The sequence below is a fragment of the Lynx rufus genome, unplaced genomic scaffold (genome assembly GCF_022079265.1).
Source record: "Lynx rufus isolate CCGP_SWC_20201006 ecotype Redwood Valley unplaced genomic scaffold, mLynRuf1.p SCAF_9, whole genome shotgun sequence".
In the NCBI taxonomy this organism is placed as follows: Eukaryota; Metazoa; Chordata; class Mammalia; order Carnivora; family Felidae; genus Lynx; species Lynx rufus.
Window position 1 is genome coordinate 64,152,157 of NW_025814897.1, and position 72,089 is coordinate 64,224,245.

At 40.5% G+C, this 72,089-nt stretch overlaps 2 protein-coding genes across 2 annotated transcripts; both read left to right on the forward strand.

Annotated features, from left to right (window-relative positions):
* The first annotated feature begins 6,500 nt into the window (after positions 1 to 6,500).
* NLRP14 (NLR family pyrin domain containing 14) lies at positions 6,501 to 45,338 on the forward strand. The gene is made up of 11 exons (XM_047070259.1): positions 6,501 to 6,792; positions 7,566 to 7,637; positions 11,330 to 12,923; positions 16,570 to 16,740; positions 19,164 to 19,331; positions 29,322 to 29,492; positions 29,881 to 30,051; positions 31,841 to 32,011; positions 33,887 to 34,057; positions 43,623 to 43,793; positions 45,203 to 45,338. Exons 1-11 carry the CDS (start codon positions 6,501 to 6,503, stop codon positions 45,336 to 45,338), a joined length of 3,288 nt encoding a protein of 1,095 aa, XP_046926215.1.
* Positions 45,339 to 69,057: 23,719 nt separating this feature from the next.
* Positions 69,058 to 70,242, forward strand: RBMXL2 (RBMX like 2). The gene has a single exon (XM_047070258.1). The coding sequence runs from the start codon at positions 69,058 to 69,060 to the stop codon at positions 70,240 to 70,242; it is 1,185 nt and encodes a 394-aa protein (XP_046926214.1).
* Positions 70,243 to 72,089: the final 1,847 nt, after the last annotated feature.

Consider the following 72,089-nt stretch of genomic DNA (forward strand, 5'->3'; position numbering starts at 1 on the left):
AACATTTTCTGAAATACTTGTTAGCTATTTACCTCTTTCCCCCCGTATGAATAGCCCATTAGCAATAATTTGTTTTTAGTGCTTTTCTAACCTATTTGTCTTATGTCTTTCTGGTAATATTAACCTTTTTATGTAAAGTATTTCTTTTTTAAGTTTGTTTATTTAGAGAAAGTGCATATGTACCTATGAAAGCAGGGTAGGGGCAGAGAGAGAGAATCCCACGCTGTCAGTGCGGAGCCCTATCTGGGGCTCAGACTCACAAACCTGGAGATCATGACCCGAGCGGAAATCAAGAGTCAGATGCTTAACCAACTGAGCTACCCAGGAACCCCTGAACCTTTTAAAAGTAACCATATTGGGGCGCCTGGGTGGCGCAGTCGGTTAAGCGTCTGACTTCAGCCAGGTCACGATCTCGCGGTCCGTGAGTTCGAGCCCCGCGTCAGGCTCTGGGCTGATGGCTCAGAGCCTGGAGCCTGTTTCCGATTCTGTGTCTCCCTCTCTCTCTGTCCCTCCCCCGTTCATGCTCTGTCTCTCTCTGTCCCAAAAATAAATAAACGTTGAAAAAAAAAAATTTAAAAAAAAATAAAAAAATAAAAAAAAATAAAAGTAACCATATTTTAGTGTGAACTGTAGTTCACATAGAAGACAGCATTAAACATAAGTGTGCAGCTTAGTGAGTGATTGCCAAGTGATCATCCATGTAGACCCATAGGAAGCCAAGGAAAAGAACTTACCAGAATCTAAACACCTCGAGGGCATATCCCTGATCACCAACACCTCCCTAACTGAAGAGGTAGTGTTAGATCTACTTTTATAGGTAGTTACCTCCTTACCCCAGCCTATGTAAAAAGTATGGTTTTAACACCTATACGTGCAACCATAAACAGTATAGTTTTCTTTTTTTTGTTTTGATTTTCTTTTTTTTTTTAATTTTTTTTTTAACGTTTATTTATTTTTGAGACAGAGAGAGGCAGAGCATGAACGGGGGAGGGACAGAGAGAGAGGGAGACACAGAATCGGAAGCAGGCTCCAGGCTCTGGGCCATCATCAGCCCAGAGCCCGACGCGGGGCTCGAACTCACGGACCGTGAGATCGTGACCTGAGCTGAAGTCGGACGCTTAACTGACTGAGCCACCCAGGCGCCCCTAGTTTTGATTTTCTATAAATGGAATTATATGGTACTTAATCTTTCTGGGACTGGTTTCATTCATTGATGATATTTGTGAGATTCATCCTAGTGACAGGGAGCTGCATATCATATATGTTCATTGCTGTATAGGATTTCATGGTATGAATTTACCACAGTTTATTTATTGGTTCTATAGATGGGCTCCTGGATCTTTCTAGTACTTGGGAATTACAATCAATGCTGCTGTGGCTATTCTTAAATATCTTTTAGTGTTTGTGCACCCATGTTTCTGTTGGGTGTATTCTGAGGACAGTAATTATAGGCCATAGGGGATGCAGATCTCCAATTTAAAAAATATAACCATTTTATTTAGAAATAGTTTTAGATTTACAGAAAGAGTTCTTACATACTCCTCACCCAATTTCCCCTATTTTAACGTCTTGTGTTACTATTGTGTATTTGAAACCACTAAGGCAATCAATGAAGACTATCAACTAAGTCACACTGAATTCAGATTTCACTACTGTTTCATAGTACTTTTTCTGTTCTTGGGTCTTTTCCAGGATATTGTATTACATATGGTCATCTTGTCTCCTTTGGTCTGTGACAGTTTCTAAGTCTCCCCCCCTCCCCATGCCTTTTTTTTTTTTTTTTTTTTGATAACCTTGACAGTTTTGAGAACTACCGATCAGATATTTTGTAACATGTCATTTTGGGTTTGTCCGATGTTTGCCTCATGTGTAGACTGGGATTTGGGGTTTAGGGGAGGAATATGACAGTGGTGATGTACCATTTTCCTCACATCATTATCAGTGGTACAAACTATTAACAATGACCTATGACTGATTGTATTAACCTTGATCACCAGGCTGAGACAGTGTTTATCAGGTTTCCCCACTTAGCAAATCACTAAGCGTAGTCCACACTCCTGGGTAGGAGGGGAACGGGGTTAAGATCTACTTCCTGGAGGAGGGAATATCTACATAAAATATTAAATTTTGAATTCTTTAAGAGAGATCTGTCTCTTTCCCTTCATTCATTCATTCATGTATAGCCATATGGACTCCTGGATATTTGCTTTCTACTTTGGGTTATAATAATATAGTATGTTATTTTGGCCAGTGGGAGCTCTTTCCAGTTGGCTTCTATGTCCTTTTGCTCTACTCCATCCTTTTTTCCTTTCTGGCACTATGAGCTCTAGGCTTCTTTTATATATTCCCAGCCCCAACCCTAGAACCTGCAGTTTCTTCAAGGAGCCCTGATTCCTTTTATTGGAGAACAGAATTAGAACCAAGATCTGAGTCTGGGTGCATAGCTACAATTTTAATAGTTCATGTCAACAGTTCTGAAGTGGTTTTACTGATTTACACTCCAACTCTATTTGCTGAATTTCCTATAAAGTTTTTGCTGTTGGGGTGCCTGGGTGGTTCAATTGGTTAAGCACGGGACTCGATTTTGGCTCAGGTCATGATCTCACAATCATGAGACTGAGCCCCGTGTCTGGCTCTGCACTTGGCGTGAAGCCTGCTTGAGATTCTCTCTCTCCCTCTCTCTCTGCCCCTCTTCTGCTTGCGTTCTCACTCTCTTTTTTGTTTGTTTTTTCATTTGCCATTTGTATTTGAATTCTTATGGACAAGAGGTTTTAACTTCAACATAGTTAACTATATCTCCTAATATTCATGCTGGTTCTCAATCATTTCCCTTATTGTGCCCAAGCTGGTAAGTCCCCCTTCTCCTAAGCTGTAATGAATATTCTCTGCTATTTTTCCTCCTCTGGTCTGAAGTATTAATGGCTTACTGATTTACTCTACATTAATTCTGTGAGGATGCTAATTAATCTTTTCTGAATGGTTTATCAGTTGTCCTAATAATCTGCACTGGAATGCTTCCCTTTTCAATTACAGTATTCCTTCTATTATACATTAAAATCTTTTGAGATTGTCTTTTCCTGAGTTATCTACTCTGCTTCTTTGATGTGTTTATTATGGTAGCATCCTAGAGAAGGACTGATTGAGTTACATACTCAGCAGTAGAGGGTAAAGCTTTGGAAATGGTTTCAGCTGGGGGCAGTTTGCTGCCCTGAGGACCTTTGGCAATGTCTGAAGACACTTTGTCACAACTATGGGAGATTGAAGGTTCTAATAACATCTAGAGTCCTGCAGTGCTGCTAAATATTATATAGTGCACCTAAGTGTCACTCAGTGAAGAATTATCTAGCCAACAATGTTAGTAGTGGTGAGATTGAGAAACTCCATTCCTTATGGCGATTCCATAAGGGCAACCAAGAAAGAAAATCAGGCCAGAGTATATGAAAAGGGTGGGAATATCCTATTTTCTAGATGAAGTGTCACTTCCCCCAGACCTTCTCATCTCTACCCTTTCTAGAAAAGAATCCCTCCTTCCTTTGTGTTCTAGAGTCCTATAAGAGCTCAGAAGATTGCCACTGCATATTTAGAGGTTCCTCTTCCTGTAGCCCAGTGTTCACAGGATCCAGTATCACAGAATATGGCCACACAGATGGCATTTAACCCTGAATCCCCCATGCCTAGAAAAATAGAGTGAAATTAAAAGGAAGGGCTACCTAGTAGGAGGAGAATGACCTTTATAGTTTGATTGGCTACTTGTCAACTCTTTAACCTGGGCAAGTTTCTTAATTTCTGAATCCTTGATTCTATAAAATGTGGATAAAAGCCAAACCTTCAGGACTATTTTTAAGAGTAAAGAAAATTTTCATAACCTATACGCTATAGATCCTCAATAAATGTCATTGTTAACATGTGAGGAATGAATATTTTGAACAACAGGCTTTAATTATAAAGAGCAAAAATTTATATCAATAAATTTGCAAATTGAAATCCTCTTAGACCATGGATTCCCATTTTAGTTCAGAACATGTTGGAATTTATGAATGCCTTCACACAAAAGGAGCAACACCAGACAGCATCTGTTTTCCAAACAAAGGAAGACTACAAAACAAGGAAAAAGAACAATTCCTTCAAGAACAGCATAAAACCTTTGGGAAGGAGGCCACAGTGTATGGTACTTTCTGTCAGAATTGCACATATCTTGTAGGAGTATAAATCCAATAGGATTCAGAACCATCTAGATCTTGGCTCACAGAGACACCTGGAAAGGCAAGAGGAAAAAAAAAGTATCAGATTGTGAAAGTTAAGGGGAAAGAGAATACCAAGAAGGTTTTTATTATATGTATGGCACCCTGTAAGTTAGGTGCACACAGTAACTTCTAATCTTTGCAGAGGTAGGTACTGTCATTTTTCTTCTAGACATGAAAGTTGAATCCGAAAATACCTGTTGGGTTTTGTAGCAAGATGGTAATTGGTAGGAGTTATCTCAGTGGAATTCTGGTGGCAAAAGTGAGATCACAGTGGATTGAGGAGGAATTATAGGTAAAGTATAGAAAACTCTGAAGAAGCTTGAGCGTGAAGATGAAGGGGATGTGGAGTAAAGGGAACATTTGTGTAAGGCTAGACTTGGGCATGTTTAAATGTTAGTGAGAAGGGCTGAGAGGTCAGGGAGACGTTAAGACAGGAGATCACTAATGAATTAAGTCCTTTAACAATTAGAAGCTGATGAGGTTCAGATCACCGGTGGAGCCAAGAGCTCTACAAAAGGAGAAAGAGCCCCTTTGTTACAAAAAGAAAAAGATTGGCCCAGGCACAGTGAAATCTGGAAATTTCTAGGCAGGACCCTAGCGTGTGTTCTGTGCCTCATTTCCCCTCCCCTACCATAGCTTTTCTGTCTTGGAGAAATCTCATTTATCCTTTGAAGTTTCCTCAAATTTACTTTTTTTTTTTTTTGCTTCTTTAAAAAAAATTATTGTTGGAAACTGTTTTGGTACCATCCTAATCTGTAAACTAGAATATTCTCTGCAGTACACACACACACACACAAAAGGCGAGACCCTAAAACAGCTGATGGCTCCCTCATTACTGTAGGATAAAGTCCTGATTTACTATGTAATTTTGAGGTAATTCAATTTTTGCTTAAGAAGTAAAATCCCCTTCTCCATTTTCCCCCATCCTTCTTTTCCAGGCCCATTAGCAAGAATAGGGGTAGGTATTATGGAAGACGGGAAAGATCTAGGTTTTCTGAATTTCTAGGCAATTCTGTCTGTACCACTTACTAGTTCTGACTTTCTAGCCAACTGCTGAAAAGGAGATAAGGCACTTGGAGACCTGGGTTAAGCGATTACCTGCAGGTGCCTGTGCTGAATAAAAAACTGAATAAGGCTCTTAAGTGGCTGATAAATAAGAGGAAAACCGGGCTCAGAAGAGGAGGATTTGATAGTTTTTGAAGAGCTGTCCTAGTGGGAGTGAGAGCATGAAATTGCTCAGTTACCTGGAAGGTATTAGGAGAGACTGGGTTATAGGAGCCTGCGGTTTAAGTGTGAGTAGTCTTTGCTGATAAATGCCAGAGTGGAATATGGTCATGGGAGTTGAGGTATGGGAAATGAGAGAGCACTGTTTTGGGTGGGCTTTAATTTGGAACACATCCAGAGTATGTGTGGTGTTGGGGAGTGGGTGTGAACAGACCCTCATTGGCTGTGTACGGATGTGTGACCAGTGATAATATGACCAGAAGAGGGAGGTGGTTGCATATCTCAACTGTATGAGCTTCAGGAATAATGATACATTGCTGGGGTGCAATAACAGTGTTTCAGGAGCTGAGATCTATGTTGGGTGTTGGTGGGGGAGAGAAGGGATGAGGAGAGTTGCCAGTACTTAGTAGGAGCTTGTTCTGTGCCAGGTGATATATGAACTCTACCTCATTTAATCCATACCATGGTTCTCTGAGGGTGATTCTGATCTTCTCACTTTGCAGGAGAGTAAACTGAGGCTCAGAGAGATGAATTGCCTTTATTTATTTATTTTTTTTAACATTTATTAATTTTTGAGAGACAGAGCACATAAGCAGGGGAGGGGCAGAGGGGGAGGGAGACACAGAATCGGAAGCGGGCTCCAGGCTCTGAGCTGTCAGCACAGAGCCCGACATGGGGCTCAAACTCCTGAACTGAGTGAGAGATCATGACCTGAGCTGAAATCAGACGCTTAACCGACTGAGCCACCCAGGTGCCCCTATTTCGTAACAGCTCATAAGTGGTAGGACTGGGAGTAACTCTGGGAAGGTGGAAGAAACATACAGTTGTCTGTGTTAAAGGCATGTTTTTATGACAGCAAATGTGTTCCAGGAGGCACTAGGTCAGTACTGAGCCTAATACACTGGGCTTCAACACATTTGTTGAATTTGTATTTTTATAAGGATTTTGTTTTTCTAATCTTTTCCATCAGTCCTGTTTATTCACATTCTTTTGTTTCCCCCACTGAAGCCTGAGTATTGATCCGTGGACAAGATGACAGATGGGTCATCGTCTTCCTTCTTTCCTGATTTTGGGCTGCTCTTGTATTTGGAGGAGCTAAACAAAGAGGAATTGAATAAATTCAAGTTACTTCTAAAGAATGAGACCATGGAATCCGGGTGCTGCCAGATACCCTGGGCTGAGGTGAAGAAGGCCAAGCGAGAGGACTTGGCTAATTTGATGAACAAATATTATCCGGGGGAACAAGCCTGGGATGTGGCTCTCAAAATCTTTGGCAAGATGAACCTGAAGGATCTGTGTGAGAGAGCAAGAGCAGAGATCAACTGTGAGTGATGCTAGGGACCTATCTGGGGGTGGGAGAAGGATGTGCTTCCTGAGGCCCATTGGGATGATTCTATGAAAGGGACTTGGGGATTGAACCATTGTTGGGTAATTTGAGAAACACTGAAGAGGCAGGAGCATTTTGAGTATTGTTACTCAGCCTGGCTCCTTAATTGGGGGTAATTCATCCATCTTGTACCAATTATGATGATTAAAGGAACTGAGTGATAATAATTGTCCCATCTGGTGTTCCTGTGCCTGAACTGCTGCAGATAGTCCTAGGTTGCACTAAATTTTAAGTAATTTCGAATATGATTTAAAATCTTTGCTAACATAGGAGGAATGGGCAAAATTTTGTTAAGGGGCATAAGCCAAGCCAATATTTCTGGTCATTCCTAAGTATGAAATATTATAGACGTCAAAACTTCCTTACTCGTATGCTTTACAAGGCTTTAACAGCTACAAAGTGTGTATTCATTATTTTCTAGGAACCTCACCATATCCCTGCGAGGTCAGTGTAGACCAGGCTTAGGCTAGACCACTTGCACTAACTACAGGATGGAGGGCCTCGCAAGAGGTCCCTGCTACAGTGGTGCTGACACATCACTTCTCCCCCAGCTAAGCTGGTGGAGTCTGAGGCTCTGTTGGCTCTGCTTTTCTTAAGCCCAGATGTCCTAGAATTGGACCACTGAGGGCCATTCTGGCCCCTGTTATGGCTGTCAGTAAAGCTCTCCTTGTTTTTGGTGAATCTCACAATCCTGTTGGAACCTGTTGCAGGGACAGCCCATTCCCTGGGACCAGAGGATGCCAGGACACAAGAGGAACAAGATGAGCAGGAGGCAGTGCAGGGTGAGCAGATGTTTGGGTTTTTGTTTTGTTGTCAGATTTGGGAGGAGGTTGAGTGTTTGAAATGTGATGGGGGGTTATGCCCCAGGAGACAGTTGTTCACCTCTTCTTAACTTCTAATATACTACCTGTTGATGATTATTCAAAAAGAGTCAACAAAACTGGCTCTCTGGCTGAGGTCAAAATCTGGGCCGTGTTAATTCAGGGCCTCAGTGAGCATAGTATTTGGAAATGCCCAGTCAGAAGTTCACAGTCTGATGAAGAAAGGTATATTCGCGTCTCATTTACAAGTTAGAGAGTCCCTGAGTTTGGCAGGGACTATTTGGCTTATCATATCTACTTCCTTCCTTTAGAAATGATGCTGTAATTGAGTTCCAAGAGTGGTGACCAGCTAGTCCATATAGCATGTAGTTTCTAGAACCAGGTCTTCTTAGTCTTCGTTCAATACCATTTCCATCCCCCCGCTTAGCTTTAAATTCCATGTAGTTGAATTCTAGTTCGTGTAAATGGAATTACAGTAGAAATAAACTTGATCAAGTAAGAAATCATTCTTAACCCAGCTATGCTGCTTTCTGATGGGCCATGTTATTATTCTTTTTTTTTTTTTTAATGTTTATTTGAGAGAGAGCAAGCAGGGGGACTGCAGAGAGAGGCAGAGAATCCCAAGCAGTCTCGATGCTGCCCAATGTGGGGTGCAAGCCCACGAACCATGAGATCATGACCTGAGCCGAAACCAAGAATTGGACGTTTAACCAACTGAGCCACCCAGGTGCTCCTGAGCCACATTACTTCACTCAAGAAGTAATTGACACCTGCTTTATTCCAAGCACTAATAAATAAAAAATGCTTCCTGTGTTAAGTGATCTTGAAGATAACTTTTTGCTTTGAGCTTAATTTCTGATTCAGTGTAAGGAAGTTTATTCTTATGGTATTTATTACTGGCCATAAATTTAGGAAATTAGGATTCCTTCTCATAGAAATTAACTGTTAGAAAATTTGGAAGATAGATAAAAGTACCATGAAGAAAGTAAGTCATCCTCATAGGTGCACCTGGATGGCTCAGTCAGTTCAGTGTCCAACTTTGGCTCAGGTCATGATCTCGTGGTTCGTGGGTTTGAGCCCCACATTGGGCTCGCTGCTATCAGCACAGAGCCCTCTTTGGATCCTCTGTCCCCCTCTCTCTCTGCCCATCCCCCACTCACACTTTGTCTCTCAAAAATAAATAAACATTAAAAATTAAGAACCAATCATCCTCATAATCCCAATTTTCTTTTAAGTGTTACTCTTTTTATGGTATAATATTTAGTAGAGTGTATCTGCCTTGCAATACCTACCTTCTTCTGGAGGAGATCTAAGCATAATCTAGTGGGACATGAATTGTGTTAGATGTTTGTACTGAATGCCCTGGTAGAATAAAGAAAAGAATTACTTACGTTTAAAAATAATTGTAGCTTGTGAGATGTACTGTGAATGAAAATATAGCATGTTTTGAGAAAAATGAAAGAGAACTATTCTAGCATTGGGGTTCAGAGACAGCTTCTCTGAACAGTGACATTTAAGATCTAAAGAAGGAATTGGACTTAACTAGGTAAGGGTGAAACTATGTTTTCACTTTGCTTGGACACTTGGGAATATATTTTTAATTTTAATTCCAGTATAGTTAATGCACAGTGTTATAGTAGTTTCAGGCATGCAATATAGTAATTCAACAATTCTGTACATTACTCAAGTGCTCATCATGATAAGTGTACTCTTAATCCCCATCACTTATTTCACCCATCCCCCCCCCCCCCACCTCTCCTCTGGTAACCATCGGTTCTCTGTAGTTGAGAATCTAGTTTTTGGTTTGTCTCTTTGTTTTTTTTTTTTTCCTTTTGTCCATTTATTTTGTTTCTTAAATTTCACATGAGTGAGATCATGTGATGTTTGTCTTTCTCTGACTTATTCTGCTTAGCATTATACTCTCTAGCTCCATCCATGTTGTTGCAGATGGCAAGATTTCATTCTTTTTTATGGCTGAGTAATATTCCATCATATGTATATACCACTTTTTATTTATCCATTCATCTATCAGTAAACACTTAGGCTGCTTCCATTTCTTAGCTCTTTTAAGTAATACTGCAATAAACATAGGGTGCATATATCTTTTTGAATTGGTGTTTTCATATTCTTTGAGTAAATACCCAGTAGTGGGATTACTGGATTGTATAGTAGTTCTATTTTTAACTTTGTGAGGAATCTCCATACTGTTTTCCGTAATGGCTGTACCAGTTTGCATTCCCACTAACAGTGCACAAGGGTTCCTTTTTCTCCACGTCTTCTCCAACACTTGATGTTTCTATTGTTGTTGATTTTAGCCATTCTGACAGGTGTGAGGTGATATCTCATTATGGTTTTGATTTTATTTCCCTGATGATGAGTGATGATGAAAATCTTGTGTCTGTTGGCCGTCTGGGTGTTTTCTTTAGAGAAATGTCTATTCATGTCTTTTGCCCATTTTTAATTGGATTATTTGGGTTTTTTGGCATTGAGTTGTAGAAGTTCTTTAAAAAAATATTTATTGGGGTGCCTGGATGGCTCAGTCGGTTAAGCATCTAACTCTTGATCTTGGCTTAGGTCATGATCTCAAGGTTTGTGAGTTTAAGCATCATGTCAGGCTCTGTGCTGATAGTGTGGAGCCTGCTTCGGATTCTGTCTCACCTTCTCTCTGCCTATCCCCTGCTTGTGCACACACACACTCTCTCTCTCTCTCTCTCAAAATAAATAAATAAACTTAAAAAATTTTTAAAAAGGAATCTCTGCACCCAACATGGGGCTTGAGCTTACAACCCCAAGACCAAGAGTCGCATGTTCTACCAACTGAGCCAGGCAAGCACCCCGGGTTGTAGAAGTTGTTTATATATTTTGAGTACTAACCCTTTATCAGATATATCATTTGCAAATATCTTCTCATTCAGTAGGTTGTCTTTTAGTTTTGTTGATTGTTTCCTTTGCTGTGCAGAAGATTTTTATTTTGCTGTGCAGCAAACCAATGGTTTACTTTTGTTTCCCTTACCTAAGGAGACACATCTAGAAAAGGGAATATTTTTCTTTTCTTTAAATATTCTTCAGGCTATGTTTCAATGTTCATTATTCTTCATAGTTTACTAAAAGGCAGATTATTTCGATCTATAGATTCAGATATGTCTTCAGGTCTTCCCTGGCTATCACTGTTAATTGACCTGTGTTCTTTTTTCATCTGGATGATGACTGTGCTCTCCACATAAGGCATCTTTTTTTTCCTCTATAGAGGAAGAGTACAAAGAGAACATATTTCTCTTTTTTTGTTTTAAGTAGGCTCCATGCCCAATTTGGGGCTTGAATTCACAACCCCAGGATCAAGAGCTGGAAGCTCTACTGACTGACGCAGCCAGATGCCCCAAAGAGAACACATTTTTAGAGCAAATCTAATTTTTACTTTCCACCATAAATTCATTCTTGTTTTGTCAGTTTCTTATGCATGTTTTAAATCTATAGCAACATGTTTTAGTTTTACTTATATTCTTACCTAAACCAGCTGCACTTTGATTTGAGTGCACATTATTGCTTGTTCTTGACTTCAAGTCCAGTGTTCTTGACGCTGCAATTGACAGAATTCGCTTTGATCATGTGTTTCTGTGTTTTTTTTTTTTCCTGCTCCATTCTCACTAACTTAGGTGATGGAACAGAATACAGAACCCAAGTAACAGAAAAATATTGTATCACGTGGGATAAGAAGTGTTTATTTGGAGAACCTGAAGATTTCCATCCTGGAGTTGCTCAGAAAGATCAAGAACTGTTGGAACATCTGTTTGACGTGGATGTGAAAACTGGTGAGCAGCCACAGACAGTGGTGCTCCAGGGGCCTGCTGGAGTTGGGAAAACAACCTTGGTGAGAAAAGCAGTGGTAGATTGGGCCCAGGGAAATCTCTACCAGCAGAGGTTTAGCTATGTTTTTTATCTCAATGCAAGAGAAATCAACCAGTTGAGAGAACGAAGTTTTGTTCAAATGATATCAAAGGACTGGCCCAGCACAGAAGGCCCCATTGAAAGGATCATGTCCCAGCCCAGCAGTCTCCTTTTTATTATTGATAGTTTTGATGAGCTGAACTTCGCCTTTGAGGAACCTGAATCTGTGCTGTGTGAGGATTGGACCCAGGTACACCCAGTGTCCTTCCTTCTCAGTAGTCTGCTGAGGAAAGTGATGCTCCCTGAGTCATCCTTATTGGTGACAACAAGACTCACAGCTTGTAAGAAACTGAAGCCTCTGTTGAAGAATCCGCATTCTGTAGAGCTGCTAGGTATGTCTAAGGGTGCAAGAGAGGAGTGTATTTACCAATGTTTTGAAGACCAGAAGAGAGCTTTGCAAGTATTCAATTCACTAAGAAGCAATGAGATGGTTTTTAGCATGTGTAAAGTCCCCCTAGTGTGCTGGCTTCTTTGTACCTGTCTGAAGCAGCAAATGGAGAAGGGTGGTGACATCACGTTAACCTGCAAAACAACAACAGCTCTGTTTATCTGCTATATCTCTAGCTTGTTCCCACCGGTAGATGGAAACAGTCCTAGTCTACCCAGCCAAACCCAACTGAGCAGCCTGTGCCACTTGGCTGCCAAAGGAGTGTGGACCATGACATCTGTATTTTACAGGGAGAATCTCAGAAAGCATGGCTTATCTAAATCGGATGTGTCAATTTTCCTGGACCTCAATATTCTTCAAAAGGACATGGAGTATGAAAATTGCTACATGTTCACCCACCTGCACGTTCAGGAGTTTCTTGCAGCTATGTTCTATATGTTGCAAGACAGCTGGGGAACCAAGAACAGTTCCTTTCAGTCTTTTGAAGACTTGAAGCTGTTGCTTGAAAGCAACAGTTATAAAGACCCCCATCTGACACAGATGAAATGCTTTTTGTTTGGCCTTTTGAATGAAGATCGAGTAAAACAATTGGAGAAAACTTTTAACTGTAAAATGTCACTAGAGATAAAATGGAAGATACTTCAGTGGCTGGAGATGATGGGGAACAGTGAAGATTTTCCAGCGCAGGTGGAATTTCTGGAGTTGTTTTTCTGTCTGTATGAGACTCAAGATGAAGCTTATATAAGCCAGGCAATGAGCTATTTCCAAAAGATTGTCATTAATATTTGTGGGGAAATCCATTTGCTTGTATCTTCATTCTGCCTTAAGCATTGCCAATGTTTACGGACCATGAAACTGTCGATAACCATGGTATTTGAGAAGATGTTAAACTCAAGCCCCCTAGCTGAAATTTGGTAAGCATGGAAGTGCCCTGTCAGGGAGTGAGGGAAATAGATTTCATTGGTAGGAGGGGAGGAATTGTTGAGCTGAGGTCCCAGAGCCAGGATAACCCTTCAGGCTTGTCCTACCTTGAGGCAAGGAGGGGAAGCACTGAAACCCCTTATTGACCAGTCTTGGCTACTGGTGAGGAAAGGACAAAAATATGCCTGAAGTGGCTCTCTTGGCCTGAGGGCAATGCCAAGAAAGGGGCTTAGCTGAGAGCTATCACCTGTCAACACCCTTAACTAGAAATAATCTTCAGGTCACATCCTAGCACAAAGTTGCATCCAGTATGGTACACGTTTAACTTTTAAAAAGAATGCCCTCCAGAAGAACAAGGGAATGGGAATTTCTTGCTGAGGCTCGTTTATATAGGGCATCTATCTGTTCCTCTATAAGCTGCTGACCTAGCTCACCTTCCCTGTAGCCTAGACATAGGTCAGTCTTTGCTTTGTAGTTCATGAAAGGTCTCAGCCCTTTAACACCTAACTGGAGAGAGTCCGATGTGGGTAAGAAATAGTAGGGGCTGAATGAGTATTTTGAAATAATGAGTCTTTAAAGTTTTATGCCTATTATTTTATCCTCTTCTCTTCCTTGAATTGCCTTTTCTGACTCCATCTATGCCTGGGGGAAGAATTCAACTATGGGATTAGCTCCAGATTTAACTAAACTTGAGGGCAAAGTATGTGGTATATAGTTATCTAGTGCATGGGAAATTTAATCTCTTACCCAGTTCGATGCTGGTCAAAAGCATATCTCAGTTTATTTTTCAGATTACAAAACTTTGATTCAGAGAAGTTTGCCTGGATAGTAAGTGCACAATTGTCGGTTCAACACACATCAGATAATAGCTAGCATCTCCTTGACCATATGCTGACAGTCTTCTAAGTCCCAGCTTATTTAGGCTCTCAACAATCCTAGTAAAAGCCTACTAGTAAAAACCCTGAGGTATCAAAAGGGATTAATTTGACTGAGGTCCTACATAGGATTGTGAGTCCTTGGTTTTCCAGCTTAACCCACACTGCCTTGTTGCCATTAGGTACAATCACAGAACCATCTCCCTTGTAAGGACATACATTTCATTTCTCCTTAGCTGTGAGAGAGAAAATTCTAGGCTCGGATGCCATGACCTTTACTGTTCTCGGGGTGTTGTAAGTAATCTCATTCAGTCTGTCTTCTCAATTCTGACTTAGTGGTTCTGTTTAAAGATGTGATTGAAGCCAGGGCATTAGAATGTATTTTATGCCCAAGAGTAAACATTAAGAAGACATTCTGGCCATTATATTGCTAGTCCTCAGGCTACCTTCCCTTCATCTGTGTTCTAGTGTTATATAATACTAGAGTTGGCCTTGTTGCTAAAATAAGAGTCTGAGAAACCCAGTGTTCTTTTTTTTTTTTTAATTTTTTTTTCAACGTTTTTATTTATTTTTGGGACAGAGAGAGACAGAGCATGAACGGGGGAGGGGCAGAGAGAGAGGGAGACACAGAATCGGAAACAGGCTCCAGGCTCCGAGCCATCAGCCCAGAGCCTGACGCGGGGCTCGAACTCACGGACCGCGAGATCGTGACCTGGCTGAAGTCGGACGCTTAACCGACTGCGCCACCCAGGCGCCCGAAACCCAGTGTTCTAAGAGGCACATTATAGGTGGGTCAGTGTCTTCCACAACAAAACAATGTTGTAAATTTAATAGCATTGCTATCTGTCTTGTTCACCATTATATCCCATAACATTTCTTTTTTTTAAATATATATATATATATATATATATATATATATATATATATATATATATTTTTTTTTTTTTTTTTTTTGGACACAGAGCATGCACATGAGTGGGGGAGGGGCAGAAAGAGAGAAGGAGAGAGAGAATCCCAAGCAGGCTCTGCACTGTCAGCGCAGAACCTGAATTGGGGCCCAAACTCACAAACTGTGAGATTATGAACTGATCTGAAATCAAGTGTCATACACTTAACCTACTAAGCCACCCACACACCCTTTCCACAGCATTTCCACATAGTAGGCACTTAAATGTTTGAATGAATGATGTATTACCTAGTTTTCTCAAATTTAAGACCTCAGGTGATAACAGAGGCCAGCACTCTGCAATGTTATTCAATCCAATTTTTAAGTAAGGTATGGGGAAACCAATATTTATTGGGTAGTGAAGGAGATCAGGATATGCCACCCTAAAATATGCCACTTTTCCATTAGAAGTATTCTGAGCTGAAAGCATTTGAGTTCCTGAAACTCCTTACCTGCCTACAAGCAGAGACTCTAAAAAGAACTCGACTGTCATGAATCCCCTCCCTGCAAGCAATTTCTCTAATTTCTTCTTGGAGGCAAGTTGGCACCACACCCAGGTGGATGTTGTCACAAACTATCCTGTCTCTTCTCTGTTCTCTTAAGGGTCCATTTATCTTTCCAACAAGTCCTTTGTTTTTCCACAAGTGCCTTTTCTCCCTCTGCCTTTCCCCCACTAAATTAGCTATATAAACCCAAATAATGCCTACATCTCTGAGTTACTCATCACTGAATTCCTCCCGTGTAGGTCCACAATGCACATGCTAATACAATTTGTATGCTTTTCTCTTGTTAATCTGTCTTTTGCCCATCCAATTTAGAGGGCCCCAGCGAGAACCTAGGAGGCCACAGGGAAAAAGATGCTTTTTTTCCCTCTCCTATAGCAGCTATTTGTATAAGGCAACATGCTAGACTTTTATGTATTTTAATATAAATAAAACAGCTACCGATTGTTAGCATTTACAATGGGAAACATTTGTTAAGTATTTTGTATAGATTCTTACTGAATCTTCACAGTAATCCTAAGAAATAGATACTATTATCTTCATTGTTTAAGATGAGGAAACTGAGGCTCGCCTAGGCTAGTGATGTTGCCAGATCAGCCAGTTTAGTGAAAGGCAGAGTTGGGACTCAGGACTGTTTTGTTGTAGAGCTTTTGCTTATAATCATAAGGATGTCCTCTGCTTTATTCCTTACTAACCTTTGTTTATAATGAGTTTGTCAATAGTATGCCTATTAGTTAAATTTTACAACAGTTACAAATTTACAGAGTGCCTTTGTGTATGTACTAAATTTGACTATTAAATCCCCACAGTCCTGTGAAGGGAGATAGAATTTCCATTTCGTACATGAAGAGAGCTCAGAGCTCCTAGAACTGATGTGACTTACCTAAAGTGATGTAGCTAGTCAACGGGAGAACTGGAGCTCAAAACCCAGGCTTCTTAGTCTCCACCCTGTCCCCAGATGTCTCCCTATTACTCCTATTCTTACTCTTTGTAGTCTTATTTTTCTTCTTGATACTGGCTCTTTGGGTATTTGAAGACCTCCGGATTGTCCTTCCTAAGTCTCTTCCTCCAAAGTGAAGTCTCTAGTGTAGTTTTGTGTGTTGAAGAAATATGTTGAGGGGGTGAGAGAGTTACTAGGCAAACAAAGCCTTTGGGGTGCCAAGAGGAAGATTTTCGGGTGGACTGCGCCCACAACAGACCTGCACTGATGTACTCACCATTTCCGGGGTATACTTCCTTTCACCCAACACCATCTTCTGACAGGTGCCCTGGTTGAAACAGATAAATCCATCTTTTCTTTTTCTCAATTATCTAGGCGAAGGGATGGTGGTCATATTACTCATTGCTGGCAAGATCTCTGTTCAGTGCTTCATACAAATGAACACTTGAGAGAATTGGACCTGTGTCATAGCAACCTCAATGAATTAGCCATGAAGACTTTTTATCAGGAACTGAGGCATCCAAGCTGTAAACTACAAAAGCTATTGTAAGTTTGGCATCAGAAAGTCTAATGGAGTTATTCCACCTTCTTTCTTTGTCCCATTGGCTACTACTTATTAGGGGATCCAATAGTAAATATTTAAAATCCACAGTGTAAATTACTTTAAGAACACCACCAGTGGAAACCTCTGGGGATGTGGAAGCATAACTAACTAGTTCTGGGAGTGTAGCAGCTATTGACATGTGTTTTTTGAGGCCCAATAAGGAATTTTGTACGTGAGGAAGGACACAGAGCTAAGGCATTCTAGGCAGCTCAATAGCATTTTCAAAGATAGGTTCTGGAGTACACTACTTTTCTTTTTAATTTCTTTCTCTTGAAGAATAATTTACATTTAATAAAAGGCACAGATAGTAAGTGTCTAGTAAGCTTGATGATTGCATATACCTATGTAACCAATACCCAAAACAAGCTAGAGAATAATTCCATCACCTCTGGAAGTTTCCTTCTACCCCCTTCTATTAGTTTTCTTACCCTATCCAGTCTCAAAGGCAACCACTTTCTAAATTTATAACTATAGATTAGCTTTGTCTGTTCTTGTAAATAGTTTTGATTGCTTCATGTAGTATGTACGTGTTGTGTCTGTATTCTTCTGCTCAACAAAATGTTTTAAAAATTTACCTATGTAGTTGTATGTTTTAGTAGCCTGTTTCTTCTTATTGCTGATGTGAGTATTCCATTGTTTGACCTACTGCAGCTCATTCATTCTCTTTTGAATAGACTCCTGTGTTGTTTCCAGTTTTGGGCTATAATGAATAAGGCTGCTATGACTATTCTTGCACGAATTTTGTATGTGTGTGATCTATGTTCTCATCTCTTGGGCTAATATTTAGGAATGGAACTGCCAGTTTACAGATGGATGTTTAATCTGTTAATAAATTGCCAGCCAGCCCTTTAGAGTGGTTGTGCCATTTTGTAGTCCTACTGACAATATATGAAAGTTCCGGCTGCTCCTCATCCTGGCCAACATTTGCTACTTTATTATATCCTAATTTGATTCTACAGACCCTATCATTTTTTTACATTTGCTGGTTTACATGGCTTTCCCCCTTTTGTCTACTGGTTCTACTAAGAGCTGGAACTGATGCTATTTAGTACTGTATTCAATGCCCATCCATGTGCTTAAGGCCTAATTGGTGCTCAGTAATACGTATTGAATACTGAACAAACGATTAGCACTGGAGATTGATGTTCTTTTTTTAGGGGAGGGGGACAGGCTTCTCCCTAAATATTTCCCTTGGAATCTCCATGTTTTCAGTGAGATCTGACCTTAGATTTAAAGTACCAGATTTGGTCTGGTTTTGCACCATAGATGGGGTAGTCAACTGCATAGATGTCATGATTAAGGGGTTCCTGGAAATCCTTTTCATTCACCCCCAGGCATCTCCCCTACATTTTCCTTTTACTGAAAGTCACCAATCTAAAGCCCTGAAATTGCTACTGCCTTCTCTGGGGTTAAGTGGCTCCCCCTCTTTTACAGTGCAAGGGTCCCTTAGGGGGTGACACCATGAAAGTAGCTCTTAGTCTTTCTCACCTCAATGTGGTCTTACTTCCTCAAGTCCTTTTTCCTTAACACATGAAATTGTACTTCCAATTTATTTTTAGTGAGTGCATTAGGCACTTTTACTGGATGATGATAGTTAATGCTATAAACAGGTGAAAGTTTAATTTTCCTGTGCTTGGCTAGAAGGGGGGTGAGGGTGAAGGTTAGGTGGTGGATGAAAGGGAGGAGAGGTGATGTTACACAGGGATGTTTTGAACAGTTAGTGAGCAGTGTAAGCATATTAGGCATTTGGGACTACCAGAGACACTTACAGAAGAATCAGATATAGCTAACAGTGACTGAATAGCAGATAATAGCTAGGAAGAAAAAGGGGCATATTTAACTTCCTCCCATATTTAGCTTTGGGCTGTCTCTGTACACTTAAAGTCCACAAGATGACAGCGTCTTTTGGAGTGATATGTTTTGTTAATGTTGCACATCAAACAGTTGATATTAATTATGAACTCACCTGGGGTTATTTAAAGGATTAAATGTGAATTAATGCTGTAATGAAGTATTTGGAATATTCCCCATTATTTCTGGTAGTCATTCCTAGGATTAAGAGTTCAAAACCTCCTCTTCTGCTTTTCCTGATGTTATTACCTTCTTTTCCTTCAAGGTCAAAAAAAAGTTGAGGATATCAGTTGTCAGGATGTAATGGCTATCTAAGTAGTAACCCAATTATTTTTCTAAGCAACATCCTGAAACTCAGATTTCTGAGAAATCGTGAAATCTGAGAAATCCACAGTAAAATAAGAAACGGCAGGAATATTTAGTTATCTAAGAGTTGGTTTTGAAAAGAAAGTGAGTGCTATAACCAGGATACGAATAATTTTGTAATTCCCCCCTGCCTATTTTTATTCTGAAGGATGAGATTTCTTTCTTTCCCTGATGGTTGTCGGGATATTGCTAGTTCCTTGACTCACAACCAGAATCTGATGCATCTCGACCTGAAAGGGAGTGATGTAGGGGACAATGGAGTAAAGTCCTTGTGTGAAGCCTTGAAAAACCCAGAGTGTAAACTACAGAATCTGAGGTAAGTCGTGAGGGTTTTTTTTGTTATAACTGAGACTTTTGTCTGTCCAAACAGACTTTACAGCCTGGATTTACTATTCATAGGGCCAGCTTAAATCTATTTTCATGATATAGAATGGCAGGAATCCCCAGATTCAGGGTGATTTTCTCCTGACAGGACTTTTAATTGCTTCCATCCCCCCCACTAAAGACCCCTCATTGTATGGTTCCATGTCAACATTTCCTAAATTAAAAAAAAAAAACAGACCCAGAATTTAAAATTATTTATATTTAAGTGCAGCCATATGTGTATTTATTGTATCTTTGAACGCTTACAGAAAAGAATGTACTAATGCTAACTGGGGCCAGTGTTAAGCAGGCTCAGTTTTACTTAAGTTTTGATAACAAATCACCCTCCCCTTATAATTGCAACTCGGTGACCAGTACAGAAAGCTGAGGAAGAAGAGCACAGTGACTGTCAACTGTCAAGGTGTTTGTTCATTCTCACACACTGTGGATCCTAGTGCTGGGTCTGATTTTCTCTGAAAGTGAGAGGGTTGGCAATCCTACTAGGTCCCCACATTTGTGTGACTGGTTTCAAGGGAGATATTATTTTCCAGTGAAGGGTTTTTAATTCAGTTTTTGACAAAATAAAACCAAACCAGAGCAAAATAAAAAATCATTGCAATAAATTTTACCTTAGAAGTTTTTATCCCTGGACTCATTTGAGGCGTGGGGTGGGGTGGGGAAATAAGGCAGAACCTTGATGCATGAAAGGCCAGGATAGGCCTGTATTTGTTAGAAGCAAATTATAATCTATATGTAGAAATCACAAGTAAAATGTGGAACAAGACCTTCTTTTTGACCATAGGCAGGTGAACTATATTAACATTGGGAATTCTTAAGTCTCCCCAGTTTTTGTAGGATGAAATTTACTTGTAGCATATCCAGAAAGTTGTTGGATGCTTCTTGAACATGGGTTGAGTTCAATTGTCGGCAGGCCAGGTTGGGGGGGTATTAGTATTACCATCTGTGAAGTAGTTTTAGGACATGGTGAGGAATTTTCAGTAACCTGCAGCTTCTAGTATGGAACCCAAGTGAGAAGTAGGTCATTGGTTCTTCTGTCTACAAGTGAAACATGTTAGTAGCAAAAAGCTGTTAAATGGAAGGAAAGATGTTTTCTTACAGTGGGAGCCATGGGTCCAAGACAAAAATGCCTTGGCACTTGACAGAGCAGCAGGACTGGGGTAAGATCTTTTTCATCAGCTGAGATTTGAACAATGTTTTCCACTGATAAGCCTTAAGGTAGACCCAGTTACTAGGCTTTCAAATAGGAAGCCATCTGTCTGTGTCAACTAGTGGGGCTCCTTATATCAGTAAATAAAATGTTTTGGTGGCAGAAGTCACCAGAGCTTTGTAATAATTGAGCACTGCCTTACGTAGGATTGGATGCTCTCCCATAGTGGGTAACTCCTGGAAGTAATCGATAGTCTTATAGACTTCGTATTAACGCTCTGGAGAAAGTTTCAATTTTACGTTTACTTTAGACCTCATGTCCTAACAGCTGTGGACAGTTGACTGGCTACGGTAGTCTGGTTTAAGCATAGTTCATGCTGAGCTTAACATTGTCAAATTGCATTTTGCTGTTTTACTATTCCCACTGATTTTAGTTGATGTAAGCAGTGAAAGCATTGATAAATCAGTAGACCTCTGCCAGGCTGCCTCACAGAAGATCCCCAATTACTGTAGGAACTTTGCAAATATAAAGTATTTAAGAAAACTTTAAATTCCTGAGAGACTCCTGTCAGCCCTTATATGTGAGCGTACTGGTGGAAAGGTACATACAATCACTAATTTCATGTGAAGATTTCACTCTACTGTGTACTAAAGGTTCCCCTCCAGAAGGGGGAGAAGTATCTACTCTCCTTGTCCTGATAATTTTTTCCACATTGTGGGCCTGATGATAGGGTAGTTCTTAAAGTATGTTGAGCAAATAAGGGGAAAAACAAAAACCTTGGGCAAACTAATAATGCCTCATTGTGCCCAGAATCCTTTCTTATTTTGCCTGTGCTCTGCAATTGGGGGTTAATAGCAAGGTGAGGGAGCAGTTGATTCCACCAAACAGCCACATGAAGAGTACCAAAACAGTATTAACGTAAAATACTCCCTACATCTTCAAAGATTTTGAATTAGAGAATATTCCAGAAGGGTACCATCTAAAACAGTTGCAAGAACAAACTGATTAGTTGATCAAGATAAGAGGAAGATGGGGCACCCAGGTGGCTCAGTCAGTTAAGCGTGTGACTCTTGACTTCAGCTCAGGTCAAGTTTGTGAGTATGAGCCCCACATTGGGATTGGGATTCTGTCTCCCGCTCTCTGTCCCTCCCCTGCTTGTTCTCTCTCTCTCTCAAATTAAAAAAACAAAACAAAACAAAAAAAACAACAAAGAACTTTAAAACAAAACAGATAAGAGGAAGGTGCCTGGGAATAACAACCACAGCCTTGACTGTATTATTAACTAGAATAAAATAGTTTATAAGATGTAGATAGTATATGGACCAGTGGAAAATTTTTGCTTTTCCAGGAGTTTAGAATCGTTCTAGTGTATTATAATTGTTGATAACCATAAAGAGTTCAAAAGTATAATGGGTCCTCATAAATATGAAAAGACTTTGGAAAAGTGAGAGTGTATATACTTTGAAATCAGAATTTCTGCCACCTGCACAGATGACCCAGCAGGCAGAGACTTGAGTTGGAAACTGAACTACTAGTCCTGTTTTCTCTATTACAAAAATGTCTGTTTTAGTCATTAACTTTCATAAACCCTGATATATATCCACAGCCTCATAATCATACCAAACAAGTGCTTTTTTTTTTTTAAGTTTATTTTTGAGAGAGAGCATGCTGAAGGGGCAGAGAGAGAATCACAAGCAGGCTCTGCACCATCAGCACAGAGCCTGATGCAGGGCTTAAAGTCATGAACCATGAGATCATGACCTGGCCAAAATGGAGAGTTGGATGTTTAACTGAATGAGCTACCCGGGCACCCCCCAAACAGGGTTTTAAATGAAATGTAATTTAAAGATTTAAGCCCTAAGTTCAAACATAAATAGGAATATAAGACAATAATTGATTTTGCCATCTTAATTTGAATAATATGAAGAATAAACTGTAACAAATTGGTAAGAAAGTAATTAATGTTCTTGTTTTGAAGTTTAGCATTTTTAGAAATTTTTAGATAAATAACTAATTTCTAAAATATTCTATTAATCTAAGTTTCCAAAATCAGTAAATTTGGAAACTATATTTAAGTCAACATTAAAGATAGTATAACCACTGCTAAGAATATTGTAACACAGTACACCTCAAAAGTTGATTCAAAAAGCATAATATTTGCAATATTGTCTGATTCCAAGATTTATAAGATTCCAGTTTATAAATATGTTGGTCATTTATGCAACTCATTTTAATTATGTACTGAGATTTATATTTATATGCTTTTAAATATTAATATAAATAATATTTAACCTACGGGGAAATGTGAGAGATTTAGAAAGTTCTTTAAGATTTTTTTTTTTTTTTTTTTTTGGTTAGGGGCGCCTGGGTGGCTCATTTGCTTAAGTGTCCGACTCTTGATTTCAGCTCAGGTCATGTACTCATGGTCCATGGGTTCGAGCCCCATATCTGGGCTCTGTACTGACAGCGTGGAGCCTGCTTTGGATTCTGTCTATCCTCTCTGTCCCACCCCTGTTTGTGCTATCTCAAAATAAATAAATTAACTTAAAAAAATGAGTAAATAATAAAGACTTTTTTGTTAAAGAAATACAAAGCCATATGTGATCTTAAAATCTATGTTTGCATTTTTATTTCTCACTGTGGTAAATTCAGGAATGAGTCCCAAAACCATCTTTTAAGTTTCAAGTTACAGAACAAATTAAGTTAATCTAATGATTTAGCTTGATTTGTAATAGGTCCATGAAGCCTATCTTGTTCATCCAAAGACCTTCTCTTGCAGTGAACAATTTCTGCAACCATATCCCTTTAGAAACAACTCTTCTGCCGTTTCTCAATTTCTCATGCCTGTCAGAAAAATAGGGGTGCTTGGGTGGCTCAGTTGGTTAAGCATCCAAATCTTGATTTTTGGCTCAGGTCAGGTTTTTGGTTAGTGAGATGAAGCCCCGTGTGGGGCTCCATGCTTTCAGCGCAGAGATTGGGATATTGTCTTCTCCCTCTCTCTCTGCCCCTCCCCCGCTCAGACAGGGAGCTTGTGCACATGCCTGCTTGCTCTTAAAATAAATACAGTAAAAAAAAAATAATAATAATCTCGCATTCAAATAAAAAGTTACAAAATTCTCGGGCAACCTAGAGACCACATAGCAGACATTTTCACAAAAGAACATTCATATAGCTGTTCTGAGGTCCTGGAGGGTTCATCCTCCAGGGCAGCAGACACTTCTAACTGAGGAAGGGCCACTTTCTCTTGAGCAATGCCTCTTGAGTGGCAATTTTCTAATCCTGTGCTGCCAGAAGCACAAAAGAGCTTATTCCACTGAGCCTCAGCTCCTAGAGAAAACTGGCATCATGCATCAGATAAAGTCCTACCCTGACTGTGTCTCACACCAGGAGATGCTTATTCTTGACACGTGGATTCCTTCTGAGTGAGCTGCATCAAGGACCACCTAATGGACCTGTACCCAGTCACAGCTGGTCAGAGCCACAGACTGCAATCAATGAGAACAAAAACAATGAGAACAAGTTTATAATTTGCTTGCTTTTTAAAATTCATATCCAAGCTGGTTAACATATATTGTAATAATGATTTTAGGAGTAGAATTTAGTGATTCATCACTTACATGTAACATCCAGTGCTCATTACAAGTGCCCTCCTTAATGCCATTGCCCATTTAGCCCATCCCCCACCCAGCACCCCTCCAGCAACCCTCATTTTCTTTGTGCTTAAGAGTCTCTTATGGTTTGTCTCCCTTTCTGTTTTTATCTTATTTTTGCTTCCCTTCCCCTGTGTTCATCTGTTTCTTAAGTCCTACATATAAGTGAAATCATATAATATTTGTCTTTCTCTGACTTATTTTGCTTAGCATAATGCACTCTAGTTCCATCCACGTTGTTGCATATGGCAAGATTTCATTCTTTTTGATCACCAAGTAATACTCCATTGTATATACATACCACATCTTATTTATCCATTCATCAGTCAGTGGATATTTGGGCTCTTTCCATATTTTGGCTATTGTTGATAGTGCTTCTATAAACATTGGGGTGCGGGTGCCCCTGTGAGTCAACTTTTTTGAATCCTTTGGATAAATACCTAGTAGTGCTATTACTGGGTCATAGGGTAGTTCTATTTTTAATTTTTTGAGGAACCTCCATGCTGTTTTCCAGAGTGGTTGCACCAGTTTACGTTCTCACCAGCAGTGCAAAAGAGTTTCTCCGCATCCTCACCAAATCTATTGTTGCCTGTGTTGTTAATGTTAGCCATTCTGACTGGTATGAGGTAGTATCTCATTGTGGTTTTGATTTGTATTTACCTGATGATGAGTGGTGTTAAGCATGTTTTCATGTGTCTGTTAGCTATCTAGACGTCTTCTTTGGAAAAGTGTCTATTCATGTCTTTTGCCCATTTCTTCACTGGATTATTTGTTTTTTGGGTGTGGAGTTGGATAAGTTCTTTATAGATTTTGGATACTAACCCTTTATCTGATACGGCGTTTGCAAACATCTTCTCCCGTTCTGTTGGTTGCCTTTTAGTTTTGCTGATGGTTTCCTTTGCTGTGCAGAAACTTTTTATCTTGATGAGGTCCCAATAGTTCGTTTTTTGCTTTTGTTTACCTTGCCTCCAGAGACACGTCAAGTAATAAGTTGCTGCAGCTGAAGTCAAAGAGGTTATTGCCTGTTTTCTCCTCTAGGATTTTGATGGCTTCCTATCTTATGTTTAGGTCTTTCATCCATTTTGAGTTTATTTTTGTGTATGGTGTAAGAAAGTGGTTCAGGTTCATTCTTCTGCATGTTGCTGTCCAGTTTTCCCGGTACCAATGGCTGAAGAGACTGCCTTTTTTTTCCATTGGATATTCTTTCCTGCTTTGTCAAAAATTAGCTGGCCATACATTTGTGGGTCCATTTCTGGATTCTCTGTTCTGTTCCATTGATAAAAGTATCTGTTTTTGTGCCAGTACCATACTGCCTTGATGATTACAGATCTGTAACAAATATTAAAAATTATAATTTGCTTGGAAATTTTCAGTCAAGGGCCTCCTTGTAGGGGCACTATATAGAGAGAGAGTTGGGTCAGTTCCCCACCAGAACCCAAATGCAAGTTAATGTGTCTCCTCTGTTTCACTGGCCCATATGTAGGGGTTAGCTTAGAGCCACCGTCGTCAGCTCAGCTTTTGATTGAATTACTGGTGATTGATGTTTTGTATTAACATAACTGAGACAAGACCTTCAAACTCTCAAAAACAAGAGACCAGAGTTACATTTTTTTATTTCCTTATGCATGTGAGAGAAGAGGAGAGCCTTGATGATCTTTCTGATTTGACATAATCTGTTCCATGTTTGTAACATTTAGAAATTCAGAAGTAGCAATTTGAATATTACAGGAGTGACACATTATTAAATAAGACACTTGGTCAAAATTATAGACTTACTAGAACTTAAGGGTTGTTTTCACAAGACACAGTAGCAATTTCTAAAGTCCACATGTCTTCTTATAAGACTTCTTTTTTACAATAAAATATTTTCAGACTTGTAATACCATCTGCTTTTCTTTGTAGCTATAAGGGAAAGAGGGAACATTTTCTTATGAGGCTGAGATTTCATTTGTCAGGAATTAGGAAGTCCATAGCTGAAATTCCCTTAGTGCTAAGGGAAAAGAAGAAAGCTTGAGAAGCTCAAACTTGTAATATGGAAAGGATAAGAGCGAAACAGATCATGAACAAAAGAACGTGAGCCATGTAATATTTACATCCCCAGCTGAAAACCTTTTTTTAGTGTTTACCATTTCTGTTCTTTGCTTCCTGAATGCATTACATTGTGTTTCATTTTTGATCTATGTGTATGTGTGTCTGGAAATTTGCAAGTAGGATATTGCCTGTTTTTATTGGATTATTATCACCCTTCAGGGTTTTTCCCTCCAAATGTGTTTGAATTACCAAATTTAAAAGGATTAAAGCATTTAAAATACCCTTATGTAAGGCATTGCATTTAATGTACCTCTGTCCTACAATTTCCAGCATGTTAATTTAATCAGGATTATGGGGGCTACACATTTTACATTTTCAACTCTTTCAGAACTTTTCTGACTTTTTGTCATGGCGATGCACATGAATACAACAATTATTCAAATTTAATTTTATATACTTTTTATCAATGTATATGTGTATTTTTTTTGTTAAACTTTCATTTCTTACTGTATAAAATCTTACATTTCATTCATTGCATTATTGGCTGTATAATTTTAAATTACCATTTTCATTAAATGTATATGAATGATATATTTTAGGACTTCATTTATATCCCTCAATTGCCCTCACAGATGATTAACTTCTTGTTTATTTATAAAGTTTATTTATTTTGAGAGAGAGAGAGCAGGGTAGGGGCAGAGAGAGAGAGAGAAAAAGAGGATCCCAAGCATGTTCCACGCTGTCAGTGCACAGCCCGATGTAGGGTGGAACTCACAAACCATGAGATCATGATCTGAGCCAAAATCAGACACTTAACCAACTGAGCCACCCTGGAATCCTGATGATTGACCTCTTACCTGGGTCTGAGGGCTCTATTTTCCTTCTTAGCACTTTGACTTTGGTACATTGCTCTGCAGCATTTGGTGTTCTAAAGTCTGAGGATAACCTGACCCTTGAACACCTCACCTTCCTGCCCACCTTCCTGGTTCATACGTGTTAGTTTTCTCTCATTGGTGTTGTACAGGTAGTTTTCCTTACTTTGGCATGAAAGTACCGTTTGATCTGCTAGCAACCTTTTTTTCTGCCCAGGAATTCTTTCTTTCAATTGGATTTTTAAAAATGGGTTTGTTTCTCTTGCTCTCTTTCTTCAAGAGCATCTCATAGTCATTGGTTGTAGCTCCTTTCCTATATAACTCTTACTTACTTTTTGTCACTTTAATCTTTTTTCATCCTTCCTCCTTGAGGAGTTTCTCACATATTTTCACTGCTTTTGTTCTTTATTGCTTCAAATATGGATTCCAGTTTTCTCCTGTTTTTAAACTCGTTGGACTCTTTATCTTAAACCCGCTCCCTTTCTCAGTGTTACCTCTTCTTAGGATGTGCTCTTGTTCAGAGAATGCGCACCTTATACATTTAAGATGTAAAGCAAGCTTTTCTAAACATTTTCTTCTGTTTCCCCATTTTCTGTTTTTCATACATGTACATATTTTCTGTCCTTTAGTTAAACTTTAACATTTTATCCACAGGCCCCATAATATTGGAATCTTCGTCTGCTAGAAGAGCTGGAACCCAGTGTATGACACTTCCCTTGTTTCTCTAACTGCCTGCTTGGCTGTTGCTGTAATACCCTTTTGTATCACCCTGTTCAGCCGTAACAAATACCACAGACTGGGTGGTTTAAACAAAGGAAATTTATTTGTCACAGTTTTGGAGCCTGGAAGTTGAAGATCAGGGTGCCGGCAGGGTATGTTTCTGATGAGGCTTCGCTCCTAGGCTTGTAGAGAGCCGCCTTCTCCTGGTGCCTTCATGTGCCTCTTTCATGCGTGTGCAGTCCTGGTACCTCTTCCCTTCTTATAAGGGCACCGGTACTTTCGGATTCGGGGTCCCCTCTTAAGACCTCATATAACCTTAATTACTTCCTTAAAGGCCTTGCCCCAAATATAGTCACATTGCAGGCATGGGCTTCAACATCTGAATTTTGGGGAACACAGTTCAGTCCATAACACCTTTTCAGGGCAAGTTGAAGTTTCCAGCCTTAGGTGATCCACTGAGGTCTAATTCTGGATTGAGGAGGGAGCTTCTCTTGTTCTTACCTATATACACCCTTATTCTGATGAAGACAAACAATTCCTGAGGGACTGGGTTGATAAGTGCTTGATTCAAAGGAGTAACTAGAGTGACTCCCAAGTTCCCGGAACACTGGCGTCACCTTCCTCGTCTTACGAAGAGCTGGTACCAGGCGCAGGCTTCTCCAAGCACAAGCTGTCTCTAAATAGGAGTCTCTACAAATATGGTCTCTTCATGTACTTCTTCCTTTCTTCTTTTGGTTCCCTTCTTCTTTTGCTTTATTTTTAGAGACTGTTTTATTTCTGATTTACTTTTTATTTAAAAAAATTTTTTTTAAATCTTTATTTATTTTTGAGAGACAGAGTGAGAGTGGGGGCAGGACAGAGAGAGACACTGAATCTGAAGCAGGCTCCAGGCTCCAAGCTGTCAGCACGGAACCTGACTCAGGACTTGAACTCATGAACTGTGAGATTATGACCTGAGCCGAAGTCAGAGTCTTAACCAACTGAGCCACCCAGGCGCCCCTATTTCTGATTTACTCCTAGTTTTTACTCTTAAGGACTGGGTTCCTCAGAAAACATGGATTGACTCCCATGAATAGGTGAGTTCTTGGTAGACAGCTGTGGGAATCACAGCTTTTCATCCTGACTTCCTGCCCCATGTTTTTCAGAAGTCAGAGTGCAAGGACTCTACACCCTTCAGTCCACCTTCTTCCATGTTGTAGTTGGAGGAAATTCCTCCTAGAGAAAAAAAAAAAGTATCATATAAAAATACTTCTTTAGGACTTCCATACATATTTTCATAGGGAATTGGGGAGATGGGGATGGAAAAGACAAGCTTTCTGCTCTCCCCTTCCTAGCTCCCTAGCAGATCCTTGTGCTTTAGCTAAATAACTCATTGCAAGTAGGGAAGCTGGTTTTCAGAAGGGGTCACAAAGTCTGGGAGCCCACACCATCTGGCTGGGTGAGTGGTGGTCATAACTCTTCTCTGAGGAGGGTCATCTCTGGTTTCCTGTGTTGTTTTTCAGCTTGGAATCCTGCGATCTAACTACAGTTTGTTGTCTAAATATCTCTAAGGCTCTCCTTAGAAGCCGGAGCCTGGTATTTCTGAATCTGTCGACCAATCACCTATTAGATGATGGAGTCAAGCTGTTGTGTGAGGCCTTAGGACATCCCAAGTGTCACCTAGAGAGACTGTCGTGAGTCTTGCTGGTTTGTTTTCCCTGCAGTCCTTTTGGGCAGTCTTGTGTGACTTAGTTAAGAGCTGTATGGGCAAACTGTTTGGGTCTGGACACCACTTGGCTCATTTGTCAATCCTGGATGAGCTCTACATGAAGTCCTCTTTTGCTTTCTCTCTCATTAGACTTTTAACTGCTGCTTTTCTTCATGAATGCTTATTTTTATTACTATTTTCCTCCTCCTCTCCCTTGTATGTAGCTGCAAGGGCATTTGTAATTTTAGTAGGTTTGAAAGGTTGATTCTATAGTAGAGATATAAGGACTGTAAGTACCAGCTAGTGTCCCTGAGGATGAGAAACATGAACTTTGGGATTTGACTGGTCCCTTCCCAACTGTGTTTCTCCTTCAGCTTAGAAAGCTGTGGCCTCACAGTAGCTGGTTGTGAGGATCTTTCTTTGGCTCTCATCAGCAACAAAAGGTTGACACATTTGTGCTTGGCAGACAACATCTTGGGAGATGATGGAGTAAAGCTTGTGAGTGATGCCTTGAAACATCCACAGTGCAATCTCCAGAGCCTTGTGTAAGTGAGCACTAGTTTTCATCCTGCTGATGTATACATTTTGAAATATATTTTAGAAGGGACAGTGTTATAAATATAATCTGTCCCTTGCATTTTCCCTACTGTTATCAATAATGATAATGCAGATGATGAGGATGATGGTATTAATGATTGCCATTTGTTGTGTCCTTACTCTGTGCTGGGCCCTCTGCTAAATTTATTTAATCTGCACAAATGTACCTGTTGGTGTCAAATTGGCCACTGAGTTCTCAGCCCCAGGTGAGAAATGTGAGGCTTAGAAAGATTATATAGTTTGCCTCATGTTCATGAGAACATGGTGGATTCAGGACTAAAGTCTGCCTGTCCAACTCCATATTCTGGGTCTAGAACAGGTAAATGTATATGAACACCACTAAACAGGAATGTAGCATTCCATGGTATGGCTGGATCACAGTGTGATTATTCTGTTCATTGCCCTTAGATGAATTCCCAGATGTGGAATTGATGAGCCAAAATTTTTATTTTGTCAGACGTGGTTACATTTTCTCCAATAGATTGTTCATAATTCCTTGGCAATCTAGAAGCCTGCATTTTAACATCCTCATCGAGTATCTACTGGTTGTTTTTTTTTTATCAGTATTGATTAGATAATTGAAAATAACTTTAAAAATGATTTGATGTTGAGGGGCGCCTTGCTGCCTCAGCTGGTAGAGCATGTGACTCTTGATCTTGGGGTCATGAGTTCAAGCCCCACCTTGGGCATGGAGCCTTCTTAAAAAAATAATAAAATAAATAAATAAAAATAATTTAATGTTGAGCATCTTTTCAAATGTTTTTGGCCTTTAATATTCTAGGAATTGCCTCTTCATAGGCTCCATTTTCCTCTGGATGTTTTCTGTTATATATGTTATGGTTATTAATATGACATACATTATAGCCATTATTTTTTCTGTTTTGCAAATAATTTACCTAGCATGTTTCTGTATGTTTTCTCGTGGCCATTTTTAGAATACGGAAGTTTAAAATTCTTGTGAAGTCACATTATCTTCCTCCTCATGACTTTTAGAAGTTTTGTCATAATTGGAAATACGTTTATTTAAAAAACCCTACTTATGTCTATTCTTTATGGTTTAATTTTTAACATGTAAGTGTTAAATTATTCCTACTTTGTTATAAGGCTTAAAACTTATTTTCTCCCATATGTCAGGTCTGCTTTCCCAAATGACTTATAGTATAATAGATCTTTTCCCTACTGATTGGAAATGCCACTTTTATTATGTAAAAAAGTACTTTATTATGATTACTCCCCTTCTATTCCATATGCCTACTCCTCTCCATGTAGCTGCTTTTGCAATTAGGTACTGTATTTATGCACAGTGTGAAGAGGTTAACATTTCATTTATAGTAAAGAAGAATTCTGGGGGCGTCTGGGTGGCTCAGTCAGTTGGGCATCTGAGTCGGTTTCAGCTCAGGTCATGATCTCACAGTTCATGAGGTTGAGCCCTGTATCAGGCTCTGCACTGACAGCATGGAGCCTGCTTCAGATTCTCTCTCTCTCTTTCAAAATAAATTTTAAAATCTAGCATTTGAAAAGAAAAATTCTGAAGAACATGGATATCTCAAGTGAATATTCTGAAGGATATTCTGAAGAATATCCCAAGTGAGACAGGCAAAGAGGTAATGAGGGAGAGGGTATTTGATCTGAGATGAGTGTTGGCAAGTAGGTGAGGGAGCACAGGATGAAACCTTTGCAAAATCTCTGGGCAGTAAAGCAGTGATTCCATGTGTCCTCATACTGTCCTTCCTATAGGCTGAGGCGTTGCCACTTCACCTCACTGAGCGGTCAACATCTCTCCTCTTCTCTCCTACGCAACAAGAGCCTGACACATCTGGATCTGGGGTCCAACTGGCTACAAGATGATGGAGTAAAGCTTCTGTGCGATGTCTTTCGGCATCCCAGCTGTAACCTTCAGGACCTGGGGTAGGTTTTCTGTAACCTGACCTTCCATGCTTTAACAGACGAGTAAAGAAGGGCTGAGCTGAGTATCTGTCAGAGAAAAGAATACACAGCTGATTCTCTCTCTCTCCTCCTGCTGGAGACAAGCTGAGGAAGTATGCTCATCAAATTTTTCTTAGTTACTACAGTAATTGTAATCAACCTGTTGTACCTCACTGAGTCTACTGTGTATCCTCTGCTCTACATCCCTGAAGCAGAAACTGTGCTCCACTAGTTTTTCTTTCTTCAATTCATGTTTATAATTAGGTCAACTTTTAAACTGGGAAGGGAATTTTAAAAAATATCCAATAATCCAGTCATTCTGTTGTTGTTGTTTATTTAAATGTTTTTATTTATTTTGAAAGCAAGAGAGTGAGAGCAGGGGAAGGGCGGGGGGGGGGGGAGGGTGAATCTCAGGCAGGCTCCACACTGTCAGCACAGAGCGCGACACGAGGCTTAATCCCATGACCCTAGGATCATGACCTGAGCTGAAATCAAGAGTCAGACACTCAACTGACTGAGCCACCCTGGTGCCCCATATCTCTACCTTCTTTAGGAAAATATATATGATCTAATTCTCTGAAGTTTCCTTGACTATTATTCAACTAGAAGGCAAAATTTTAATTCATGGAAATTATGTTTAAACCCAATACCTTTTATTTCAGCTATAATTTCTAAGTGACCTACATACACAAGATGTTTGGTTAGTCCACTTTCTCTCCTTAGCTTTGCTATAAACAGACAAATTTGTGCTTTCGTAGCTACCTTCATAGCTTCTATGCAGGCCATGCCAGTTCTCTCCACCAAAATTTACAACAAATATAAAATACATTCTGAGGGCATTAAAGATTATTACTAAGGTGATGCTCTTGCCTCTGGTAACTTACAAAATGCTGATGGCAGGGAAATGAATATACAGCCAATCATAATATATCCCATTTGTCATAAAGATATGACAGGGATGCCTGGGTGGCTCAGTCATTTAAGCATCTTCACTCTTGATCTTGGCTCAGGTCATGATCTCATGGTTCATGAGTTCAAGCCCTGTGTCAGGCTACACACGGTCAGTGCAGAGCCTGCTTGGGATTCTCTCTCCCTCTCTCTGTCCTTCCTCTGCTAGCTTGCTCTCTCTCTCAAAATAAATACATTGAAAAAAAAATGACAAAAGTCCCAAGGAGCAAGGAGTGGGACAGAGGGGATTGAGTTACCTTAGCCTTGAAAGACGAAGAGGATTTTGTTGTGTGCACATATCCTTGGCAGAAGGTAGGAAGAGCGAAAAGAAGGGGAATGAAGATAGGTGTGGTAAATTTGGAAAAAAACAAAATAAAAAACAGAAACACAGAGGTGTATGGTTGGCAAATAGGTTAGGGACAAAGTATGGAAAGAGAACATTTGAGGCCAGGTTGTGAATGCTCTTGAATGCCCTACGAAAGACTGAAAGACATATCTTTTTATATGTAGGCTGCTTCCTCTTGGAAGGTAACACCGTAACATTTTTTTAAAAGTATTTTTATTTCAAAATTCTATTGGAAACTGAAAGCACAGAAATCTTTGGGTTCCTTGGGTAAACTTATATCCATTTTTTAGTATTGATAGAAATGTATTTATACCCTTGATTTGGGAAGCTTGGTGGATAACAACCTGTTTGTGGGAGAAAGCAGTTTTACCCAATGGTTTTTTTTTTCTCATTAAGAAACCCCGTTGGTTTCTACTGATAATGTTAGACATTCCTATGTGCGTCTTGTATTGTGGATAGAAAAGAGTCAGGAAAAGGGTTTAGATACCTGGGCTTCTCTCCTAGGAATAAACTAATTAAGCCTCACAACTGAAGGTCTCACTTGTCTCTTATATTTCTTGCAGATTGATGGGCTGTGCACTCACTAGTATGTGTTGTCTGGATTTGGCTTCTGCTATTCTGAACAACCCACACCTGCAGAGCCTGGACCTTGGGAACAATGACCTGCAGGATGATGGAGTCAAAATTCTGTACGAAGCTTTGAGACATCCAAACTGCAATATTCAGAGGCTTGGGTGAGTTCAGTTTTCCATCAGGAAAGTGATACCTATTTGGTAGCTAATGTGGCCAGAAATTTAGTACATGAGAGAGGATGAAAAGTAAATGGGGCTCGAAGGTAAGTTACTCTCAGAAATGAGAATCTGAATTTCAAATATATGCATCAGTGTGTATTATGTGTTGTTAGTATTAAAGCTATAGTTCACATTTCTTTCTGTTCCCTTTAGTGCCTTAGATGGGGTATGTATGAAGTAAAAGGTCCTTGCTTTAAGGTCTTTCATGTTCTGTCATCCTTCAGATATTCTGTCTTTGAATTAATTTTTCTTATTAAATTGAAGATTTTGCTAATTGTCTTCTCTCAAAAAATGCTATCTAGGCTCTTAAGGAGCCTGCAATCTAATAAGGTCTTATCCTGTGTTCTGAGTACTTTTTATGTTTAATCATGTATTGTTTAGGTGTTTATTTTCTTTTTGAATCTTGAACTGATATTGACTAGTACATTCTTACATAGCATGAATTATTGACCTTTGGGTCAAGAATTTTGCTCTATGTGTGGGAAACCCAAATACTATGATATGTTTCCCTGACTCTTCCAAGAAAGTGCTATTTTACCTATGTTTCCGTTAACTATTCATATATTTTTATGACAACAATGATGATGTTGTAATGATTGGATCTGAAATTTAATTTTATCCTGCTTATAACCTAATAAGTTAGCCTATCACTGTTTCATGGATGCTGGCAGGAAACCCAGAGTCCCATTGGAGACAGAGGACTTTATTACTCCTAGCATAGCAGCATATGCACTAGTGTATGTGTGTCAGTTTTCTTTGTCCCCCAAGTCCCACAGGGTGGATATGGATAGCCCAGATGGACACCTGCACATGGAGTGGGTTGCATCCCATGGAGCTTGGGGGACTCACCACTTTATAGCAAGCACGAAGCAAGGCTGCTCTGTGCCCCAGAGGAAGACATCCCTCAAGACTGCTCACTGCACACACCCCCTAGGAAGTGGCCATGTAGAGTTGTCAGGGTCTTAAATTTTTGTCAATAAATAGGAGAGCAAAAGACTCACAGAAGAATGTCTCCCAGAAATATCTGCCCCCCTTTTCTGCACAATACAGTCTTGGTTAATTTTCACATGGATATGCCACGCTCACTAATCTCACCAACAGAGGCTGAGGCCAAATCTGCTCAATTTGTCTCCTACGCCATTTAATTAAGGCCACCATAATTAGGACTCCAAGCATGGGAGGAGGTCAGATTGCAGTATTGATTTCAACTATGTCCTCAGCATCCTGGACCGGCCAACTGAATGAGACCAAGGGAGGACCAAAAAGTCTTGTTATTCATTATAACTCGTGAAAGGGAGTTTAGGTTGACCTGCTGATCTTGGTATCATTGGCAATAAATATAGGGAACAAAATCTGGCCCAAAGTAGTCCCATACCCAATAAAGAGATATTCAGTGGTCCACACCTCCACACATAAAAAACATATAACCTGAAGGAACACAATTCACTTCAATGTGGGATGTTTTCTATTGATCTGGGTCACCATTACAGTGGTTTGGTTATGTGTCACTGAGTAGTTACAGTGTTAGACATAAATCGTATAACTCAAGGCTGCACTGGCATCGAGAGAAGCTTATGAATTTATAACAGACTGAAACAAGGTTTGTACCGGTTGTGTTTGTACACCCGTGACAGAGGTCCAGATCTGGGGGGCTGCCGCTGATGACATCAGGTGCAGCAGAACAGTTAGGACCTGCCGTATCCATGTGGAATTTTCTGTTTCCACGCCATGTGGACAGACTGGGCAGTGGGTCACTTTGCCAGCCATAGCTGCTACTTCAGCAGACCACATAATTTTTCCAGGCAGCTGTGTTGGGTCTAGGGAAGGAAAAGAAATAATGAATTGTTCTTCCCACTCCCAGCACCTCACAGGTTCTGAGATGTTACTTCCCCAGGTATTGGTGTGGCTGTTCTTCCCCACAGTCCTGAAATCAGTGTGTCCCATCTTAGTGCCTGTAACTTTGCCTTTTCTCCAATCATCCCCTGCTCGTACCCAGGCTTTCAGTCCAGAGGGATCTGGCAGGAGAAAAATAAAGCATTTTTTATAATATTTCTATAAACCCATTCTGTTCTACATCTTTGCTTGTAGGGGGACTTCTCAAGCAGTATACTCAACCAAACAGTCATTATCCTCATGATCCAAAGGTGACTCCAGGTGTCTGAAGCCAAATTAAGTTTGAACCCCACAGGTCCTTTGTGGCTGGCCTGTCACCTGGAGGGTACCCCAGTTAGGCTGGCCTGGAGTTGCTGTTATGGAAAGAAAAGTATCATGCCCAGGAATAATCAAGATGGAATCCTGAAATTTCAAAGGTTTTATATGACTTTCTGTCCCTTTCAATGTAATCATTACTCAGGAAGTGGCCAGACAGAGATGAACCATTTCAGGGGATAGCCATATTTAGTGACCAAATGCCCCACTATACTATGTTGACCAGGAGGTGGTGAGGGAGGTAGGGTCACAGATCTTTGTAATTTCGAAAGATCATTCCAGAGCTCAGTAATACCAGATGCCTGTGGATGGTAGGGACCATGGAATGTTCATTGAATACCTTGACTATTGGCTCATTGTTTCTTCAAAATGAGAGATCTAAGTACTATTATCCTTGACTTTTTGTATATCTGGAAATGTCTCAGTTTTCTATGACGTTGAGTGGCAGCTTGGTTGTGTTCATATTTTGGTCATCCTTCCTCTGAGAGTTTTACAGAAAGTCCACTGCCTGCTAGCATTGAATCTAGTTAGAAAAAAGTCTGAAGCCAACTGATTCTTCCCTTTTAGTGTCCTTACTGGTTAAACATACTTTTTTTTTTTTTTTTTTTTTTTGGCTTGAATGTCCGTAGAATTGCTCTTTAGGAACAATAATTTGTCCTGTGTAGAATTTTCCTCATTAATATTTTCCTGGGGAAATGGTCTGCCATTTCAACATGTAGATTGTATTTTTTTTATAGGGTTTCCTGTGTTTTAATTTCTGCTTATCTAATTTGTTTTCAGGGTCACTAATTACACTTATGTTGGATCTCTTTTGTCTGTCTTTATAATTTTTTTTCTAATCTTTTAAAACTCATTTTCCTTTCACTTTTCTCTAACCCATAATTTTAAGTTCATTTTCAGCAGTGATGACCCCCTTTCTGCTTCTTCCAATGTCATCTACAGTCCATAATTTTTATTTTTCTCTTCTGATATTTTAAAGATCTGCCTGTATTCATATGTTTTGTTTCTTAAATTTCACATATGAGTGAAATTATATGGTATCTGTCTTTCTCTGACTGACTTATTTTGCTTGGCATATTCTGTAGCTCCATCCACGTTGTTGCAAATGGCAAGATTGCATTCTTTTTTATAGCTGAGTAATAGTCCATTGTGTGTTTACACCACATCTTCTTTATCCATTCATCAGCCAGTGGACATCTGGGCTCTTTCCATACTTTGGCTATTGTAGATAATGCTGCTATAAACATCAGGGTGCATATATTTCTTTGAATCCGTATATTTGTGTCCTTTGAGTAAATACCTAGTACGTAGTAAAATTGCTGGATCATTGGGGAAAAAAAGAAAACCATAAAACAGATTCTTAACTATAGAAAACAAACTGGGGGTTGCTGGAGGGGAGGTAGGTGGGGGGGTAGATTAAATGGGTAATGGTATTAAGGAGGACACTTGTGATAAGCACTGGGTGTTGTATGTAAGTGATGAATCGCTAAATTCTACACCTGAAACAAATATTACACTGTATGTTAACTAACTGGAATTTGAATAAAAACTTGGGGGAAGAAAAGGAATGTTTATACACAGAAAAAAAAATCTACCAAGTCATATTTTAAACATTTTCACTATGAAATATAAAATACATAGAAATAAGTGAATAAAACTATTTAAAAGTTAGGGATTGCCTGGGTGGCTCAGTTGGTTAAGCATCAACTTGATATCAACTTTCATGGTTTCATGAATTCAAGCCCCACATCAGGCTTTGTGCTGACAGCACTGAGCATGCTTGAGATTCTTCCTCTCTCTCTGCCCCTCCCCTGCATTTATTTATTTTTTACTTAATTTGTTATTTATTTTTGAGAAAATAAGTTAAAAAATAAATGCATGCATGAATGAATGAATGAATGAATGAATAAATAAATAAATAAATAAATGTCAAACGTGTGTAATCTCACCCGGGTCAGAAATTGAATTTTCCCAGGAAATTAAATTCCCCTACTCCTCCTTTATAAATCTCTTCCCTCCTCCCTAAGAAGTAAAACTATTATCCTGAATTTTGTGGTCATCATTTATTTATCTGTAGAGTGTGAGTGTATATAGTCCTAAGCAATGTATTGTTAAATTTTGCTAGGTTTTGAACCTTATATATAATCATACTCAGTATATTCTTTTGTATTAGGATTTTTTTTTGCTCATTGTTAGGAATTTGTCATCCAGTCATTTCATGTAGTTGTAGTTAGTTCATTTTTACCACAGTAAAGTATTCTAGTGAATGACGATATCACAAACTATGTAACCATTCTATTGTAGGTGGACGTTTTTCATTTATTTTATGACTAATGCTGCTGATGAATATTTTACTACATGAATTGAGGCACATACGTATATATTTAGGAAAAATAGCTATTTATTACATCATTGGGAGTGGGTCTTCAAATTTATTAGATACTGTCAAAAAGATTGTTCTGGGGTGCCTGAGTGGCTCAGTCAGTTAAGCGTCTGACTCGAGTTTCGGTTCAGGTTATGATCTCGTATTTCATGAGTTTGAGCTCTGCATTGGGCTCTGCACTGCCAATGCAGAGCCTGCCTGGGATTCTCTTCCTCTCCCTTTGCCCTTCCCCAGCTCTCTATCTCTCTCTCAAAATAAATAAATAAACTTAAAAAAAAAAAAGATTGTACTAATTGATTCTGCCCCTAGTAGTGTGTAATAGTTCCTGTTCTCTATTCTTGCCAATTTTGTCTGACTTAATTTTTAAAGTGTTAGTGAATCAGGTGTGTGTTTTGGCATCTCTTTGTGGTTTTAATTTAGAATTGTCTGGTTAAAGAGAGGTTCAACACCTTTTGAGATGCTTAATAGCCATTTGGATTTCCTATTTTGTAAAGTTGCTTTTTCACTTATTTTGTTCATTTTTCCATTGGGTGACCCATTTTCCCCTTTTTGATATGTAGGGTTTTTTTTTTTCCTCCAATATATTCTGGTTACGAGCCATTGTGACTTAGATACGTGACAATAACTTGGGCTTTTCTTTTCACTCTTTATGGTGTCTTTTATAGAACCAAAGAACTTAATTGTAACGTCAGATTATTCCTTTATTAGTCCTTTTTGTAATTGGTTAGGAAAATTTTTCCCAACTCTGGGATTATGAAGACATTCTACTATTATTTTCTAAATGTAAAAGGTAGCTTATGAAGCATTTGAAACTTTAATTTAAAAATATGGTTAGTAGGGTGCCTGGGTGGCTCAGTTGAGCATCTGATGCTTGATTTTGGCTCAGGTCATAATCTCATGGCGGTGAGACTGAGCTCTGTGCTGGGAGTAGAACCTGCTTGAGATATTCTCTCTCTCTCTCTCTCTCTCTCTCTCTCTGTCCTCCCATTGGACCCTCCCCAAATTGTGTGCATGCACGTTCTCTCCACCCCCCACCCCCAAAAATATATGGTTTGAGGTCAATCCAATTTAATATATTTCCTATGTGGATACTCCTCCTTTCCAGCAAAACTTATTGACTGTTTTTCTTTCCCCACTGTCTGGCAGGGCCATCTTTGTTATAAATCAAGTCTTCATTGGTGCATGGGTCTATTGCTGGGTTCTTCCTTTGCATTTCCAAACAAAATTTTAAATATCAGCTTATCAAGTTAACACACACAGGCATGTGCATCTCCCTATATTCCCATGCCTACCCATATGTTGGCATTTTGATTAGAATTGCATTGAATCTATCAATTATGATAGATCTCCTTAGCTTAGCTCTATCAATAAAGCTTAGTAATTTTTCCTGTGGTAGCCCTTTATTTTGCTGTTTGACTTTATTCCTAAGTACTTGCTATATTGCAATACTATTGTAAATGGGTATTCTTGTTATATTTCATTTTGTTTATTCCTTATACATAGAAACACAGTTGGGTTTTGTGTGTTAACTTCATACCCAGTAGCTTGGCACATCCTCTGGTTGATTAGAATTGCTTTATCACTTGGATTTTCTAGGTACACAGTCCTCTCTCTTGGGAATGATAGTTGTCTTTTCCTTTTCTGTTTCTTTTTTCTTTTTATTGCCTTAGTAACTTATAAGATGTGTGATAGAATGTTAATATGTCTTGAGATAGTGGGTTTCCCTATGTTATTTTCATTGTCAAAAAGCAAAATTTCAGTGTTTGTCTCATTTATTAATTTAAAAGGTTCCTATCCTTAGTTTGCTAAGAATTTTTCTTCTTTTTAGATTATGAGTATATGTTGAACTTCTATGAAATGTGCCGAATGTGGTCAATAACATGGATTTTATTATATATATCTATTATTATATCAACCTTACTTTTTTGGGCTCAAAACCAACTTGGTCATGATATGTCTTATATACATTGTGCACTTTATTTTGTTGATATGTAAATATTTTAATATCTTTGTTTATAATGGAGATTAGGTTATAATTTTCTTGTATAATCCCTATTAAGTTTTGGCATCCACATTACAGTATTTTAATAAAATGAGTTCAGGAGTGATCCTTCTTTGTTTCCTGGGGAGATTTGTGTAAGATTAGAATTATTTCTTCCTTGAACTTTGTAGAAATTTCTGGTGAAGCTGTATGATCTGGAATTTGCTTTGTGTGAAGATTTGACTTCTGATTCATTTTTAAGATAATTATACATTTATGTATGTTTTATTGAGTAATTTTTGGTAAGATTACTCCTATGATTTTATCCATTTCATCTAAATTTTAAAATTTATTGGCAAGTGTCTAATTTATTATCTGGTCAGCTTCTAATCATCTCCAGTGATTTAGACATCTGTTAATGTCTCCTTTCTTTTCCTGATATTGGCAATTTGAGCTTTTTCTCATTTTACTTTTTAAAGAACACAACATTGATCTAATTTTTTATCTTCTACTTTTGTTGAGTTTATTTGATTGTTCTTAAATTTTTTTCTTTTTTTAAGTTTGTTCATTTATTTTTGTGAGAGCATGCAAGCAGGGGAGGTGCTGAGAGAGAGGGAGAGAGAGAGAATCTCAGGCAGGCTCCGTGCTGCTAGCACAAAGCCCAGTGCTGGGCTCGGACTCTTGAAACCATGAGGTCATGACCTGAGCTGAAACCAAGCGTTGGACACTTAACCAACTGAGCCACCCAAGTGCCCCCTTGTCTTCTTTTTAATACCGTTCTTAAATACTTGAGTTGAATGTGTAGCTCATAAATATTTCCTCCTTTTCCAACACTTAATTTTTTCTTGAAATCATTGCATTAACTTCATTCTATAATATTATATGCAGCATTTGTTATTTTTGAGCCTAAAATAAATTTAAGTTTCTTATGCTTTTTTCTTCATGGATTATTTTAAACTGTATTCCTTAATTTTCTTTTTTTTTTTTTATTTTGAGAGAGACAGAGTGAGTGGGGAAGGGGCAGAGAGAGAAGGAGAGAGAAAATCCCAAGCAGGTTCTGCACTGCCAGCACAAAGCCCAACATGGGGCTAGAACTCATGAAACCATGAGCTCATGACCTGAGCCAAAAACAAGAGTTGGATGCTTAACCAACTTAGCCACCCAGGCACCCCAGTATTTCTTAATTTTCAAACATATAAGAGGAGTTTCTTATCTTTTTATATTTAATCTCTAGCATTGTGGTCTGAGAACATACTGTGTGTGATTGCATTTCTTTGAAATTTGTTGACATTTGCCCTAGTATATAGTCAGTTTTCATATGTCTACCATGGTGTGCTTAAAAAGATGAAGAATTGTTGGCTGCAGTATTGTATATGACTTTCATTAAGATCATTAATTCTGTTACTCAAATCATCTATATTTTTAGTGATTTTTTTCCAGATACTTCAATCACTTGCTGTGAAAAGTATGTTAAAATCTCCATTATAATTGTAGATTTGTGTCTTTCACTTTGTAGTTCTGTTAGTTTTAGTTTTCTCTCTATATATTTTTAAGATTTAAAAATTTTTTTCTTTAGAGAGAGTGTGTGAGTGGGGGAGAGAGGCGGAGGGAGGGTGGGCGGGAGGGAGGGAGAGAGAGAGAGAGAGAGAGAGAGAGAGAGAGAGAGAGAATCTTAAGGAGGTTCCATGCTCAGCACAGAGCCTGATGCAGGGCTCAGTCCCATGACCCTGAGATCATGACCTGAGCCGAAATCAAGAGTCAGATGCTCAACCAACTGAGCCACCCAGGCACCCCTCTAGATTTTGAGACTATTATTAAGGACTAAAAACAGGATGATTGTTTCCTGATAAATTCTTGATAACCTTTGTCTCCTAGTGTTTTTACCCTACAGTGTATTTTGTATTATTTACCTTGTGTCATAAATAATGGGACAGTTGCTCCACCACATTAATGCCAGTTTCATGTGGGCAGTAACTTAACATTTTTTTAAGTTTGTTTATTTTGAGAGATAGAGTACAAGTTGGGGAGGGAAAATGGGAGGGGAGGAGAGAGAATCCCAAGCAGGCTCTGTACCCAGTGCTGAGCACAACCCGGGGCTCAGTCTCCTGACTGTGAGATCATGACTTGAACTGAAATCAAGAGTTGGACACTTAACCAACTGAGCCACCTAGGTGCCCCTAAATGTTTCTATATACTCAGCACCTATGTAGGCACTCAATGATGGAATGGCTAGGTAAACATAGGTGAAAATTACAATTGGTTGGGGGCATCATCAGGTGTAGAAAGTTAAGTTTAACATACTACTTCAGTTCATGGTATTATCATTGGTTTATGCAAGGGCCCTCTACTGACTATTGGTTGGTTAGTTGGTTAATTTATCTTTTAATCATTCTTCCCCTGTATAGGCAGCTGGCCTAGTGTGTTTGAAATATGCCATGGAGTTGTGAGTATTCTTGTAAAAGATGTAATGTTGACTTTTGGTGTATGCACTTTTATTTGCATAAAGGCATGGTGTTAGAGACCTTATTATATACCTTGCTTTTAAAATAGTCAATACCATATTTCAAAAGTTTACTTATGTGTCTATATTTTTAATGATGATCAAAGATTCAACTGCTTTGGCTTTCCTTGGTGTGCTTACCTGTTTTGTTTATTCCCTGGCTATAATTTTGAACTTGTAATTTATGATTTAGGAAGAGATAAATTCAGTCAATAAATATCTAGTAATGATGATTATTATAAGTACTTACATTCTTTGAATCTTCCCTAATTGTGCTTGCCTTTTTGTTTGTTTGTTTTTTGTTTCTTGTTTTTTTTTGTTTTTTTTTTTTTAAGCTCCTGGAGCCCTCCTGCACTCTCAGCTCACAGATCTCTTACATGCATGCTCTCTGTCCCGGGGTTAAATGAATTTTAGCATTAGTCTCTCTTCCCTGCAGGTTGGAATATTGTGGTTTGACCTCCCTGTGTTGTCAGGATCTCTCCTCTACTCTTAGAAGGAACCAAAACCTGATAAAAATAAACCTGACACAGAACACTTTAGGGTATGAAGGAATTATGAAGTTATGTGAAGTCCTGAGATCTCCTGAATGCAAACTGAAAGTTCTGGGGTAAGTCTTTGTTGGCTTCTCAGGGCGTAAGTTTACTGGAACAAGGGATTTGGGAAGCTACTTGTTCACTGCAGGCCTAAGAATCAACCTGATTGTGGATCTGTGCATATTCTTGAGGCCCTTCTTTTCCTCCCGTAGGACAGTGAATTTTAAGAGACATACTGTAGCATACTGGTTAACAGCTGAGAACTCTAAAGCCAGACTACCTGAGTTTGAAATGTAGCCCTGGAACTTACTAGATATTTGAACTTGCACTAGTCTCCAGTCTCTGTGTTTTGATTTCTTTGTCTATAAATGGGTGAAATGATATGTACTCATGGTTTATTATGAGGACTGATCGACTGAGTCAGTATAGGCAGTACAGGTGTCCCTCTGCTATCTGAAAGTAGAGTGTTTCCGTGAAAGCTTTCATAAGCCAAAATGATATAAAGCAAAGAAGCAATTACCATTATTTATATGGAAAAAATTTTGAGCATTCCTGGGCCCCCAAAAACATCCTCTCTTTTAGGCTTTTCTGATACCTTAGGACACATCTTGTTAACACATGCACAAAATAAATGGGTACGAGGCCCAGATGCTCATAGACACAGTTCAGAGCTGTAGCGGCTGGGTGCTGAGGTGCAGCGCAGGCCCTGGGGAAGGAGCTGGGCAGGGCTGCTCTTGCTGCCTGGGTTCATGCTGCCTCCATAATGGCTCACTGCATCCCAAATGCTGAACACTGGTTTTGCTTTTTAACTTTTTTGTGTGGTAAAAGCAAAATCTTTGGACTTCTTTCAGTTATCAAAAACACGTACTGGGGCGCCTGGGTGGCTCAGTCGGTTAAGCGGCCGACTTCGGCTCAGGTCATGATCTCACGGTCAGTGAGTTCAGGCCCCGCGTCAGGCTCTGTGCTGACAGCTCAGAGCCTGGAGCCTGTTTCAGATTCTGTGTCTCCCTCTCTCTGACCCTCCCCCGTTCATACTCTGTCTCTCTCTGTCTCAAAAATAAATAAACGTTAAAAAAAAAATTAAAAAAAAAAAAAACAAAAACACGTACTAATGTCGGTCTCTCAAAAAGGTGAAGTGGTACAGCTATGACCTTTGGAAAAGCAAAGGATACCTGTACTTACAACTGTGCCTAGCATATAACACCTAACCGTTTTCTATGTTAGCGGTTGTCATCATTAGAAGTAGTATTTTGCTTGAGTAGAAAAAGGCTCTTGGAGGATCCTCTTCAATTTTAATCTTTTTTTATTTCTACTCTGTGTTCCATTTTCCTTCCTCTGCCACACTCCCTGAGTCTATACCTCACATTCCCCTTCCCCCACTCCCCAGCCATGTTCACTTCTGTCTCTAACAGTTTTTCTCTGAGAAATGAATTCTTCAGTGGGAAAACTGAGTGTGAGAAGAGGTGTTCCCTTATTTTCTCAGGGTGTGCAAAGAGGCGTTTGATGAGGAAGCCCAGAAACTGCTGGAAGCTGTGCGAGTTAGCAATCCACAGCTCATCATTGAGCGGGATTGTAATGATCACAGTGATGAAGATGTTTCCTGGTGGCGGTGTCCCTGATTTGAAGAACCTGATGTACTTTTCAAAAGTAAAATGCCTCAGTGTGATGAGGGAATCTTAGCTTTAGATGCTTTATGCCCAGATGTACTGTGTTTGATGTCTGTTAGATGTAGGTGAGTCACTTCTCTGTGAAAGCTCTGTTCTACTTCACATGGGGGTTGAGAAGCTAAAATAAAACGAAAAACCTAAACCTCGGTGAAAGGTATGACATGTTTTTAATTGAATGCAGAGCTCAAGAATTCTGATGTGAGAAGCCTAGAAATGAAAGTGGAGGACGAGCCTAGGGAAGATTATGTTAGAGCACCTGTTTCCCTTTCTCTCCCTCCCACAGATGGCTTACTTCACAGCCTCACCATCTCCGGCTTGCTTTACGGAATGCTTCTCCATGCATGTTCTTGGGACAACTGGCGTCTAAATCACTTGGGTGTTTCTTAAAATGGGGTTTCCTAGAGCCCATATCGGACTTACTGAATCAGAATTATCTAAAGGTCCTAGGAACTGGTATTTTAAATAATTTCCCAGGCAACTTTTAGGTATGTTACTATGTGAGAATTGATGGTCTCAGTCAAAATGGGAGTCCACTTCCTCCATGAACATTTTCTGCAGCCTGTTGTAAAGATGTAAATAGATCTAAGATTATTGGGATTAGCGCTAAAAACATGTTCCTCCATTTGACAGAAATCCAACACAGTAACATTTTCTGTGAAAGACTTTTAATTATCTATTGCTATGTGAAAAATCATCCCTAAATTTATTGGCTTAAAGGAGTGACTACTATGTTCTGTCTCATGACTTGGTAGATTAGAATTCAGAAAGGGCTCAGCTAAGCATTTTTTATGTTCCACACATCACTTGGAGTCCCTTGGTGGTATTCAGCTGGTAGCCAGGTTGTAGTGGGGGCTCCAAGGTGACTTCACTCACATGCCTGGTGCCTGGGCAAGGATGGCTAGAAGGTTAGGTTTGACTGGGCACCTCTTCTCTCTAGTCTTAAGGACTTTCCACATGATCTTTCCAGCAGGGAAGATGGAGTTCTCTCATGGGGCTTTAGGGCTTGAAGGGCCAAGTGGAAGCTGCCTGTTTTCTTGAAAGTTAGGCCCAGCACTGACATGAAGTCACTTCTGTCATACTCCACTGGTTGGAACAGTCCAGGCCAGCCCAGATGCAAGGGTAGTCACTTCTTGATGGGCATAGTGTCAGAGAATTTGTGGCTTTCCTTAGTCTACCACAGACTATCAATTTTTTCTCCCTGTCTATAGGAGATAAGAAAGCCTTTTAGGTGGTACAATAGCCCCTTGAGTCAACGTGGCAGAGCTGGAGGTGAGAGTGAACCATGGCAGTTAGAAGGGGGCAAGTGGCAGCCATGGGAAAATTCGCAGGTAGTGTTACTGGGGCTGGTATGTACACCTATGATGCCTAGAGGGAGGTCACTGCTGAGGCTGATTCTCAGTGTTGACAGTCATGCTGGCTAGAGAGAGCTCGCCTGGGGCCATCATAACAAACAAAAGAAAGTCTGCAGTGAACAAGTGGCACTCCCATCACAAGGCAGTCTTGGGTTGCAGTGAGCATCTTATCCTTCGTAGAAAATAAGATTTCCAAGCTTCCCAAGTAAAACTCTAACAAAGGAGTTAATAAATGCTTCTTTTTTTTTTTAATTTTTTTTTCAACATTTTTTATTTATTTTGGGACAGAGAGAGACAGAGCATGAACGGGGCAGGGGCAGAGAGAGAGGGAGACACAGAATCGGAAACAGGCTCCAGGCTCCGAGCCATCAGCCCAGAGCCTGACACGGGGCTCGAACTCACGGACCGCGAGATCGTGACCTGGCTGAAGTCGGACGCTTAACCGACTGCGCCACCCAGGCGCCCCTAAATGCTTCTTATCAAGGTGATTTCTATCAAACTTTCAGGCAAAGGAAAATTCCTGTGTTTTTAAAACCATTTCAGAGCATCATTGAGGAGGGTAACTTCACCATTTTCTTTATTAAGCTACAAAACTTTGATAGCAGAGCCTCAAAAAAGATAACACCAGAAGGAAATTCACAGTTGATGGTAACTTATGAATACATATGCAAAGACTAAATATAAATATTTGAAAATTCCAAAATTCACCTTAAAGATACAATGAATGGGGCTCCTGGCTGGCTCATTTGGTAGAGCATGTGACCCTTGATCTCCAGCTCATGAGTTTGAGCCCCACATTGGGTGTAGAGATTATTTAAAAGTAAAAGCTTTAAAAGTATATATATATACTTTAAAAGTGTATATATATATGTATATATATACTTTAAAAACCACGAATATTATGATTTACAACAGAAGTGCAAGAGAGGACAAATATTAGGAGGAATGTTATAATTTATGATATCAGTTGGTTGATGGAGAAAGACCAAATAATCACTTCAGTATATGTTGATAAGGCATTTAATAACATTCAGTCTTATGTTGTCAGGTACTTTCATAACATGATAAAGAATTTTTACCCTGAACTATAACTGTATATTAGAAGCACTGACATAACTAAATTTTGGAAACACAGCTTGTGTGTCACTGCTATCAGATAACCCATCAGTCAGGATTAGGGTGATGGGAGGCACTTACTGGAGGGTGGAGGGGACTAGGATGGGTGTAGTACAAGTGCAGGGTCAGACACAGTCTCTAAATTTTTGGTATTTGGTTATCATGGGTATTTTGTATTAATTTTGATTTACAGAATATTCCACTAATTTTTTTTTTTTGAGAGAGGGCTCAAGTGAGTGAGGGGCAGAGAGAGAGAGAAGTGGGGCTCACTTGGGGCTTGTGTTTTTACCCGAAGTGGGTTTGAGCTGACCTAAAACAGGGATGTGGGACTTGAACTCAAGAACCGTGAGACCATGACCTGAGCAAAAGTCAGATACTTAACAACTGAGTCACCCAGGCGCCTTTCCACTAAAATGTTTACCTTGATTGAATTTCCATATCTCCTTAAATTTTGTGTATCACCCAAGTCACTGCCCTCATCCTAAGTCGAGCCCTGGACAAGGAAGGGCTTGAAATTTCAAATAGTATAGTTAAGGAGTCAAAAAGGATAGTCCAGGGGCGCCTGGGTGGCGCAGTCGGTTGGGCGTCCGACTTCAGCCAGGTCACGATCTTGCGGTGCGTGAGTTCGAGCCCCGCGTCAGGCTCTGGGCTGATGGCTCAGAGCCTGGAGCCTGTTTCCGATTCTGTGTCTCCCTCTCTCTCTGCCCCTCCCCCGTTCATGCTCTGTCTCTCTCTGTCCCAAAAATAAATAAACGTTAAAAAAAAAAAAAAATTAAAAAAAAAAAAAAAAGGATAGTCCAAGAATCAAATAGGGTGACCAAAACAAACTTTAGCTTTGTTGGTTCTTTATTTTTTATACTTTAACATTTTTGTATTTTTATTTTTAAGTTTATTTATTATGAGAAAACACATGCACACAAGCAGGGGAGGGGCAGAGAGGAGTTGGGATCCCAAGCAGGCTGCAAGCTGTTAGCACAGAGACTGACACAGGGCTCCACCTCATGAACTGTGAGATCATGGCCTGAGCCCAAATCAAGAGTCAGATGCTGAACCCACTGAGCTGCCTGGGTACCCATGTACATTTTGTATTTTATGTAAATTTATTTTGCAAATTTTTCTGTTAATTTGTTCTGTCAGAATGCTAACTTCTTAAGTTAGATTCTTACTGATTTCTAGCTTTTTTATTACAAGCATTAAGGCTGTAAATTTCCCTCAATTTATATTTTAGCTGAATTCCAATGCTTGAATATGGAGTATTTTCATTAGCATTCATGTCCAACTATTTTGACTTACACTGGAATTTTTTTTCTGTGACCCATATGTCATATAGTGTTACAGCAAGGACTCAGCATCCAGGAAGAGACAAGCAACAGGCACTCGGGTAATCAGAAAAGACTATTTATTTCACACCAGTGCCAGCCCAGCAGAGTCACCTCTAGGCTAAGCATCTGGCTCGGGTTTTACTGATCTTTTATACATAATGTGCTTCCGGGTTGGGCGGGACTAGCATAGTCAAACTACTGGCTGCTGGCTGATACAAGAGGCAAGCAAGATTGCAGAAGCTAAAAGCATGCCAAGGCAGTATCCAACCTTGGACATCTGGCTGGCCCTTTTTATCTGCATTTACCAGCTTTCCTTCTCAATAGAAGTGTGATTATAATTTCTGGACTTAAGGGTTTTTAAAGTTATCTTTTTGTTATTTTTAACCTAATTGAGTTATGATCAGATAGTGTGTTCTGTTCGAAAATATTTTTTTGAAATTAGTTAAAATAGATTTTATAGCCTATTATATAATCAGTTTTCTATGTGTGCTTGAAAAGAATGTACACCTTCCCATAACTGAGTGCCTGTACATATATATATACACTATACATCCATTAATCTTTTCATTTTGCAGTTCAAATCTTCCTATACTAATCTTTGTTTAATCTATCAATTATTAAGAATATTTTCTTCTAGAGGCCTCTGGGTAGTTCCGTCGGTTGAGCGTCTGACTCTTGATTTCGGCTCGGGTCATGATCCCAGGGTCATGGGATCAAGCCCTGCGTTGGGCACCATGCTGAGGATGGAGCCTGCTTACCCTCTGCCCCTCTCCCCTGCTGGTGTGCTCGCTTGTTCTCTCAAATTAAAAAAATAAAAAATATATTTTTTCCTAGTATTAGAAGAAAGAGTCTTCTAATATGATGGAATTCCCCCCCCCCCCCCGCCATAGCTTAAACTTTTTGCTTTAGATATTTTGCAGCCGTGGTTATGGGCTAAATGTGATAGAACTATGTCACAGGGAGATTTGAACTCCCCTGTTGTCAGCTTAGCAACCAATGAAAAAAGAGTTCTTGTATTCCACTGCTTTGGTTTAAAATGTCTTCCAAAGACTAATTGGTCCAGCATGTATCCAGTGATGCAGTAAAATATCATTTTCAAGAATTTAAAATCATGGTTCTTACTTAAATGCAGAATGAGCACTTGTCCAAAGACTCATCAATGCGGTAGTAAGGGAACCAGTGAGGTGTTGATTTGAAAAGCATTTAAGGAACAAAGGTTTATATATCCACCAGAAATAGCATTTTTAAAAAAAGTTAGAATAACATTTCAAGGGAAATATAAAACTGGTTAATGTCCAACAAGGTAATAACCTTTGGGGTTATCTTTTCAATCTTACAGCAATCATTTGCATTGCTAGCTGACAAGAATTATTTGCACTGCTGTCAGGTTTCTACATAGAATCTGTACGCTTAGTTGTGAATCTCTTCATCAAATAGCTAATTGAGAGTCAAAGAAATGAGGCTTATTAAAACATTTAAGAGTTTGAGGGGAAATTAATTTGAACTGTGCAGCACCAGACTGGAAGTGGCAAGAAGGGCTCCAGAAGACAGGAGAAAGTCTTTTAATGGGGGAAATGTGAGAGCAATACAAAGAAATTATTTGGGTACAGTGGAAGTATTACATTCCTTATTTGGAAAAGCCTCGGTTAGGCTATTTGAGGTTGGTTGTCCTTAGGTTTCCATTTAACCTTGAGGCTGTTACAGGCTTATATTTTGATTTGCTTGGATAGGTGTCATGATACCACAATGCCAGTTGTATTCAATCATAAAGTTAACGTAATTATGAAGCAGGTTCAGAATTCCAAACTCCATGACCTTTCACTCTGATTAATTGGGCTTCTTACACAGCACACAAAGCAATGCACAAAACAAGTTCTAGAGCAAACAAGATAGACCAGCGGGTAGGAAGTTAACCAAATGCGAAGCCAGTGCATACTTATGTCCTCAGCCCCATGGGAGTCAGCTCTCAGCACTTAACTGCTTATTATGTTCAAGCAATGAAGGATCTCTGTTCTCTTCAGAGATACGTCAGGGAGAGCCTTCAGCAGCAGCTGCCTTTTTGAAATGACCAGACATGAGGAGGTCAGTGTTTGGGGAGTCTGACAGTTTGCTGCAAAAATCCTACCTTTTTAAAGGTGTTTAGTCAGTCTTGGGCCCCTGCAAACTTCCTCTGTTTCTGCTGGTTATAAGTTCTGAATGTGTCATCAGCCGGTGCTGGTCTTGGCAATATCTGGTCTCAACTGAAATGCCCTAACTGTTTGGGTCATTGCTTAACACAGGCCATTGCTTGATAAGAGAGATGCCATCTTGCTCTCCCTAACCTGCTGCTAACATATTAGAACCACCTCAGTCTAACGGCACTGATGTCAGAAACAAAGGCAGAAGGAAATAGCAGATAAAATTAAATTTCCTTACAACCTGCAGCCCATTGACAAATACTTGAGGCCGGCAGAGTATAACATTTCTCCAGGAACTCCCTACTGTCTTAATGTTAATGCTCTGCTAGAGGGAATAAACAACCTTAGATTGACAATAGCTAGGCCTTCAGTATCCTGGGACTCTTCTTTAGCATAAGAAAATCCCTTTAGAAATTTCCCCTTCACTTTACCTCCCCCAACTCCCATATATAATCAGTCACTCCTTACAACCCTAGTGCAACTTTTTCTGTCCATGGGTCCTGTCTGAGTGCTTTCATAAAATCACCTTTTTGCACCAAAGATGTCTCAAGAATTCTTTCTTGGCCATTGGCTCTGGACCCCTACCACCACGCCAAAACTCCCTTAGCCACCTTGTTTAATGTAACAGAAATACACAGCCCTAGAAAATTAGATAATTCCCAGCCTGGTAGACCATGCCTAGCACTGCAATGAAAGGATACCCAGTAATCCCTTTTGCCTACTTTAAGATTTTGGATAATTTTTCTTTATAAATTTTTTTATTATGTTTATTTTGAGAGAGCGAGCGAGAGAGACAGAGTGCCAGTGGAGGAGGGACTGAGAGGGAGACACAGAATCTGAAGCAAGGCAGCAAAGCTTTAGGCTCTGAGCTGTCAGCACAAAGTCCTACGCAGGGCAAACCCGTGAGTGTGAGATCATGACCTGAGTCGAAGTCGGATGCTCAACCGACTGAGCCACCCAGGTGCCCCTTGGATAAGTTTTCTTAATGCTCACCTCTAATAACAGTGGATCTCATGGTCCATGAGTTCGAGCCCCATGTTGAGCTCTGTGCTGACAGCTCAGAGCCTGGAGCCTGCTTTGGATTCTTTGTCTCACTCTCTGCCCTCCCCTGCTCATGCTCTGTCTCTCTCCCTCAAAAATAAATGAACATTAAAAAAAAATAGTGGATCTCAACTGTGATGATTTGGCTACCAATGAGTGATTTTTGGTTGTTTTAACTGAGGGTTGCCACTGGTATCAAGTGGTTTTCCAAATGTCAAGTGATCCTGGGATCAAAAGATTTTAGTCCTGTTACTACCAGTTGCAAGCTCTGTAATGTTGGCAGATACTTACTATTTTCATACTTTGAGTTATCTGTAAAATGGAGGCTAAAAATATTGGTCTAATGACCTTGACTATTAGCCTACGAGGGAATGAACTTTAAGGTGAGGGAAGTAGGAGAAGGCAGGACAACTGTCTTTACCCAACTGTGCTACTGTGATTTATGATAAATACATTCTTGTCTTCAAGTTTCCTGGCTCACAGCTCCCAAAACCCTTGGAATTTCCTAAACCAGAAGAGCAATGGGAACATCTTTTGTTATAATATTTGGTCTTTTGTCCTCAGTTCCTGAAATTGCCTCAGAGCCAAAAGGTGAAACAGGTGTCTTTTATCCAACTACAAGAATTTATGTTAATAAGGTGATCTCTGGAAATCTCCTGAGGATGATGGGCTGGTTGCCAGGGGAACCAATCAGGATTTGAGGGTTGGAGTTTTCAGTAATAGCTCAACTGCATGGGGGAGTGTTGGAGGTTGAATCACCAATAGCGAAATAGCCAGTGATTCCATCAGTCGTGCCTATGTAATGGAGCGTCCATAAAAACCCAAGAGAATGTTTGAAGAACTTCCAGGATGGTGAACCCAAATGTGTCAACCTCCTAGTCCCCAAACTTCATGGGACCAGAAGCTCCTGCTCTTAGGGACCTTGCTCCCTAAGAGCAGACTCCATTGGGCTGTTCATATATCACTTGTATTGTAATAGACCAGTAATGGTAAGTGTGATGTCTAAATGGGGTGTCTCTTGTTTGAATGGAGGCCCCCAAATGTGGGATGGCAATCTATAGAAGCTGGTGGCACAGGAGGTGAAAGAATTAACCTGAGGCAGGACAAAGATTTACTCAATACACCGCAAGGGATAGGTGGGCAGGGACAGCAAAGGAAAAGCCCTCTCTGCAAGAAGGCAGTGGGTGGGGGCTGTTTTTAAAGGGGGGAGATGAGATATGGGGATGTATGGAATCTTCCCTTTTTTTGGTAACTGCCTAGTTTTAAGTAGACCATTGGTTTAATTAGGGCCTTTGGATATTTTTGAGGTGGGTTGCCTGATGAAACTGTCTGTATTCAGCCAGGTAGTCTCTTTGGGCCCTTTCCGCACACCATCACTCTAACCTGTTTGCCTAAAAGTGACCTATATGATAAGTATACTGGTTTCCTGAGTCTATGAGCCACTCTAACGAGTTAATCGAACCCAAGGAGGGGCCTTGGTGTTACCAAAGATCTGTCACAGCCACTTGCTCGGGAAAGAATGGGTGAGCCCTGGCATGCTGCCATGGCCAACTCCTCCCTTCCAGGGAATCCCAAGGGGGCTGCACAAATGGAAAGCATAGCTTATGGCTGGGTGTGCCAACACTGTTGCCAAACAAATTCTGATAAGAGTCATAAGAGAAGCCAATAACTCAAGAGACAGGAGAGCTTTATTTTGGGTGACAGCAGATGGGAGCTCAAGCCTTAACAACTGACCTCTCCAACAGCAAGATGGACACTTAGAGCTTTGTTGAGAGAGGTTTGGGGGGGGGGGGGGTTATGTGCAAAAGAACGGGCAGAGGACATGTGATCACAGGTGGGGGTCGGTATATGTACAGCCCATGATCATGGGCAGGGAAGGGGTATGTTTTTTCAGGTATTCAGTTACTATCCAGGCTCTTCTGGTCTGGCTGTTGGCATGTTCCAGTTATCATCCATGCCTCAGGAAAATGCAATAAGAAATAACCATTGGAGGTCTATAGTTGAGCAGGAGGGGTCATTGACAGACTGATTTATCTATAGCCAGTCTGATGCACAGGTTAACAACCTGGACTTTCAATTAGCATCTGATGTGGGGGTAGTCTTGTGGGACTCCATCCTTAACTGATGGGATCTGATGCTATCTCTAGGTAGTGTTTGTATTGAGTGAATTTGTAGGATATCCAGTCAGTGTCTGAGGAGAATTATTTGGTGGTGTGGGGAAAAACACATGGTACCTTATGAAGTGTAGAACAAAGGCAAAAGAAGAAAAAGTTCCTTACAACTTACAACCCATTGACAAGTTCTTGAGACAGGCAGAGTGACCCTCCTTTAGGAATTCAACCTCCTCGCTGTTAATACCCTTAGCTTAACATTATCCTGACCCCTCCAGGATCCTGTAAATCTACTTTAACATGTAAAAATTCCTTTGGAGGGGCACCTGGTTGGGTTAGTCTGGTAGGCATTGACTCTTGATTTCCACTCAGGTCATGCATGATCTTAAGGTTTGTGGGTTCTGGCCCCAAGTTGGGCTGCACTAACAGTGAGGAGCCTGCTTGGTATGCCCTGTCTCCCTCTTTCTCTGCCCCTCCCTTGCTCGCGCTGTCTCTCAAAAATAAAAAATTCCTTTGGAAACTTGTTTTATCTCTACCCCCCAAGGTATATGTTAGCAATCATCCTTCAAGCATATAGTTCACTGATATACTTGTGAAGGGTCTCATGTCTAAGGTTTTACTAGATAGGAATAAATGACCTTTTCCTAATAATAGCACCTCAAGTTTCTGGAAACCTTGCTTCCAAATTCCTTAGAGACTTGTGCTGTCCCTTGAAGTTATATAGGTATATAATCAGTTATCCATCACAACCCTGTGCAGCTGTTTCTGCCCACAGGTCCTGTCTTTGTGCTTTAATGGGACCACCTTTTTTGTACTGAAGCCCTCTCAAGAATTCTTTTTTGACCGTTCACTCCCGAAACCCAACATTTTCATATCACCTTATGTTGTCAATACACTTCTTTAAGAGTGAAAGAGAAAAATTATAAGAAAACCAGGTTAAAAATATTTCTTCTTTCTAGTCTTAGTACAGTTTATTTTAGGTCATCATTTCCTGTTTTGTCTCCTGGCTTGTGTTCTCCTCTGTCCTCCGCACCACTCTCAAACTAGTTCTCTTTAAAAGCAAAACAGAAAACTATATTCAAGTCTTTTCCCTCTTCTTCCGCCTCTGATAGTTTACATTCGGCTTTATCTCTTGACCTCCAAACACAGTGTAAACCATTGACAATTAACATTACTTTCAAACGTAATACTGTGTTCAGCTTATCATTTTGTCTCTTTTTTTGCACATAATGTTCCCTCTAATTTTTTCCTCTTCACTCTTCAGTCTTCACTCCTTTATTTTTTGATCATAGATACTCTCCCAGAAGATAAGTTACCTTTAAGAGCAGATTAAAGGGTGGAAATTAGCAGATTCCTTTATAGAAATAGAAGGAAGAAAGACTATGAATTCACATATTGTTAATAATTTTTGTCTTTCAGATGTAATTAGTTGTTTAATTAAACATCCCTCTTTCCTATTTGTCTTCACCTCAGAATCTCCAACACCCAGTACAGTGCCTGCACGATAGTGGGTGCCCAATAAATATTTGTTGAATGAATGAATGAGTAAGTGAATTATGTGAGAGTTGGGCCAAATTCTCCTTATTTAAAAGGCAGCATAATTTGGTTCCTCTTTCCTCTCACTAAAGAACCTAGTGATTTCTTCTCAATTCTTTGTCCCAAGTTTTTCACCACTGGTCCTTTGCATTGGTGATCCTGTCTGTCCACTGTGCTCTTCCACTCTTCAACGCACCTAACTCTGGACCATCCTTTACACTGAAGTTTATTTATTATTGTTTTTTTAAATTTAAATCCAAGTTAGTTAACATAGTGTAATAATGATTTCAGGGATATTTAATGATTCATCATTTACATATAACATCCAGTGCTCATCCCAGCAAGTGCCCTCCTTAATACCCATCACCCTGTCAGCAACCCTGTTAGTTCTCTGTATTTAAGAGGCTCTTATGGTTTGTCTCCCTCTTTGTTTTTATCTTATTTTTGCTCCTCTTCCCCTATGTTCATCTGTTTTCTTAAATTCCACATATGAGTGAAAACATATGTTTGTCTTTCTCTGCCTGGCTTATTTCACTTAGCATAATACCCTATAGTTCAATCCACGTTGTTGCAAATGGCAAGATTTCATTCTTTCTAATCTCTGAGTAATGTTCCATTGTATATATACACACCACATCTTCTTTATCCATTCATCAGTCGATGGACATTTGGGCTCTTTCCATACTTTGGCTATTGTTGATAGTGCTGCTATAAACATTGGGAAGCATGTGTCCCTTTGAAACAGCATACCTGGATCCCTTGGATAAATACCAAGTAGTGAAGTTGCTGGGTTGTAGGGTAGTTCTATTTTTAATTTTTTGAGGAACCTCCATACTGTTTTTCAGTTACACTGCAGTTTAAATATCACTTGTCAGAAAGGTTGGGCACTATAATCGGAAGTACCACTGCTTGCCCCCCTTTTCTAACAAAGCATTGATGTTTCTTTATTTCCTAAGACTTCACAAAGATTTCCTTATTGTCTGTTTTGTCAACACAGTGTAATTTCAGCGAGGGCAGGACCACAGCTCTTTACTGTTCTATTTCCAGCCCACAGCGCGGTGTCTTGGCAATGTGGGCTATGAATGAATGAAAGCAAAAATATCCCACTCCTCCTGAGGACATCTGTATTACTATCCAACTTACTAGCAACCCCGTGAAGTTGGTGATACTGTTATCCTGGGGAAAACCGCAGACTCTCACAACTTGGGCACGCCCTGCTCTTAGGAAACTCCTGAATTTGCATTCTCCCCATTGTGTGGTAGTCCCTGGATTCCAACCCTGGTGGAGAGGAGAGTGCTTCGTTTCCAGTTGGCTTTTGTGAATTATTAAGTTTGGCGAATCTGCCCTCAGGTCCTGGGAGGAAGCCCGGAAGGGAGATGGAGTCGGAAGATTTGTGTGGGGTGTCCGCGGTTGTGGCTAGGTAGGAGGGGGGAAGGCGAGCTCAGCAGGTTGGGGAGGCCAGGGTAGGGTGCACAGGTGCGCGGGGGGGGGGGGGGGAGGGGTGCGCTGAGGTGCTGGCGAGCCTAAGCTTTTGACCCGTCGGGTCGCGGGCCGTTCTGACCAGGCTTGCGGGGAGTGGGAGTCGCGGGTCGGGTAGTCTGCTCCCGAAGCTTGTGTCCCTGAGCCAAGCACCCTCAGATTTCGGCTTGGGGCGCCGTTAGCGGCGTGGACGTGCTTGGTAAGGAGGCGGCCCCAACCCTGGTCTACATAGGCAGAGAAAGCAGGACCCTGGACAGCGCTCAGGCGCCCAAGTAGCTTGCGTTACTTTTTTAGTTCCCACATCTTTTCAGCTTAGGCAATTTGACCACTCATAATAAAGCTGAGTTCTCAATCTGTGAAGCCACTTTCCTAAAGTTGGGCAGAAATGGATTTCCCAAAATTGGATACCTGCTATCACTCACCAAATGAATTCAACTCAATTCTGACACTATCCATAGTCTCAGACCCTATGGGTTGAAAGCTCAGTCCTGCATCACTGCCCCACACCCCTGCTCTTTAAGATACCAGTCACAAGTCCGGATTGTACCTGGCTTCTGACTCACCAGCTATGAAGCAGGGTTCCCAGAACCCCCTCTTGAGGTTTGACTAATTTGCTAGAGTGTCTCAAAACTGAGGAAAACATTTTACTTACTAGATTACCAGTTTGTTACAAAATCTTCCTGAGTTCAGGAACAACCAGATGGAAGATAAGCTAAGGGCAAGGTATGGGGAAAGGATGCATTGCTTCCACATTCTCCCTGAGCAAGAGTGCCACTCCCCCAGCACTTCCTCCTGTTCACCAGCCTGGGAGCTCTCCAAACCCACTGCTTTTGGTTTTTTGTGGAGGCTTCATTACATGTGTGATTGAGTTCCATCACCTTAGCCAATGAATTAATCAAACTCCAGTCCCTCTCCCCTCCAGAGAGGTTGGGGTTGGGGTAGGCCTGGAAATTCCAGCCCTCTAATCCTTTGGTTGGTTCCCTTGGCAACCAGACTCCATCCCAAAATCCTTTCAAAAGTTATCTCATTAACATGATAAACTTAGGTGTGGTTGAAAGGGGCTTGTTATGAATAACAAGACACCCTCTTCACCTTTATGATCCTGAAGCTATTTCAAGAATCTGTGACAAAAGACTAAATATTAAAAGATGGTCCTATTGCTCTTGGTCCTCAGGAAATGCCAAGGGTTTTCGGAGCATGAGCAGGAAACTATGGACCAAGACAAAAATAGATAATAAACCACAACATCACAACTACTGAACTGTATACCTAAAAATGGTTAAGATGGCAAATTTTATGTTAGGTGTATTTTACCACAATAAAAAAAATTAAAATTTAAGAAAGGCAGTGCCCAAGCTGCAGAGTGGCCAGGAAGCTCCCTCTTCACTGTCAAGGAGCCTGTGGCATAGTATAGAGTTATGAGATCACTCCATGTGTCTGGATGGTTGGACCAAAATTCAGTTCCTGAAAATACTGGAAAGGAATTTAGGGTCTCAGGCCATAGGTATTGGTGCTGTTTCCAGAGATACTCCCCTGACCTTCCTCTTAGGAAGGATGGGGATCTCATTCAGTTGACTCTATTTCTACCCTGAGGAAATGGGGACCTTCATGGCAGTTCCTTTGTATTCCAACTCTTCCTCATCAAGGCATAGCCCTTTGCATAGATGATTATTATTATTGGAGGAAGGTGATTATTCTTTTTCTCAAAATGTCATCTATATTCCCTGACAGTGGATAGATTTCTTTTTTTCATCTTGGAGCTTCTCTACCCACATCTAGGGTTCCCATCTAGGGTTCCCTGGTCCAGTTACTCTCGTGGAGGATACTGTAGCCAGTGAGATACTCCATAGGGAATCCCCTTGCACTCCCTTGCCTGGCTCTCCTTTCTTTAATGTACCCTTCCAGTAAAGGTGGCTTTTGGGCAAACAAGCCTGAGCAAAGGACTGTAGAAAGGGCCCACAATGACCTCCTGGCTGAATACAGACAGGCCCATCAGGCAACCCACCTCAAAAATATCCATAGGCCCTAACTGACCAATGGGCTATTTACAACTAGGCACAGTTACCAAAAGGAGAATTCCATACATTGACATACCTCCCCTCACCTTCCCCCTTTAAAAACCATCCCCACCACTGCCTCCTTGCAGATAGCCTTTCCCCTCCTGTCCTGCCCACCTATCCCTTGCAGTGTGTTCCACACTCACTGCCTCAGGCAGATAGCCTCTTCTCTATTCTTCTGCCTGATGTTCCTCTGCTTTGTATTGTGTAAACTTAGGTTTCCTTTGCTCTGCCTCAGGTGAATTCTTCCACCTACCATGCCACAGGCTTCCACCTGATTGTTGCCCCACATTTGGAGACCCCCTATCTGATCAAGAGACACCCCATTTAAACACTACACTTCTCTACTAGTATTCACATCTTCATTAACTGTTCAGATCTACTACCGTTTGCTGCCAGTAGTTGTAAAAGGAGTCAAAAATAGTATTAGCATTCTTTTTCACGTATACATGGGGGACAGATGTAAACACATAAAATACTCATCTATTTAATATAATGTTGCAGTTTCAGGAATTTTAATTATTAAAATATTTAATTTTTCAGGCATCTGGTCTAACTGAGCTAAGAGAAAATATCATCTCTTGCTTTGAGCCTCTTTTGACGTGTTAATGTAGTTTTGAATTTCCCTCATTATAAAACCCATTTATTTATTTATTTTCACTCCATTTATTCCCAACGTTTTCCACCTTCGGAAGGGATGTTAGGTTCACACACTGTGCAGCTCTAGATTGCAGACAGCAATATTAGTCTAGCAAGTACCTCCTCCTCAGTCCACTCCCATTTATTTAGAGTAAGGTTACATAGGTACAGAATTATTGGGTATTTTTTACCATTAGACATAGCTGCATACAGCGCTAATCATGGTTTTCCCAAATAGGGTAAAGGTATACCCCATCAGATCCTTAGGAATTCTGACATAAGGTTTAAAATTTAGTTACAGGGTCACCTGGGTGGCTCAGTCGGTTAAGTGTCCAGACTCTTGATCTCAGGTCATGATCTTGCAGTTGGTGAGATTGAGCCCTGCATTGGGCTCTGTGCTGACAGTGTGGGGCATGCTTGGCAATCAATCAATCACTCTCTCTCTCTTCCCCCCCCCCACTCTGCCTCTCTCTTTCTCTCTCTCAAAATTAATAAATAAAATATTTTTAAAAATAAAATATTTCTTAGGAATCATCCTTGCTTCTGGAACTTAGCTGAAGACCTGCTCCTGCACCCATTAAGTAAGAGAAAGAAAGTTGAGGTGATAAGAAGAAGAAAGAAAAAAATTACAGTAATTAGTCATCTTCCCCTGGGAAGATGCATGGTCATTCTACCATCCTCTTCCAATCCTCATCCCCAGATCCACCACACACACACACACACACACACACACACACACACACACACACGAGTATTTAATGAAGACAGTTCCTTAGCCCTCCTTATGTTGAGTGTGAGCACAGACTCATGAAAGTGTGTAAGCCAGCCCTTCATGCCTTTATCTCCCTGTATCAGATGACCAATGTTTCAATTGCCCATTCCAATTCTCTGTCAAACTATTACTGAGGAAGATACCCCTCTACTCATTGTTGGACATTATGGGCTGTAAGTATGCTCCTAGGTCTGAAGAAATATGACTTGGTGATCCAAATTGGTGCAATATCTTCTGTTATGGTTCTTTTATAGTATTCTGAACATTTGCATCTACCACTGGATAAGCAAAGTCTACTTCAAAGACAGTATCTAGTCTTATTAAGACCCCTTGGCTACCAGTATCAGTTTCATTTGCCAGTTATGTGCCCCCAGGGAATCTGCCATATATCATCTGTAGTCTCTTTTGTTGGCAGACAGAACAGTTGTTCATGGCATTTTGTGCTTCAGAGGTGCAAGAGGACTATGTCTAGATACAGGCTTTATCTGCATTGCTGGAGTCTGCCAATGTCCACTCATTTCATACACACAGGTAGCCGCCTCAAACAAATACAGGGCTATCTGCTGGTGAATTCCAATCACCTTGTGAACCCGCAAGTTGGTTCTTCTGATTGGCATCAACACATTCTACTTGTAATGCATCTCTCAAATTCTCATAGTGATTTCAATAGGGCCATACCTCCTAGGGACATCTCTTTCTTTACCAAAAAACAAACAAACCAAAAAAAAAAAAACAAACAAACACAAAAAACAAACAAAAAAACCCCTTTTATTTATTAAATAATATCTATGCCCAATGTGGAGCTCAAAATCATGAGCCCAAGATCAAGAGTCACATGCTCTACTGACTGAGCCAGCTAGGTACCCCAGGGGCATCTCTTTAATTGGCCAGTTTTCCACTGCTCTTCTGTGTGACCATATGGCCAGGCCATTGGACGCCACCCCTGAGTCAGTAAAAGCTCAAACCTAGGGGCTTTTATCATTGTTCAGTTCTTCAGTCACTGCTAAGAAAACCACATATGATTCAGTCTCCCAAGTAGATTTATTTTTACCTTCCTCCAACACAGTTTTTAGCCTTTCAAATAAGATGCTGTCTGTTCACCTTGGAATTGCTATCCGTTAACCAAGCAGCTTTTTGTTGGTCAATCGGGAAACTGTTTATAGGGCACTATCTGTAGAATAAAATCTGGGAGCTCCTCATGTGGTCCCAAAGTCAGTCCAAGGGGAAAAGTCTAGTTGCTTGCTTGTGAATCCACTGGGTAACTTTCGGCATTCTTCTGGTAGCATATTCCTGTACAAACCATCTCCATTTTATTATGGAACACTTCTGGGCACTGCTCTCCCCATTGGCATGTTTCTCTGACCAAACCCAAGATATCACTGATATTTCAGGTTTTAAGGTCTTTATTTTTTATTTAAAATTTTTAAATTATGGTTAAATACACATAACATGAAGTTTAGCATCATAACCATTTTTAAGTGTACAGTTTAGTAGTAGTAAGTATATTTACATTGTTGTGCAAAACCAATCCCTGGAACTTTTCCATCTTGCAAAATGGAAGTTCTATATCAATTACACAACAGTTCATTTCTCCTCCCTCCAACTCCTAGCAGCCACTGCTCTACTTTCTCTTCCTATGAAGTTGACCACTCTAGATACCCCATACAAGTGGAACCATCATTCAGTATTTGTCTTTTTGTGACTGGCATGTTTCACTTGGCATAATGTCCTCAAGGTTTATCCATGTTGTAGCAGGTGTCAGGATTTCTTTCCTTTTTCAGGCTGATGTTAAATTGTATGTAAATGCTACATTTTGTTTATCCATTCATCTGTGCATTCATCTGAAGCAACTTGAGTTGTTTCCATCTCTTGGCTATTGTGAATAATGTTGCTGTGAACATGGGTTTATAAATATCTGAGACCCTGTTTTCAAGTCTTTGGATATATACCCAGATATATGTATACACCCAGAGATTGCTGGATCATATGGTAATTCTACTTTGATTTTTTGGAAGAAACACCATACTGTTTCCCATAGTGGCAGCACCATTTTACATTCCTACCAGCAGTCTACAAGCATTTCAGTTTTCCTGCATCCTTGCCAACATCTGTTATTTTGTGGGGTTTTGTTTGTTTTGGTTCTTTGATAGTAACCATCCTAATGGGTGTGAGGTGATGTGATTATATATAACCTTCAGTCATAGAGGCAATTCAATTAATGTCCAATAGCAAGCTAGTAACTGCCTCTCAAATGGAAATTCTCTATCCCAAAATCTCAGTAGTCATTACTGTGGGGCATTCATAGGCTTTTGCCATAACCCCGGTTTACACACCACACAGGTCTCTCATACAGAGAATTCTCCCACACCAGCACTCCAGTTTTTATTTTACACTGTGTGGGTTTGGGCAGTCTTATTTGTCCTCATTTAGCATGTCTAATATTCCTTGAAGGGTGGATTGGCATGCCTTGTATTTTACAATACTAGGTAGGGGAAATATTCCCCTACCAGACACAATATCCATCCATTTAATACATTCAGCTGAAAGAGACACAGAGACCCAATCACTTTCTGTAAAAATTCCAGTTTTCACCCAAACTTCCATTTCAACTCTATCAACCCTTAACATTTCTTTATTCTTTCATTCTGATTACAGCTCCTGTTAGGGATGCACCAGTGGGTTTTGATACCCTAGTGCATGAGGTTCCCTTGTCTATGAGTCCCAGAAACTACTCCACTCCTGACCATTTATCCACTCATAAGACTTTGTGCTCCCAGCACGTGTCCAGCTCAGGGACCTAGGCCATTTGTCAATCTTTATCTTAATTGATCTGGATGACCATTAATTCAGGAGATTTCAATTCAGTTTCTCATTGTAATCTTTACTTTCAGGCTTTTAAAATGCTTCTAAACTGGGGGTAAATAGAGCAGATTTATTTGAGGCTCTTTGATGTTGAAGGACTAGCAGGAGGTCCCATTGGTCTACACAGCCTTGGATAGTGCTGCATTAAGACTTTTGTTAACCTTATCAATGTCCATTCTATTTATGTCACTTCTTAATAACCATGGGACAAGTCCCCTAACTCTCCTTTCTGCCTTTCTCCATTTTATTGCTAGTATTTTTTTTTTTAGCACCTACAAGACCCATGAGGGGAAGCTGAGATTACAAATTCTATGAGGCATGGGGCGCCTGGGTGGCGCAGTCGGTTAAGCGTCCGACTTCAGCCAGGTCACGATCTCGCGGTCCGTGAGTTCGAGCCCCGCGTCGGGCTCTGGGCTGATGGCTCGGAGCCTGGAGCCTGTTTCCGATTCTGTGTCTCCCTCTCTCTCTGCCCCTCCCCCGTTCATGCTCTGTCTCTCTCTGTCCCAAAAATAAATAAACGTTGAAAAAAAAATTAAAAAAAACAAAAAACAAAACAAAACAAATTCTATGAGGCTTTTCAGACTGCCCCTCTATTTTGTAACATGAGATGCCTATGCAAAAGGGCCCCCTAACCACAACATTTACCATGACTTGGGTAACCAGCATATTCAGTGGGTGAGTATCTTGATTATCCTAAAGCCAGTCCCACATGGCTTACATGTGAAGCATATCAGATGCTTCACGTAGGGTGTTCCACTTAGCATTTATGGGGGGAGCTGAACTGTCCTGCTTCTCAGACTTTACAATATTAACCAATCCACCAGGCTGGCTGTTTTCTTGAGAATAACTTGGTATGTTTCACCATTATGTATTGCCGTCTGTGATTGTTCAGTAGTGAGCTGTGGGTCCTGTATCAGTCCAAACATGTGCTTCCGCTCTGCAGCATTCAAAACCAAAGATACCACCCTAAATTAGTCACTCTGTGAACTAGGAAGTCCCATGCAGCACAAAGGACTTGTCCAAACACTGTGCTAAGAGACTCGATGTAAGCCTAGCTTAGTTTCCTGTGTTGGGACATGTCTTTAAAGGTGACCCCAGCCCCCATGCTGAGTCTTTGTCTAAGAAAGCACAATGTTCCCACACTGCAAAATGTATATTGTCCCAACCCACATTTCCAAACCATTTTCAGTAATTTTCCACAACCCTCTTCTGTAATTTTTCCATTCCCCCATAGCCCGTTAGTCCCACATTTTTTACTTCTCTATCACCCCTTTTTGTTCCCTCTCTTCTCCCTTTAAAAACGTCTCCTTTGAGTTGGAGCTGAGCTCAGTTTATACAGTTTAAGTTATACTTAAGTCTGTCTTGTCATCTTTAACAATTGTCTGGTGCTGTTTCTGACCCTTCTATGATGTCCCTACTCAGACCTGAATCGGAGCCACCAAAGGACCCTGGGACAGGACAACTGGACTGACTTAGCAAGCATCGAGACATTTTGTCTCCAGTCTGCTTGCTTGTTTAGGTATCTGGTGAGTCTCGATTCCTGATCCAGTGCTCTGGAAGCACAGTGAAGAAAGATTTTGATTGTTAAGATTCTGGGTATACCCTTGAGGTTGAAATAAAGCCCCAGGACTCTTTGTAACATACCATTAGTTAAGGGTACGGGAACTTGTCAGTTCACTGAGCACCCTTCCCCTCCAACCCCTGCAGACTTTATGCTTTGCAGCTATGGCCCTAATACTGTTTACTTTCTTTCTCCCTGACAAAACTTTCCCAAAGACAGTATTGAATTGTAGTGGCCTCTTTGGGCTCCTGGGACATCACCAAAGTAGTTTGAGAGGAGCCCTGGAACAAAAGGAAACAAAAATTTCAGACACACAATGGTCCCTTACTTTGTCTGGAAAGAAAGATTTAAAAAACATCTCCAGCCTCTCACTCTTCCCTGGTGTGTGTGTGTGTGTGTGTGTGTGTGAGCGTGTAGAGGGGAGCTCAAAGTTCTAACCCTGTAATCACAGGGTTGGTTCCTTAGGCTACCAGTTCCCATCCTGAAACTATCTAGGACCCCCAGTAGGAGTAACCTTACTAGCATAAATTCAGGTGTGGTCAAAAGGGGCTTTGATGAATAACAAAAGAAAATCCTTCAGGGAATCCCAAAGGTTTTAGGAGCTCTGTGCCAGGAAGTGGGGACAAAAACCAAATGTATATGTACATGTATGTATATGGGTATACATATTATTCCTCAGGTGGTAATAATTTGTATGAAGGTAGTAGAGGTGCAGAAGTAGTTAAGTGAGTGCAGTCTGGATGTATTTTGGGACTGGGGACTGATTGGATAGGGGGGCAGTGTTGGGAGAACTGGAGGAAACAAGAATCACCCCCACCCCAACAAGCCCCTATCCATCAACAGGAAAATGAAAAAATAAATTGTAGTATAGTCATATAGTGAGTACTAGAAAATCAAAAAGAGCAGACCACTGGTGCATGCAATACATGGATGAATCACAGAAATAACATACTGAGTGAAATAAGCCAGATACATAACAGTTTATTTTATATGACTCCATTTATATAAAGTTTAAGGGAAGGCAAAACTAAGCTATCGTTGATATAAGTCACCATAAGTTATGGTTACCTCTGGGAGGAAGGTACTGTTTTGAAAGGGACACGAGGGAACTATTTGGGGTGACGGAAATGCTGTAGATCTTGATATGGGTCATGGTTACATGAATATGTGCATATGTAAAAATCAGGCAGTAAATTTAAGATTCTATAAATAAACTTACAAGTTAGCCCTCAATAAAAACATTTAGGTAAACATTTAAAGAATAGAAATAGAAGGCAAAGCTTCCATATTGGTAGAGGAAAAAGAGGAATAAAGATAATTCATTTGGTACAAGAGAATGCAAGAAGGATGGGAAAAAAAGGCAAGAAGGGCATTGTTACCGTCACACAGTAAGCTGACAGAAAGATATATGAAAAACACTGAGCTATGTAAATATTAGACAAAACAGATTAAAAATGTTACGGATTATGAGGATCAATTACATAATAAAGGCAGTTATCAGAAATACATAGCAATTCTCAATTTTTATATATCCAACAATATAATCTTAAGTTACATGAAGCAAAAATGTGCATAAAAATAAAGAGAAATGGACAAATCCACAATTATGGGAAAGGTAAAAACCATTCTCGGTGATTGACAATTCTATCAAATAAAAATAGGATAAGGTAGATTTAAACAGCACAATATAAAGAAAGAATTCTACCCCACTATTTAGAGAATATAGACTTTCTTCTCAGGCATATATAGAACATTACACAGACAGGCAGACACACACACACACACATTCACTCACTGACAGCAGGTCACAAAACAATTCTCAACAAAAACAAAAGAATGGAAATCATACAGAACATGTTAGGAAATAATAACTCCCAAAATCTGTGTTTTTGAAAGTTTGAAAACATACTTCTTTATAATTCATGAATCAAGAAAGAAATGAAAATGAGAAAATGGTAGGAACTGAACAACTGAAAATACCATGTATCACAGCTCAGGACATACTGTTAAGTAATATAGAGAGAAGTAGTTTTAAACTTAAATACAGCAATTAGAGGAAACTTTTTTTTTAATGTTTATTTTTGAGAGAGACGGATCACAAGCCGGGAAGGGTCAGAGAGGGAGGGAGACATAGAATCAAAAGCAGGCTCCAGGCTCTGAACAGCACAGAGCCCAATGCGGGTCTCGAACTTGTGAACCAGAAATGTAAAATTTCTAAGTAAAGTATGAGCAAACAAAAATAAATGTATTTAAAAATAAATACATCCCAAACAGGTAGACTTACCTTACAAATACAATAATGATTTAATAAAATCTGTTACTGCAACTTATCACATGAACTGATGTGATGCATTTAACTTCCATTTGTGCATATTAAAAAAAATCTTAAAACCTTAAAAACATCCCCATAAAGTCAGAAAAATCATAAAAATGCCTGCTTTCACAACCTCTTTCAATACTGTGTAGCTACTGCAGTAGTAAACCGACATAACACATATGTGCACATGTATATGTACACATATTACATACACAAACATTGACATCTCATGACTATTCAGTTAACTTTTCATAAAGCAGCCTTTGAAAAATCTAAAGTATTTTTGTAAAAAGCCCCCAAACATACTATAGTTTTTTTTAGAAAGTGGTTTTAGGTGTCAAATCTCAAGCAAAGCTATGTTCACCAAGTTACTCCATTCAGAGAATATCATATGGAACAAACTTGAATGGTGTACTTTTCTTTGAACCCAAATGTTCCGTTTCACTGAGATGTACCTCCTCTTGAGAGGAAGAGGCAAAGGCTTCAGTTTGTTATGCTTGCTAAGGTGCTACTCTGATGAATGTCCAAGAGCTCTCATGTTTTCCCTTTATTTTTCCTAAAGGTGGCTTTCTGTGAAATACCTTTTTATTAAAGGGCAGTACTACATAAAACTCTGAGCCCTCTGAAGGCTGACAAATTGAAGAAAATGGTGCAGAAGGGAAAAATTATGCATCCAAAGAATGACTCTCTCTTTTTCCTATTCCCACAACCAATCCCCCACTATCAAATCTTCTCATCCCCATTGACGAGTGAAAAAATTCTTGTTCTTAATACCTTTCACGTACAAACTGCATTTTTCGACGTTTATTTCATTTTTCAGTTGGGTTTTTTTTTTTTTTTTTTTTTTTTTACGTTTGAAAATGGTTTGGGTAAATTGGATTAGAATGCACTGTAATTCCTGTCATTAAGACCCATAAGGAATGAATACACACACACACACACATACATGTATACACACACATACACACACATTTAACGGCTTTTCATTTTGCAGCTGAGCTTTCAGGGGTGAATTAAAAGCTGTAAGCCAGGGGCAGGTTATGAAGCCAAAGTTTAAAGGCTGAACGTAAAGTCACAAAGCTTGCCTGCCCTTCCTGACGGCGACCCCGGGCCACCAGCCAATCGCGACTAGAAAGAGCCCTGCCTGGCTGCGCACCCAGACCCAAAGGCATACACCCCAGCGTTCCACGGGCGCAGCCGGGACGCCGACCGCGTTTACGCGACGACGCTCCACCCGACCGGTAGGAGCCGCCATCAGCTAGCGGTTCCCGGGCCACAACGGGCGTTGACCCTTGCCTTACCCCTCCAACGAGCCCACCACTGGCCGACATGGTTGAGGCGGATCGCCCCGGGAAGCTCTTCATTGGCGGGCTCAACCCCGAAACCGACGAGAAAGGCCTCGAGGCCGCGTTTGGCAAGTATGGCCGCATCAGTGAGGTGCTCTTGATGAAAGATCGAGAAACCAGCAAGTCCAGGGGCTTCGCGTTCGTCACCTTCGAAAGCCCGGCAGACGCCAAGGCTGCCTCCAGAGATATGAACGGCAAGACCCTGGATGGTAAAGCCATCAAGGTGGCCCAGGCCACCAAGCCGGCGTTTGAGAGCGGCCGGCGGGGCGCGCCGCCGCCGTCCCGCAGCCGTGGTCGCTCGAGGGGCCTGCGCGGGACCCGCGGGGGCGGCCTTGGCCCGCGGCGACCCCCATCCCGGGGCGGGCCGGCGGACGACAGCAGCTACGCGGGGGATTTCGACTCGCGGTCCTCCAGGGCCCCGCTGCCCATGAAGCGCGGGCCGCCGCCACGCAGGGCCGGGCCGCCCCCCAAGAGGGCCGCGCCGTCGGGCCTGGCTCGCAGCAGCGGCGGTGGAATGCGCGGGCGGGCCGCGGCCGCACGGGGGCGAGACGGCTATGCAGGCCCACCGCGCCGGGAGCCGCCACCCCCGCGCCGGGACCCCTACCTGAGCCCCCGGGAGGAGGGCTGCTCGCCCAGAGACAACTACTCGAGCCGAGACTACCCTAGCGCCCGCGACCCCCGCGAGTTTGCTCCCTCGCCTCGAGAGTACACCTACCGCGATTACGGCCACTCCAATGCCCGGGATAACTGTCCGTCGAGAGGGTATGGCGACCGAGACGGCTACGGGGGGCGCGACCGCGACTTCTCGGACCATCCGAGCGGAGGCTTCTACCGAGACCTATTCGAGAGCTACGGGGACCCGCTCAGCGCCGCCGCGATGCGGGGGCCTCCGCTGTCGTATGGCGGGGGAGGCCGCTACGACGAGTACCGGGGCTGCTCGCCCGACGCCTATGGCGGCGGCCGCGACAGTTACGGCGGCGGCCGTAGCGACCGCTACTCGAGGGGCCGTGACCGGGTAGGCAGAGCCGACCGCGGGCTCTCCCCGTCCTTGGAAAGGGGGTGCCCTCCCCCGCGCGATTCTTACAGCCGCTCTGGCCGCAGGGTCCCCAGGGGCGGAGGCCGCCTGGGAAGCCGCTTGGAGAGAGGGGGAGCCCGGAGCAGATACTAAGTACCAACAGACTTGGGAGTTGAAAATTCCGTTTTCAAAGAAACTAACGAAAAGAAGAGTCAGTTGTATGCTAACTACCCAAGGATTAGTACAAGGAAGAGTTGTTTTTACCTTTTAAAAAATTTTAAAATTTCCTGTTCACTTCCTCTCCATATTTTTTGTGCTTTTTGGGAGGAAAAAGTTAAAACTCGTTTAATTGCGTTTTGGAATTGTTAACGTTTCTTTCAACAAGCTCATGTTAAAAGTATGACTTGAACCTGCGTACTAGTCTTCTTATATTTCCAAGTAAAAATTCTTCTAACGGCTTCCTCTCTTCTAAGTTTTCCTGATAAATGAGACAGTCTCTGCCCACCAAAAATGGAAAAATGGATCAGTCTGTTAATTCAAAGCAACAAGATTTGGGGGGGGGGGGGCGGGGAATGGAAGGGCACTGGTATATGCTACTCTTAAGATTTCAGGGTATTTTTCAGACTGAGACTCAGTGTTCCCAGTATTTAAAAAAAATGACCAGCAACAACAACAAAAATCATTTAGATGCCTATTTAAAAAAAGCTCTGTTCATTCTTAAGTCTAAAAAAAGCAAGTGGATAATGCTGGGCGTATGTTGTCTTTTTGCCTTTACTTTGAGAATCTGCAGAATCTCCTGTTCCCTTGCTCCCCAAAATACTATTCATATATGTTGAACAAGGATGGAATACTAAATTACAGAGTTGGCCAACCAACCACAGAGCTGCAGAAATCCCAGACAAACATCAATTAATTGCATTTATTTTCACCACCAACAAATTATTAAGAAACAAGTAGAAAATACACCAATGGTGAATTTGGGGATCATAATGGCTTCTGTACCTAACTCCACGCTACTTGCCCTTGGCTCTAGAACCAGCTAGCTGGCTCCTATGGAGAGAATTAGTCTTCTGCCCTTGGGGGTGGAGGAACCAAATGTGAAGCAGCATCAGAGCTCAGAAGCTCAGAGAATTCTTGAGAGAGCTTGGCATTTCAACGTCTGAGGAACTCATCCTGGTGTGAGGGACCTGGGGATGGGTTGAGTGTTCTGTACTGTTAAGCTGGGGAGAAGGGCTTGAACAGATAAAGATCAGAGAGGCTTCCCCCAGGGTGCCTCAGGAGGGATGTAACAGTCTGCACTTTCTATCCCAACCTCAGGGCAAGAAACACCTTTTTTCAGTCAGCACCTGTGGAATTTCCCTGTTTATCTGAGAGAGAGGTAATTGCACAGTCAAGGAGCTCTAGTCGCCAGAGAAAGAAGGATCAGGTTAAAATAGTAGGACTCATGTTCTGCGTAGTAATTGCTGGAGGAAACAGATGAGCACCTGCACAGCAAAAAAGTACTTAAAGAGATCTGAATGTAACACACTCACATACACAACTCCAAAAACATGACTTTTTGACAAAATAATAAAGTAGGTGAATTATAGGAAAGGCTGCATTACTGGCCCAGAAGATCAAATGCAAGAAATAGCTAAAAAAAAAAAAAAAAAAAAAAAAAAAAGTCCAGAATCACTCAGGCAAAATGTGTAATACCTTTATGGAAAACTTATTAACGTTTATTGAAGGACCTATAAAAAGACTAAATAAATGGAGGTTTGTATCATGTCATGGTTGGGAACACTTTTTATCATAACTATTCTTAACCTCACCAAATTAATTTGGAAAATCAGTACAACTTCAAGTGAAGTTACAACATGATTTTTCCACACAGCTCCCTTCTCTTTCCCAGTAATACCCATTTATTTGTGTGATCTACGATGGAATACTGAATAAAAGATTTGGCTAACCAGCCACAAAAGTAAAAAAAAAAAAGAAAAAAAAAGAAAATGACTTCATTT

Bases quoted from the DNA above. Each gene is read 5' to 3' on its own strand.
- NLRP14 (XM_047070259.1), top strand. From the start codon at position 6,501: ATGACAGATGGGTCATCGTCTTCCTTCTTTCCTGATTTTGGGCTGCTC. The intron at 12,924-16,569 runs GTAAGCATGGAA...TCAATTATCTAG, and splicing joins AGCCCCCTAGCTGAAATTTG to GCGAAGGGATGGTGGTCATA. The intron at 32,012-33,886 runs GTAGGTTTTCTG...TATTTCTTGCAG, and splicing joins TGTAACCTTCAGGACCTGGG to ATTGATGGGCTGTGCACTCA.
- RBMXL2 (XM_047070258.1), top strand. From the start codon at position 69,058: ATGGTTGAGGCGGATCGCCCCGGGAAGCTCTTCATTGGCGGGCTCAAC.